General features: G+C 40.9%; 3 protein-coding genes across 6 annotated transcripts in view; 1 reads left to right on the plus strand and 2 right to left on the minus strand.

The window, feature by feature from the left end:
- Positions 1–4,003, plus strand: part of tmem50b (transmembrane protein 50B) — a 7,327-nt gene extending 3,324 nt beyond the window's left edge. For both annotated transcript variants that reach the window (XM_022753913.1, XM_022753912.1), the window contains exons 6-7: positions 1,875–1,932; positions 3,122–4,003. In XM_022753913.1, coding sequence (XP_022609634.1) covers positions 1,875–1,932; positions 3,122–3,167 — 104 coding nt within the window. In that variant the 3' untranslated portion in view covers positions 3,168–4,003. The remainder of the gene's footprint in view (positions 1–1,874; positions 1,933–3,121) is intronic.
- Positions 4,004–11,936: 7,933 nt separating this feature from the next.
- Positions 11,937–28,125, minus strand: LOC111228112. 3 transcript variants are annotated; one of them, XM_022753929.1, is made up of 9 exons: positions 27,939–28,125; positions 25,928–26,004; positions 25,145–25,250; positions 20,069–20,238; positions 18,668–18,813; positions 17,123–17,267; positions 16,063–16,205; positions 14,264–14,373; positions 11,937–13,239 (listed from the first exon to the last, which is right to left on the minus strand). In XM_022753929.1, coding segments are annotated over exons 2-9 (846 nt in total). In that variant the 5' UTR covers positions 25,929–26,004; positions 27,939–28,125; the 3' UTR covers positions 11,937–13,214. The 3 variants fall into 3 exon arrangements, with proteins under 3 accessions (XP_022609650.1, XP_022609651.1, XP_022609649.1); XM_022753930.1 differs by lacking the exon at positions 27,939–28,125 and adding an exon at positions 26,638–26,664; XM_022753928.1 differs by lacking the exon at positions 25,928–26,004.
- A 1,000-nt stretch (positions 28,126–29,125) lies between these two features.
- On the minus strand, positions 29,126–47,857 carry LOC111228121 (interferon alpha/beta receptor 1b-like). Its single transcript, XM_022753941.1, has 8 exons — positions 47,680–47,857; positions 40,637–40,790; positions 38,640–38,824; positions 35,306–35,466; positions 33,672–33,816; positions 31,637–31,794; positions 31,184–31,356; positions 29,126–31,030 (listed from the first exon to the last, which is right to left on the minus strand). Exons 1-8 carry the CDS (start codon positions 47,732–47,734, stop codon positions 30,802–30,804), a joined length of 1,260 nt encoding a protein of 419 aa, XP_022609662.1. The 5' UTR covers positions 47,735–47,857; the 3' UTR covers positions 29,126–30,801.
- Between the last annotated feature and the right edge of the window lie 5,291 nt (positions 47,858–53,148).

Here is a 53,148-nt window from a genome sequence, read left to right on the forward strand (position 1 = left end):
AACTATAGGAGGCCAAATAATGGGTTCTCAGAGCACTTTTTATTGTAATAATAATGGGCAAACATGCTGCAAAAAGCAGGGGAAAAATGTTGGAAGCTCCAAAGTCACTAACACAGCATCTGAAACATGTTGCAACACTTTTTCAAGAAGCTGTCCATCAGCCCTACATAAAATGGTCTGTCTGCAATAGGCTTATTCACAAATAAGTTATTACGAATTATATAAGGGTTTCACTCAGCAAATGAAAAATAAATCAACAGGCCTATAAACAAACATAAAAACAATGAAGGTCTACATGTGTTGTATATTCAGCACAGGCATAGCCAGATGAAAATTAAATACAAGCAACAGCCATTGTTGCAAAGAAACGAAATGAAAACATTGCACTCTTACTTGTGGCTTTTTATAAAACTGCCAACAATATGAAGAAGGTATGGTTTTCAAAACAACAGTCCATTTCCAGTGGATTTCCCTCCCACTCCACATCCACTGCTGGCTCATACAGCGGCTTTCATCCCCGACACGTATCAACAGCTGATTCATGAAAAATGACATGTTTTATATCAAATCAATAAGCCTACAAACAGACACTAATTCAATGTGATTATACTGTAACTTCAGCGTGTAGGCATAACCAGAAGAAAAACATTTAAATAAGTAAAGCAACAATTGCAACAAAACAAAATTAAAACATTACTGTCTTGCTTATTGATAATTATAGAGCTGCAGTGGATCGGTTCAACAATAAACCTAATGAGATGGCTGATGTTCCATAGCAGCCACCAAATGCTTGATGTCATGCACAATGGATGAGAGTCTCAGTCGAAGATCTGGCTCAACATTCAGTTTATTTCTATATTTAGTTTTTAGTCTCAGAGGTATTTTGTCAGGAAAGGCATTAGAAATCTTTTTTAATAAATGTTTTTAAAAATCATTCTGTTTTTAAAACATTTAATATTTTTTAAAACTTTTTATATTTAAATGTTTTTATAATCATCCTTTTTCACCAGAACTGTAATGTTTTGCAAATGACGTGGCGGCCTAATTGCAATACCACAGGTTGGGGTTGCAGGTCAAACTTGTGACGTAGAATCAGTTCCTCAGCTGAACGCTGGAACAGTGTCTCCTGGTCGTAGAGCACTCTTCTTGGGATGTGTTCATTTTCTTCATTTATCACCATAATCTCAGTCATGTTGCAGTTTAGACAAAGTCAGAGGTATTTTTAGTTTTTTTTCTTAGTTTGTCTTTTGTGCAACAGTTTAACTGACTTTAAGTGATTCCTTAAGGGGGTTTTGTGCAACTGTTTTTATCTAAGGAATCCTTAACTCAGACTTTAAGGAAAATCTTAACCTCAGATGTTTCGTACAAACGGCCCCTGGTGATCAATCATTGTCTTTGTTTTGACTTAGTCAAGTGTGAGAGGACACGTTGTCTGTAGATCTCACAGTAGGTAAGCACCCAGACAGTCAGACAGGTAACTAAGCAACATGTTGAGACAGTGAAACAGTCAGTGACCTGCTGTGACAGTTAACAGCAGCAGTTAGATGTTGCATCCCTCTGAGAATCATTAGATGTGGATCCAAACTGTTCCAGGTACATTTGTAACTAAACACTGTTTGACTCAGCTGCAGTTTATTTTTGGTTCCTCACAGATTTGTTAGGATTTCATCTTTTACTTGTTTAGTTGTTTACTTGTTGAGTAAAAGAAAAAAAAGTTCTTCATTGGTGTCAGTGGGGGAGAGACAACATGTTGTCTTCACTCTGAGCATCAGAGACCTGGAGAGAAGACCTCAGTTACCTGTGAGGAGGAACACGTCAGCTGCAGCTGTGGCGGAGCAGAACCCCGGACTGATTTCTTCTTCTTCTGTCCTCAGAGAACGAGGTGGCTCCGGGGCTGGCTGTGTTCTTTCAGAATGCCTTAATCTTTTTCAGGTAAGTAGAGCTGGAAGCTGCACTGAAATCAACTTAGAAGGCAACAACTCACAGAGAAACATGCAGGTGGATAACCCCAGTGATTCAGTTTAAAGAAAAATCATGTAGAAACCTACAGTATATATACAGTCCTGTATATCAGGTCTGAGTGGTCTCAGACCTTTTATCCTGCCAGAGTACATGATGAGCCTGCAGACTCATGATCAAACTCAGAGCTGTGAGTTGGATGAAGGAGGAAGAGACAGCTCTGTCCTGAGTAGACAGAGGACAGTTCCAAATGTTAACAGGTTCACTAGACCTGAAGCTGTTCCTGGAGAGGGTGAATATAAACCCACATTTCCTCACATGGCTCAGGCTTGTCTCCAAACAAGGATACTAAAAGCCAGACATGACCTCATGTTGTCCCTCTTTGATAAAACACATGAACCACTCGAAAATTCAAGATGGCTGCCATTTCTGGCAAGGCAATGTTATTTTTTGCAATAAATTCATCCACAATTATCTCATGAATGATCTAGGTGTCAGATCATACATTTTACCAATGGTAGAAGGTGAAATTTAGTACACTAAACTAGAATTACTCAAAAAAAATTACTTTTGGTTCATCACTCATAATTAATGGTTTGCAAAATATATTGTGTTTTATGCAGAATTTTTCACATTACATGTTAGCAAATACACAAATAAAACTTAAGATTTGTGAATTTGACATCCTCAATCTGAAACATAGGACTATAGTCAAAATCATTGAAATCTGTCTTGTGGGTAAAATTCTGTGGTAAAATATGTTTCCTATGCCAGAAATGGCATCCATCTTGAAATTTAGAAATTTAAAGTGGCTAATGAGATTTTTAAATGAATGGCCCCAGAGGGATAAACATACCAGTTTTGGTGCTTGTATCCACATTTGAAAGATTATTGCAGTTATCTGCTGCACTGTTACACACTGCAGTGTAAAAGAAACAGAATAGGACAGTGGGAAGTCGTGTATGAAGACTTCTATCACATGAACTGAAAATTAGTATCCAGATGTGCTTCCACCTCTCCAGGTGTTAGTGGAAGATGAGTCATTTCCTTCAGAGATCCAGTGATAATCTTCTTCCTGTGATCTAACTGTAGCTGTGAAAGTGATGCAGTTTCCTTCTCTCTCTCTCTTTCCCTCTCTCTCTCTCTCTCTCTCTTTCTGCAGCACTCTGATCTACAAATTCGGCCGGACTGAAGATTTATGGGGCTAGAGTTTCACACACACACACACACACACTGATCTCTTGTCCTAATGTAAACTCGTCGTCTGTCTTTAGATTCAGACTTTTTTTTGTTCATGTTAAATCTGTTTCAATGAGAGAACTGCTGTTTGTTTGTTATTGTGAGCTGAGGAGCAGGTGTTCATTTATTCATTCACTGTTTCATGTGATCATCTGTTGACTATGAGTTGGAGTGTAAGGTCACTGTAGTGTACAAGGTGTATAAACAAATTGTGAAGTGTGTGTGTGAGAGCAAACAGCCACATGCTGTCTGTACTGTGTGTCAGGTTCAGTACATGCACTGGACTCTTCAGGGTCAGTTTGCTGTTGACAGGTGAGTCACTGTCGTTCTGCCTCAGGATCAACTCTGTGTTTTTTAAATAGCCTCCTCTGTCCTCTTGTTTCTACCTGAAAATGTGCTTTAATATGAGATGTAAGTATTCACTTGCTTTTTAGCCATTTTAAGTATTTAAGTATAGAACAAAACTTGTGAAGCTGTCAGTCAGGACTGCTGTAATCAGTGTTAAAGACCTTGTTAAGGCTCTTTGCTGCCACATAGACTGTATTCAGAAAGTCTTCAGACCCCTTCAGTGTTTTCACATTTTCTTATGATAAAATCAAAAATATATTTTTACATGACAAACAGTTCAGTCTTTGACCTTAATATCATCAACATGGTGGAGATGGAATAAGCCTCTCTCTCTGTGTCTTCTCTCTTACAAAGACCCATCTCCCTGATGTTTGTTAATCCAGGTCCAGCTCTAGAAGAGTCCTGGTTGTTCCAGACTTCTTCATGTCAGAATGATGGAAACCACTGTTCTTCTCAGGAACCTTCAGTGTAGCAGAAATGTTTTTGAGCCTCGACACAATCCTGTCTCTGAGCTCTGCAGCATTCCTTCCTCCTCATGGTTTCTGCTCTCAAACAATAAAGGTTCTGAAGACTTTCTGAGTGAACTGTATAGATGTGCATTATACTGTTTTTGATCAATAAGATCCTCTTGTACCGTAAAGCTTTGACCTGCAGGGAGTTAAAGATGGAGAAACCCAGAGAAGATGTAGGCCTACGTCATGTTGCTTGTTAAGACATGAAAAATAAAAACAGTGCTTTATTGGTCAAAGTTGGACAACATGTGTGATGAACGGTGTGGATCATTATTTTCTTTCTTAGTATCCCCTCTTTAAAAACCAGGTGATGAGTGAGCCTCCAGTCTACCTCATCCACACAGGGTTCATTTACTGGGTATTATTTACTGAAGGAAGTCTACAGTGATGTGTAGTGTTCACAGGGGAGAAGTATCAAATTAAACAGGTTGATCCACCATAGTGACAATTAAAAACATAGTGAGTCTAAGTGTGAGCCCCCGGCAGCATCTCAGTTGATCCTCCAGTTGCAGAAGAAGAGGAAGTTTAAGTAAATATATTGTCATGTTCCTCCTCACACAGATGACATGTTTTGTCTCTTCAATGATGATGATGATCGATGTTTCTTTTCCATTTTGTTTTTATCCACATATCAACTTTTCCACCTCAGCCAAGCCTGAAGCCTTTGTTTATTTTTTAATGTGAAGTAGGGGGAAATACACTTAATGTTAATGTCATGATTTAGCCAACTACAAACAGAATCTATCTTCAGGCTGTAAGCTGGTGTGTGTATTCTGGGCTAAAGACGGATTATTACAGAGAGAAACACCAAACCAATTCAACAGCAGAGTAGAGCCTATGAACTACCTAGCATTAGCCCTGTATTCTGGCTAGCTTGTCCTGTCTGTGAAACTATATTGTTGGCCAACGTTGCATGACGTTAGCTCAGCAGCTACAGTAAAGGGATGATGTTTGACACAGTCCAGAGTGTTATATGTTCGACAGTTCAGTTCTGAGGCCTGTACTAAGAAGCAAGTTCAACATACCCAGGATAACTTTTAGTTATCTGGCTTGACTGAACCTAACATTGACAGTCCTGATAACCTGTACTACGAAGCAGGATTTGAATTTATAGAGGTAACTTCTGTTGAGTTCGTCTCCTGAACTCGCGTGTTGGTTTGATGAAGGAAACAGGACACTCTTTCAAAGTTCAAATCCCAGTATTTATTAAAGCTAACAGCAATATAGCATTAGAAAAAGGAGATCGTTACAGAGCTCTGGGCCAAACTATCTCTCCCTGACAACAACATGCAGTTGCGCCAGTTCATGAAGTCTGACTGCCTACCTCTTCCTGACCCAGTCTTTTCATATTCTTACACAGAAAAAAACAATACAATGTGCTTTGATTCTCTTATCGGTCCATGCCGCTGTCTTCTTGCTTTGCTCCTCCACGTGTTCTCTGTTTTGTTTCACCTCGTGTTATCTGACTCTCCTACGCGGGACAGCCCTCGTGGTGGTGGATCTGTGAGAGATTCACACAAAGAGAGACAATACCCTACTCTATTCCTCGTTTTTTGTCTTACTTCTGTTCCGGGAAGTCTACCATATAAGGAGTTGTGGTCTTCAAACAATATCATAACTTCAGTCTGTTCTTCTGTAATGTTGCACAGCAAATTTTATGAAAAAGTCACTTAGTTATAGGCATATTATGATTACATCAACAATGTACACATTGTTTTATTAAAAGCAAACAACAGATTAATATAAAATCCTCTACACTTCACGTTTAAGTCTAGGTTTTCACCCTACGACTGTGGTCCACTTGTTACAGGGGTAAATCACCATGGTAACTTAAGATAACCTGTTTTGGCGCAGGATCAGATCAAAACTGGTCAACAGCCCTGTGGCTACCCGATATGATCTATATATTACCACTTTTTTTTTCTTTTCTTTTTATGTGGCCAATATCATCTAACATAAAAGCACAGATAGGTCGCACAACTGCTTTTATTTTATTGACATTGATTGTGAAAAGATACTAACATTACATGGTGATCACCACAGAAATAAAAGGAATCTGATGACAATAGGCCGCTGAATGGATAGGTTTTTTGGTCTATGTCACAACACACATTTCAGTTCAGGCTACTTCCATCTGTGGTTAATGTGTCATGGACATGGACTCCTCCTTCGAGGATCTTTTTTTTTTTTTCAATAAAAGTTTATTGAGACATACAGAACAATACAAAAGAACAGTGCAATGATAATCTCCAGGGGGTTACAAACATATAAAGGAAATAGAATATTACAAAGGTATTACAAAAATATATCAAAGAGAGCACACATGGAAATAGTTTTAATAGCTTTCTCATTAGTGGAGTAATTAATGGTTTTTATATATTGTTTGACCTCATTGTTAAAAATAGAAAAGAGTGGTTTTTGGGCAGTGTATCTGCATTTATGGATATGCCATTTTGCCAAATATATGATCAGATTAATTACACTTGCATCACACGAGCATCTTCTGGTGTCCCAATCTCCAAGGGCCTTGTACCTGGCTCCTCCCACTCCTTTGTACGTTGTTACGACCGGCTCGTAGGCCGCAACAAAAGAGGGGATGTACACACAACTGAAGTTACAATAAACTGAAGTTTATTAAAGCAAATGGATAATCAGGTGGGATGTGGAAGTCAGTATCAGTGTTGTGGGTGAGTGTATGGGTGCGATGATCGCTCCCTTGAAGTGACACTCGGTTTGAATACACCGTTACAAAGGAAGTATTTCAAATGCATGTAATATGTGAAATCCTTCATTTTCGTGTGAAGTTGTTGTGTTTTTGTTGAAAAAGACGCTATCGGGTAGAAATCCACTGTGTAAACTTGTGTGTGTTTTAAAAGACGCTATCGGGTAGTAACCATGGTAACCAAGATATATTTGTCCAAGCGGAGCTGCCGTACTTTTCTGTCCAAGATGGCCGACCGTATTGCGCATGCGCGAAGCAAATCGGGTAGGTCCGCAGATCGGGTAGCCACAAGCCCAACTACTGACCAATCAAATCACTGGAAAAACGGAGTCATCATTCCTACAGGATCCTGACAGGGACAAAACAGTTGACAATAAAGTGATCAATAATAACGAGCAGTAGATATAAAATATAAAAAAATCAGCGGAATAGTTTTCCTGTTTGAGTCTTTCCATGTGTCCACTCTGATTTTAAAACAAAGCTTCTAAAAAATGTACGGAGACTAACATGCTACATAAATAGCCTATATAATAACTATTATAGCTTCACTTTATTGAACAAATATTATTTAATCCGACAGGATTCCTGACAATGTCGACGCTTTTACTCTATTCTTCATCACTACAGCTCAGAACATGAGCAGGCTCCGTGAGCACAACTGGAAATAAAAACTCTTATGTCTTTGATTAGAACAGTGAGCCACACACTGTTAATTATTTCCATGATTATAAATTAACATTTCAGTCAGACTGACTCATCAGACAGCAACTACTTCTCTCCTTTTTTCTTTCTCTCCTCTGCAGCAGAAAACAGTCTGACATTAACTTTACCAGTTTTATTTGCATCACATGTTCATAACAGTTTGTTCATCATCAGACAAAAGAGCGAAAATACTTATTTACAATATATCTTAAGTCTGATTTTATTAGAAATTATGTATGGCTTGACTCCAGGATCCAAAAAAAAAGTGTCTACAAGCCATTGAGGTCGGTGCAACCGGCTTTACACCAAGTGGACTCGTCGTACTCCACACGCATAAAAGATCCCACAAGTTCGTTGTACTTACAAAACGTGCATTTATTATTCCACGAGTGCCACATAAACCCGAACGTTCCATAAAATATCGATCTCCAAAGACGATGCAAAACAACAATGTGAAAACGCGACTACGTGACGACGGTCAAAAACTTGTATGCTGCCAGTAGCAAACACACACACCTGACTCATTCGCGGGCCGTACTCCAAATATAGGGAAGTACTTCCGCTCCACACTCAGGTGGAGCCACCTGCTGGACAATATCCGACTTACCCCATAATTCAAAATATTATTTTTAAACAATAAAGAAATACAGACAAAAAATAAATCAAATTGGAAAATCTAACATTAATTTGCCACATTGGCTCCAACAAATTATATTTAGACATGGAAATAATATTATTATTCCAGTCATGTGATCATATTGTTTACATTTCACTTTATTGAATATCACTTTTGGACTTTGCTAAAACCGACCTTACCGGCAAGTATCAGCGTTTCTTGTCATATCATATTAAGAACTTCATTCATGGTTCTGAAGATGTTGCTTGAAATTAACAACTGCGCCTCTTTAACATGAACGCGCTAGTAACCGCTATCCGGTTAACCCAGGGTTAACTGAGCCCGTTGATACCCAGCTTCGTAGTGCAGGTTATCAGGACGTCAAGCCAGATAACTGAAAGTGATCCTGGGTATGTTGAACTTTGCTTCGCGGTACACGCCTCTGATAAGCTGTACTACTAAACAGGTTATCAACGGGCTCAGTTAAATCTAAAGCTATTTCGATATCCTCAAATCGCGCTTCGTAATACAGGCCTCTGTTCACACCATTGGTCAGCTGGATGTCATGTGACTGAGGTGGAGTGACCTCATTGGCCGTTGCTCTTTCAAAATATTTTGACACAAACACTTTCTATCAGGGGGCGTTCACAGTCTACAGTGTTGACAACTTAGACTTTTTTTTAAGCACCTAGTGACAAATCTGGAGGTTTTTTTTTTTTTTTTTTTTTTGACTAATCTTGGTTGTATTTTTAAGTAATTTTTTGGGCAATTTTTTTACTTTATTGTGATAGGGACAGTGAGAGAGTGACAACAGAATTGTGGACAAAGAGAGTAGATAACATGCAGCCAGAGACAGTAGAGAAGGAGACATTACAGATGACCCTCGAAAAATAGCTAAATACTGTTCAAATTTTTATACTAAACTCTATGAATCAAAGTATAATGAGGAATCAACCTATCAATTTTTGGGATCTCTTACAGAAAGTAAATTAATCAACACTGAATTTAAAGAATCTTGTGACGAACCACTATCACTGCAAGAAATTATTTCTGCTATTGAAAACCTCAAGCCTAATAAGTCTCCAGGCACAGATGGTTTTACCTCTGAGTTCTATAAAGCTTTCTCCAAACAACTTGCACCCTTCCTCCTTGGTCTTTTTATAGAATGTATAGACAAGGAATCCCTTCCTCCTACTCTAACCCAAGGTCTCATAACTTTAATACCAAAACCAAAAAAAGATTTACTCCTTATTGATAACTGGCGTCCAATTTGCTTACTTAATAATGATTATAAGATATTTGCATTGATATTTGCTAAAAGATTAAAAGCTGTATTGGACCACATAATTGACGAGACTCAATCCGGTTTTATGAGAAACAGACATATCTCCAACAATATCAGATTAGTACTTGACTTAATTGATTATTCAGATTTATGCTCTGATGACAGTTTCATCCTTTTTTTAGATTTTTACAAGGCTTTCGACACAATTGAACATAAATTCATATTTCATGCTCTGGAGAAGTTTGGCTTTGGCTCGTATTTTAGCAGTGCCATCAAGACTATGTATACAAATGGAAACTGTTCAATCAAATTGCATGCTGGTACTTCTCCTCGTTTCTTTCTTAAACGCGGGGTCAGGCAGGGATGCCCCATATCGCCTTATCTCTTTCTAATCTGTACTCAGCTACTCACTGACTATATAAAGCTTAGTCCAGTTAAAGGTATCTCAATTGCGGGCAATGAAGTTATCATCAGCCAGCTGGCTGATGATACAACATTATTTTTGCGAGATCTGTCTCAGATACCTTTATCTATTGATCTGATAAATACTTTTTCTGCTGCGTCTGGACTTTGCTTGAATATAAAGAAATGTGAATTGCTTGCTCTTAAACAATGTGACATCCCTTCTATTTGTAATATACCAGTAAAACACACTATCACTTATTTAGGAATCATCATCTCTAAAGATAGAGAATCCAGATGCAATTTGAATTTTGACTTGATTATTGACAAAACCCAGAAGAAATTGAACCAATGGCTACAAAGAGATTTGTCATTGAAAGGTAGAATTTTACTAACCAAAGCTGAAGGAATATCCCGTCTTACATATTCTGCTTTGTCTCTTGATGTTAACAAAAGGGTCTCAAAAGATATTGACAAGATGTTGTTTAATTTTATATGGAGAAACAAAACCCACTATATTAAAAAATCGGTAATCATGAACTCATATGATAAGGGTGGCCTCAACTTTTTGGACTTTTATACTTTAAATAATACTTTCAAAATAAATTGGTTAAAACAATTCATTAAAAACCCTTTTTCAATATGGAACTTCATACCAAATTTTATTTTTTCTAAATTAGGAGGCTTAAATTTCTTTTTGCTATGTAATTATGATGTTGAAAAAATCCCCTCAAATTTATCTTACTTTCATAAACAGATGCTTCTTTCCTGGTCTTTGATTTACAAACATAACTTTTCCCCACACAGATACTACATATGGAACAATAAAGACATCGTATACAGAAAAAAATCTTTATTTTACCCCTTTTGGTTTTCTCACGGCATACTGTTAGTTCGTCAGTTGTTTAATCAAGATGGATCACTAATGTCATATGAAGAATTTATTTCGAAATATAGTATCTTAATCCCTATTAATGAATTTAATACTGTTATAAATGCAATCCCTGATGGAGTAATTATGTTATTAAAAAATACAGCAGGACACAATCCAACTTTAATACCGACTGATCCATCCAAACTTGAAATTGGTCAAATTTGTTTCTCATCAATACGAAATAATAATCATCGTATACGCTCTTTATTTCAAAAAATGTCGTATCAATCCCTTATGTGGTATCTTATATTGGAACTCCTTTATTAATAACCTTAATTGAAAAAAAAATTTGGAATTGTCAGCTAAATATTTGATAAACCATAAAAGCAAAAAGAAAGTATCCTTTTAAATTGATTCATAGATTTTACCCAACAAAAATTTTTCTAACACGATTCAAAAAGAGATATTGAATGTTAATTGCTCTTTTTGTGGAAAAGACACCCTGAAGATATTTTTCATTTATTCTGGTTCTTGCCCCTTTTCCAACCAAATTATGGATTGGATATTTGTGATTTAATTTCTACTTGCATTTTACCACACTTTTCCTTTGCTTTAACATGTATTGTTTGGCTTCAATTGACTATCCACCACAAAAAAAGAATTTTTATGTAATTATCTGATCAATATATTTGGCAAAAATGGCATATCCATATAGTGCAGATACACTGCCCAAAAACCACTCTTTTCTATTTTTAAAACATGAAGTCAAACAATATAAAAAACCATTAATTACTCCACTAATAAAAAAAGCTAATTAAAACTATTTCCATGTGTGCTCTCTTGTTGATAATATTTTTGTAATTACCTCTGTAATAATTCTATTTCCTTTTAATGTTTGTAAACCCCCTGGAGATTTTCATTGCACTATTCTTTTGTATTGTTCTGTATGTCTCAATTAAACTTAATTAAAAAAAAAAAAAAAAAAAAAAATAAAAAAAAAAAAAAAAAAAGAGACAGTAGAGAAACCAATACGCATCATTTGCGTTTATTTCCTGTATCTGTGTCACATGAGTTTCTCCCCCTCCCCGCCCCTTTAGGAGAACGGAAGCAGGTCTGATTGTATTCATTTCAATGGGCGAAGTGAACGAGATCACAGGTTATCACATATTCTTTCGCTCCATAGTCACCGAAATAAATATTGGACCCAGTTTTCACAAGCAAAGCCACACGTCTTCAGATCATTCTGACATCAAAATGATATTTTTCAGATCAACAGATCAGGAGAAAATTGACTTTATTGGAGACCTTCCTCTGTCTCAGTGGCATACTCTCGCGAGATCTGCCAACTGCCAACATCGTTTGCCAACCGATAACGAGATGTTTGGATGGACAAGCGTTATTTTTGGATTGACCTACTTATACGTTAAATCATGGATTAAACTTTAAAACTTTAAACATGACATTGACATTTAATGTCAATCATTAGAAAGCTTAGGATAATCAAAAAACATTGATTTATTGATTGGTCTTTAAAAAAATTTAACAAAAAAAAAAAGGTAAGAAAAACTATTCATATCAGAAATTATAATATATCCTCATATCATCACCAACGACCCTTCAACTCATTAAGACTGAGGAATCATCAGAAACATTAGTTAATTCACATGAACGTATAACAACAACTCCGAGTTGTGACAATGTTGGTTCATGACTTTCACATCAAGTTGTTGACGTCATACAGAGAAACTTACATTAATGGTGCAAATTCACATATCAAACATTTACTTAATAACATGGTGTTATGTTGTAACTGTTCATTAGAGTGACCTGGTTTCGTTAGAAAGGTATTCATCAGCAGTCACTCTGATAACAAGTTAGAGATACAGGAAATAGCATTGAATCGTTTCAACATGAAGCAGTAAAATACAGAACAAGAAGCACATGATCACACTGAAGGCGACTCCCCAACTCAGGGAACAGGAACATCTGAGGAGCACCTGAATGCAGCTTTATGCTACATTGTTTTATTGACAATGTGTCATTAAAATATTGACACTTTGCACATGGGTAGAGAACAATCATTGAGTTTTGACTATAATCTATGTCCAGTGAGAAACCATCCGGCAGGTGTCACTGTTCACTGTGAGCCCAGGGGAGTTCATTCATCCATCAGTCACCAGATAAATCATCTACCACCATTACCTAGCTCCTCTCTCTTCTCTGAGTTTAACTGAAAACTCTGCTTCCAGTCGAAGAAAACGAAACATGTTTCACATACAATGGCATTCTCTGAAATTTTACAGACCAAACAATTTATGTAAAAATAATTGGCAGATAATGACAATAAAATAACCCTCCTCACGTTTAGAAACACATCACTAAATCTGGACCGAGGCAGAGGTGAAGTGGCTCCTATGAATCTAAAGATCAAGTCCCTGTTCTGTTGTTCTGTTGTAGTCCTTGGTGCTGATCTGAGATCATGTGATCAGTCCTCAGCCTTCACTGAACATCCTGCTCCTCTCACAGGATGACAAGGTCCAGTGTTTCCTCCCAGATTAAAACGAAGTTGTTGTTCTGGGGCTGATGGACCATGTTTAGAGATTTGAGGGTTAGAATAAAACCAAACCAGAACCAGTTAATGCTGAGCTGCAGGAATTAACCTGATACACTCAATAATAAGCAAATAAGCCATATAAAAAATATAAAATAGTGTAGAGTCATGTGGTTTCAGAAACATCACATCAGGACCTGTGGTGATCTAGTGTCAGGTGGATGTCTGGTGGGAGGTCACAGCCACTGAAACCAGACAAGTGTCAGGACAGTGACACACTATGGAGGTTTGTCTCTCCTCCTTTTACTTTACATCAAGTGATCACTTGTCCTGGGTCTAAATACAATTCAGGTTAAAGTCTGGAGAATATAATGGTGTAAATGTAGGGGAAGGGGGGTTGGGACAGCAGGTCTCAGACCCTGGTCAGACCTGGTATTAACATGTGTCTTCAGTGATCTGATCACAAGTGGTCAGCTATAAGTTCGTCAGTTCACACCTGCTTTAAAATGCATCTCCACATGTATCTCCAGTGACCTTGTGATCGGATCTCACTTCCTGCTTTATATGCAAATAAACAAGTATGCGTTGTTATTTTTAGCCAATCGACAGATGGATCCGTTGTCAATGTTCTTGTATGTGTGTGAGTGAGAGACAGGGAGCAAGCAAGGCACAGAGGGGTTGAGCAAATGAATGCACTGTGTTCAAGTCTTAAGGTGAAATAAAGTTTTATCCATTGAAATAGTAAAATATTTTCAGTTCATTATAAACTCTGTTGGGATTAATCAGACTGTGGCAGAGGAAGTCAGAGTGGGCAGTTCTTCAATGTGGCCAGGACACATCTGTGTTCACACTGCTAAAAGAATGTGGACACATTGCTCAGACCTCCTCTAAACGTGGTCTAAGTGATCGGATCTCAAATGCATCCTCAATGAGTCTTGGGTGTGTTCACACCTAAACTTAGAGCTGACCACTTGCTTCAGGCAGGTCAAACCTCAGGTCTGAGCACGATGCAGGTGGTGGGGGGCAGGAGCAGAGGAAGGCGGCAGCACTCACTCTCCTCTGATTTCCTTTGTGGTAATGAAGGAAAGGACATCATAGCGCTCCTCACTGGGGCTGCTGGGAGAGCTGAAGATGTGATTCTCAGGATAAGGCTCCAGGAGAAACTAGAGGAGCAAAGAAAACCAGTCCACTTTAATGAAGTCATCTGGAAGATAATGCCTTGTTGATGAAATCCATAAGAATTACAACCCAAACTTATTTTGTCTTTAACTTCCTGTTTACACCAGAGGTGGATGCACTGTGTAAACTCTGCTAGTTCTTCAAAATGATATAATTAATATTTACTGTTTTACATGGATGGATGTACAGATGTGTGTTGATAAATCTGATTCCTGATGACAGAAATTTTGATATGTGTGTGGGGGCTGCAGAGGGTCAACAGAGCTCTGCAGGGATAAGTCACATGTTTACACTTCCTGTTCCCTCCTCCTGAAGTCTCTAGACATGTCTCTCAAAACATTTTCAGGTTTTATTCTAGAACATAAAATCAGTCAGTAAATACCCCCAAATTCTTGAAGCGTTATGTCTCGGTTGCCAACAAGTGTCTTAATGAGACCACAGAGGTTGTTGGGGACGTTAAACATCTTCACGTTGAACATGAAAACCAATCTACTCACCAGTCCACCTTTACAGCCTGGTTGTATTTATACAAATTAATACTAAATCTGTAAGAGAAAAGGCTTAGATAAATTAAACTAAAGTTAAAGTTTAGTGGTGGTGACGTTGAAGTCATGTGACTGTGGTGTGGTTGATTTATAGCCTAACATTAGCTTTTTACTTCTGCTGATTGTATTTAGGCTTCAAACATCATAAGGGGGTGTTCATTAGTGAAGATGATCCTGCTGAACTAAACCTGTCAGGATCATAAATAGGAATGGGTACGAAAACCTGGTATTAAACAGTCTCCAGGGCTAAAACTTTAAAGACCGGAGTATCGATAAACTCCAACATTATCAGTTCTGCTCTCAGTACTTGAGGAATGAAGAAAATCGATTTCCTGTTTATTATTGCAACAAAAAAGTTCTCTTTCACATTTTATCTCACCAACTCTGTTTCTGATGAAGATATGATGCATTTTCGCTGTTCCCAATCCAGAGATGAGACCTTTCTTTCTCTCTCTCTGACCCTGTGTGTGAGGGGTGGGGGCAGCTCTGTGTCACACGCTGGAGCACCATGTAGTACACATTGGTGGAGAGAACTAAACGTTGAAACGTGTGGTACTTCTTTTGTATATAAGGTATATATAGTAAAATGTACAGTTTTCGACCGACTAGCTCGTAGTTCATCGGTCGTTGTGTCAGATTTGTTTTTGTTAATTGTACAAAAGTACATATGAGAATATAAAGCAGTGTAAATTCTGTTCTTAAATTTTTTTTTTGTCTTTCAAAATAACAAAAAGTACAGATAAGAGTACCGTTACAGTACTGGATGAATAAGTACTATCGATAAAAGTAGTAGTACTGTTAAAATCTTAACAATACCATCCTTAATCATATACTGTTGTTTATTTTCTGTAATAATCCAGAAGACATAGGAAAAATCCAATTGGCTTTTAATGGAGGGACCCAGGGTGATGATAACTTCAGGTCATCCCTGCTGCACTCTGTAAATACATTAACCCACCCTGTCCACCTTCATCACTGTGACTGTGAATAAACTCACCTTCAGCTTCTTGACTGTCTACAGCATATATCTCCTTTACCTAACTTCCTGTCTGATACACACAGTGAGACATGTGTGTGTGTGTGTGTGTGTGTGTGTGTGTGTGTGTGTGGTGATTGTGATTTGCTCACGTCTGGGATCTCGCACGGAGGTCGCAGCAACTGTTTGATTCTCCCACGGTGGCAGATGAGGAAGTATGCCATCACAGCAATTAGAAACATGATGACAGCAACCATCACCACTACTATTACTTCTGTCTGTACTGACTTATCTCCTGACACACACACACACACACACACACACACACACACACAGACTCTTTACATGATGGATTTTAAGCCATTTTTAAAAACACATTTTGACATCTCCTCCTGAACCATAGTTACCACATCATCTGTGGATCATTATTGGACCAAACTCAAAAGTTGTATGTATCTTATTGATATCTTTTAACACTTTTCAAGATATTGACCAATTAACTTCACAGGGGGCGGGGCTTAGCAAGGAAAATGGACATAACTTGTTAACAATTTGTCCAATCATCATAGATCTGGGTACATGTCTTCAGGCTGTTTGGGAACAGTTCCACTAAAGCATTTTAAGCCTGGCCAATAGGAGGCGCCACAAATACCAAAACGCACAGAATGTCAGCAGTTTATGTGACATGTGTTTACTCATTAACCCATTTATACCGGATGCTGCGCAGCGCAACATTGCCCCTCCCGCCGGTTGCTGCGCAGCGCAACATTGCCCCTCCTGCCGGTTTCTGCGTAGCGCAGCATTGTTGATTCCTCGTCATTTTCATGACGCATGCAGCATATAAATATGTAAAATATGTATAAATATATCATGAAAATGACGAGGAATCAACAATGCTGCGCTACGCAGCAGCCAGTATGAATGGGTTAAACTCAGGAGACTACTCTGTCTCCTGAGCTTTATTCACATCTGTGTGACTGGTCTCAAAACTTTAAACTGAGTCAAACCACCTGAAGTGACTGTGGTCAACTTAGTGAAGCCTGAAACGTCATGTTTTACCTACAGTGGCCCTCATACACGGTTGTATTCTTGTCACTGGTTTTCTTGTTTCTCAGTTGCCTGCACTGTGTAATTGTGCTAGTTTTATTTTGTTGACTGTTCCTGTCATTAAATAAAGATTCAATGAAACAAAATGAAGAATTGTGGTCTTACTTGACCTGGGGATGACTTCACACTGAGTACAACTTTCCGGTCCAATAAGTTTAGTGAAGTACATGTACTGCACCTTGGTACAGTACCGCTGCCCCTCCTTCAGGCTCTTGATGGACACTGAGGCAACACCATCTACATACTTCTCCTGAGGAAACACAGAACACAAATGTAGAGACATTCACTAAACATACAGTTTCCTGCATCATCAGTCACTGAACACACACTGTTTCCTGCTCCACCTGTTCACTGAACATACAGTGTTTCCAGCTCCGTCAGTCACTTAACACACACCATTCCCTGCTCCCTAAATCCCAGTCGTGCTCCAACAGTCACTGAACGTTCACTATTTCCTGCTCCATCAGTCACTGAACACACACTGTTTCCTGCTCCACCTGCTCACTGAACACAAACCATTTTCTGCTCCATCATTCACTGAACATTCACTATTTCCTGCTCCATCCGTCACTGAACATACACTATTTCCTGCTCCATAAGTCACTGAACACACACCATTTCCTGCTCCATCAGTCACTGAACACACACTGCTTTGTGCTCCATCTTTCACTGAAAACACACCGTTTCCTGCTCCATCAGTCACTGAACACACCGTTTCCTACTCCATCAGTCACTGAATGTACAGTTTCCTGCTCCACCTGTTCACTGAAAACACACACTGTTTCCTGCTCCAACAGTCACTGCAGTTTGGGGTTCAGTGTCTTGCTCAAAGACACTTCAAAGGCACGTGGACTGCAACAGCTGTGGATCGAACCACGACCTTCTGATTAGTGGACGACCCGCTTTACCTCCAGATATCCTGCTCCACCTGTTCACTGAACACACCCCATATTCTGCTCCATCAATCACTGAAAATTCACTATTTCCTGCTCCATCAGTCACTGAACACACAGTTCTCTGCTCCACCAGCTCAAAGAATACGGTTTCCTACTCCATCAGTCACTGAACACACACTGTTTTCTGCTTCATCAGTCACTGAACACATACTGTTTCCTGCTCCATCAGTCACTGAACACACACCGTTTCCTGCTCCATCAGTCACTTAACACACACTGTTTACTGCTCTATCAGTCACTGAATGCAAACTTTCCTGCTCCACCTGTTCACTGAAAACACACACTGTTTCCTGCTCCAACAGTCACTGCAGTTTGGGGTTCAGTGTCTTGCTCAAAGACACTTCAAAGGCACGTGGACTGGAACAGCTGTGGATTGAACCACAACCTTCCGATTAGTGGACGATCCGCTTTACCTCCAGATATCTCTGATCAATCTCTCTGTGATCACTACCATTTCACTTCAGGGGGGCTGTAGACATAAACATACATCTTTCTTTAATTTGTCAGACTTCATAGCCATAAAGCACCAGAAAGATTCATCACCACTGAACCTTCACTAATCTGTTTCACTGAAAACTAATTTGTGAACTGTTGCTGTATGTATATTCAGTGTGGAGGGAAATCATCAAAAAAACCTTTCCTGCACAAACCAGCACAGTGTGAGTGTAGTTCAGATATGGCTGAGGACTCTCACCTGTAGTGACTCTCCCTCCATGCCGTAGTAAACCCTGTGTTGTATGTGGCCTCCATAATCCTGAAACAGACTGTGGTCCTGGCTCAGATACACGGTCAGGGATCCAGGCCGCGCAGTCAGACTGACTTCAGGTGTACAGGAGTCACCTGGAGAAACGGAAGCAAATACATTGAGTGTTGTCTTTTATAAACCCACAGCTCTGTGTTAAACCATCCACTCTTATACAGAGAGAACTCAGGTTATACATGTCTCCTCCTGACCAGTTGTACCAACTAACAGTACAGTGGTGGACAAACCACTTCCTACAGACACACAGACCCCCTCTTCTGTCAGCTAAATTATAATGGATCTGTTACTTTTTTATTGAAAATGTTCCTCTCAGAGTAAATGAAAACATTACTGCCTCTGTTTTCTGTTGTTGCTCTTGTTCTGAACCACATGCTGTTCCTTAACTCTTTTTATGAAATAGGTACCGTGGATTAATTATTAAAGACCGTAGTGTCAATAAGCTCCGGCTCTCAGTACTGGAGAAATTAAAGTTCCTCTCCAGACATATACTGAACTCTATAAAAATCCTCTGCTATGATTCATATTTAGTTTAACATGATTTTCATTCATAAAAACTGCGTCAGAAGCTCATCTCATCTTACTTCCTGATTGAGAAATCTGGATCAGGCCCTGAGCCCCTCCCACCACCTGCTTGCTCCAGGTGGACAAGAAAGAGCAGAGAGTATCAAGATGGTTAGAGGAGGAAACATCAGAGAGACTCAGCCACATGTTTGAGGAGTCTGCTGAGACCAGAAACAGAGACTAGCATACATATCAGAACAGTTAGCAAAGTTACCATCTTTTATTTCTTTATCTTGTTTGTTAGTTTGTAACTGACAGTGCCTGACACAGTGTCAGTGGTTGTGCTAATGCTAACTCCTTCTCTCTGTACTGACAAGGTTTCAGGTTTATTTAGTCCCACCCCCTGTCCCCACAAGTTGACAGGATTGGTTCCTTTGTGACACATGAAACCCTGGCTGTCTGAATCTGTTTTTTTATGAGACATTGGTTCACTGCAGTTCAAGGTGGAAAACATCACGGTGTTCATTATTTCACTCAGCATGTCTTATTGTCTATTGTAATGTCTATTATATAAAAACACATCATATGGATGTTAACAACACTGGATTTTCATCGTAGGGGGTCTCGCAAATTTTTATCTCAACAGCTGTTTCTGATTAAAGGAGTTCTCTAAGTTCCTATCTATCTATCTAGGATTTCTTTTTCACTTTACAAGAGCTTCCGTCATTGTTGTCTTTATAATACAAGAGGTTATAACATGTCCTCTGAGCAGCTATGTCTTCAGGACAAACTGGAGGCTACAGTGAGCTATGTGAAAGTGACGAGGTGTACCGTGTCTGCTGCAGGCCTGGACCGGTCTTGAAGTCAGCCCACGTCTCTCTGTTCGCACACTCAGCATAACACAGCCGTGCTCATTCTCAGTTTTGCTGAAGGTAACGTTACAGAAAGTGAAAGATGTGTTGACGCAGGCAGGTACATCTTTCCACACACCGGTGTCAAAGCTGAGGACAAACACAAACAACAGTCAGTCTGTGATCATGTCAGGCTGTTTCACTGTTAGACTGTCCAGTCTGGATTTGATCAACAGATCAGTGGTTTTATGTCCCAACAACCTTAATTTCTTTAAAAAAAAAAAAAAAAAAGGCTCAGTGGTATCAAGTGTGATGTAACCACCTCTTTGTTTCCATCGTACCACACTAAGAACATATTTAAATCATTTATTTAAAGTGTAACAGTAACTTATTTCCCCAGTCAACTAAGAACCTAGAGTTACAGAGGGTCCCTGCTGCCATCTAGTGGCTGCTCTTGTAACTGCACATCAGACAGCAGTAGGTGACGTTCAACAACACACACTGGTTTATAACTTGCAGGGAACTTAATATGACCACAGCAGTGACCTCAGGAGGATTTTACAGTTCATCTCCTCCTCCAGCAGAGGACATGGTGTCTCCAAGGTGCAGCTGCAGGGAACCACTAACCTCCAGCCAACCTAAAGCTACATTATAAAGCTACTTGATAAAGCTACTCTATGAAGCTACTTGCCAAAGCTTCTCTTTAAAGCTACTTGCTAAAGCTACATGCTAAAGCTACTTTGTTAATGAGGCTATGGCCAATGTACTGTGTTTGATAGTCAGCTAGATTGGAGGAGGGTTGAGGTGGTCTACTGGATCTCCTAAGTGCTCCTTCCATAGCATTCAATGGCTCCAGCTTGAGGGACCATGTTAATGAGGCTGGATATTACTAGTAGGGTGGTGGTGGTACTGGTTTCCAAGGAATGTGAATACTGTGGGTGTGCGGTCAGGCACAATGAGACACGAGGAGGAGTAGCAGTTTGATTCCGGTCTTTACAGGTTTATTTATAAAGGCAACAGGTAGGTGGCCAACAGTTGTGGCTGTTCAAATCAATCCCTCTTATAACCTCCAGCCCCTCCTCCTTCCTGCTTCTCCTGAGGAGCCTGCTCATCACAACAGCCATGATTTTCATATTTGACTTCTGTGAGGAGCGTCAGGGAGTGGTACGGGGTCCTCTTCTGCAATGGTAGGTAAGGCTATCAGCCTACAAATGGGATGCTTGTAAGTCCTTCCTTTAAAGTTGACCTCTGCCACCCGAACTCTCCCATCTGAACTTGTTAGGAGACGTTGAATCCTTCCTATAGAGAGCTCGTGGTAACTGTGGGTCAACAACCATGACAACGGTGGATGTTGCAAGGTTGGGGGAATCCATAAACCATTTTTGCCTCGGCTGAAGAGAGGGCAGGTAGTATTTAATGTACTGGGTCCAGAAGTGGTCAGCCAGCACCATCTGCAGTTGGACAAGAGCTCTGTGTCTCTGAATATAGCTTGTGGAGGGGATGCATCTAGCTGCCCCATAAGAAGGATATTGGGGGCGACTGGGTCGGGGTTTGAAGTATCAGAAGACACATATCCTAGCGGTTTGCATTTAGTATTTCCTCCACTTCCATGAGAACTGTTCGTAGTACCTCATCTGTAACCATGTTACCGCCGATGGTGGCAGTCAGAGCAGTTTTGATGGCTCGCACTTCTCTCTCCCATTTTCCTCCAAAGTGGGATACCTGAGGTGGATTGTGGATGAAGCGGACTTGATATCTGGCCAGGTGATCTTTTAGGGTGAGCTAAGCTGAGCAAATGCCTCATGCAATTCTCTTTCCCCGCCAATGAAGTTTGTGCCTTGGTCTGAGATCAGTTCATAAGGGCAGCCTCTGCGGCTAATGAACCAGCCATGAGGAAACTGTCAGAGTCTAGACAATCCAAGGTTTCAAGGTGGAGACAACGGGTAGTCTGACACTTAAAGAGGATTCCCCATCTCTTCTCATGACGACGGCCAACTCTGACAGTGAAGGTTCCAAAACAGTCCATGCCAGTTGAGAAGAATGGGAGCTTAGAGGCGTAGTCGTGAGGGTGGTAGGTCAGCCATTTTGGGAATGGCAGGTTTCCCTTTTAATCTCCTGCGCTCCTGACAGGATAACTGATGGTTGCGGGTGGCTTGCCGCCCCCTAAGGATCCAGTAATGATGACGCATGCCAGCAAATACTCTCTCAGGTCCTGGGTGGAGAAGTTTACAATCATATTCCCCAATGAGAAGTCAAGTCATGGGGTTTTTAGGATCTAACACCACTGGGTGTATGGCAAAGATCTTAAAGGATTCACCTCCTCTTAGGTGACCTCCCAGCCTGATCAGATTGGTAGCAAGGTCAAACTCAGGGTCAAGGGTACAAAGTGGGCTACCTTTGTGGACAGGCTTATTCGACTGGAACAATTTATATTCATCAGGGAAACTCTCTTGCTGTGCATGTTGAAGGAGAAGGTTTGCAACCTGAGTACGGTCAAGGAGATTGGAGGAAGGGGGCAGAGTGCTGCGGAGGTTATCAGCAGTAGCATCAATAAGCCCATTCCATGATTTGAAGACCTCAATGTCAACAGGAATGTAACTTTGGGGTGTGTGCATGTGGCCACAGAATGCAGATTTCTGTAGCTCTGAAGTAACCTCCTCCAGGGTCCTAGGAGGCTGTATGGGCCACTGATTTGATGGCAAGTGAAGGAAGGAAGGTCCAGTAGCCCAGCTATGAGGAGTTACTAGCTCCAGAAACCTCTTTCCTCTAGTAAATTCATCTTCTGGGTTCAAGGAGGATGGCACATATTTCCAATTGACAGTGCTAGTCAACTCCAAGATCTCTGTTACCCGGTTAGTGACGAAGATCTTGTAGCGACAGGTTTCTGACTGGATCCAGGTGAGTACTGTGGTGGAATCTGACCAAAGGACAGTATGACTAAGGGGAAAGGTTAGCTCTGATCATAGCAGTTGAGTCAGCTGGGCCCCAGAGAGGGCGGCACATAATTCAAGATGAGGTATGGTGAGTCTCTAAGGCTCTCGTAAGGCTGTCCCTCCTCATCCACCTCTCAAGTAAGGCACAGATCCATATGCATTCTCTGAGGCGTTGCAAAACACATGCAGCTCTCTTATTGTAATGTCTTTGTCCACTGGGCTGTAACACAGTGGGATCTTAATCCTATCGAGATTGGGGAGTTCTTCCTCCCAGGTACTCCAGGCCGACTTAATATTTGCCGGTATGATTGGGTCATCCCACTACTGCTCCTTCAGCACCAGGTGATGGAAGGAGTGGGGAAACCAAGAGGATCGAACTGGCTGGCTAAGACTTTGTATATATTCCTGAGAGTCAAGGATGAGTACTCTACTGGTCGGTACCTGTTACCAAGGTTGTCTGTAGCGCAATGCCAGACCAGTCTCAGGGTTCCTTCCTGAGGTTCTTTGTGATTCTCGTTCAACCAGAACTCTGAGGAGGCAGACCGGGTAACTGCGGGCAGATGTTGGACAACCTTAGGACTGTTGCTGGCCCATTGTTGGATCTCAGACTCTTAGCTTCATGAGCGGGGGGCAGGCTATGTAAATAATTGTCCACATAGAAGGACTGAAGGACGGACTGAAGAATGTCCTCATTACCAGGCTGATAATTCTTCACATGGTGCTGTACGGCATATATAGCACAACAGGGACTGCAAGTTGTACTGATGTAAGACCTTCCACTCATAAACACCAGCAGGTTCACCTCTTTTAATTTTTCTCCAGAGGAAACGGAGGAGAGGTTTGTCTTCTGGCAGGGGTCTGATTTGGTGAAACATGGCTTTGATGTCCCCGCTAATAGCATAATAGTATTGCTCTGTCCTTGGTACTTGAAGGAACAGTTGAGGCGATGCTTGCCATTGTGCTGCATGAGATGGTGAGGGATGTACCAGGACTCCCTGGCTTGGGCTTCCTCCTTTGGGGTGAGACGTTTGACATAGCCGTCCTGCACCAACTTCCCTATCTCTTGATCATAAATGGCGGCCTGTTCTGGGCTATGGGCCAAATGTCACTCTGTGTGACAGTGACGGAGAGAGACCATCACTGCTGAGTTGGGGCTTGTAATACAGGGGACATTTTGCATCTAGGTAGAGGAGTGGCATATCTTTTAATATCAGCCTCAACACTGGTTGAGTCACAGCAGGGGGTGCGATGTAGGAGGTGAAGGAGGTAGCAGGCTGGGGAAGGCTCGACGATGCTGGGATGGTGATGTGTGGCCCTGTAGGGTGCATAAGATTATGTGGAGGTTCCACACTGGATAACACATGATCTACTTGGTGGCGAGAAGAGGTGTCCGAACGCTGTCCTACAGGAGGGCCTAATGGTTGATTGCGAGCCTGAGGTTCAGGAGAATGGTGATGGAGTGGGACTGAGATTCTGGTGTAGGCAGCATAGATTTGGGTGGTAAATGGAGAGATGCACAACAACTTTATAAAGCTACTTGCTAAAGCTACTTTCTTTATTGGGGGAATCAGCTATCCTGCTTTGATTTCAAAGGTTGAAATCGATATGTCATTTCAATCATTTTACAATTTAGAATTGAAATCATGACACCCTTACTAACAATCACTTTCTTCATCGCTTAATCTGTAGATTATTTTCTCAATGAATCCTTTCTGTCCATAAAATGAGAGGAAATAGTAAAAAAAAATGCCCACTTTAACTTTCCAAGGTCATCTGTTCAAATATCTTCAGTTGTCTTGTCTGAACTACAGAGGGATTAAATTGTCCCATGTGAGAAGCTGACACCAGACCATTTTGTTTAAAAATGAAGGAAACTAGTATTCCATTATGAAATAGTAGCTGATGAATTTCCTGTTGTTCCACTATTTGATTCATTGTTGCAGCTCTAAGACACATTTCATTCATTAAATGGAAATACAGTTAGTGAGGAGAATCAGCACAAACATATCTAAAGACACTGACTCAGCAACAATGAAAACATCACAGAGGAAGAGGATGATGTAGTGATGCAGGGTCAGTCTGATCATATCAGCATGTGCACTCATATGAAAGTCAGACCTCACCTGCTGTACTGAACCGTGTAGGTGACGTCTCTCTCCTCTGTGGCTGGAGTCCATGTCAGCAGCCACTTCTCAATATGGATTTTCTCTGGTGGTGCTGGCGTCGTCACTGGCAGTGGCGGGGATGATGGGAACGGACAGAGAAGTGAACGAGAAGACAGAGTATTCTAGTAATCATCTTGACTGCTGTTTGATGGTTTGATGCCTGTGTTTAGCCCAAAAGCTGCCTTTAATTCAAGGTAGAAATGTAGGTGTAATGTGTTCAAACAGTAAAAGAGAAGGTCAATCATCACTGTCTCCTCTGAGGGAGTTAGGAGGAACATTCCTGATAATCTACCTTTAATTTGTTTTGTCTTTTTATTTCAATTTTAAAACATTGTTATTACAGAACAATCACACACTGTGGAGTCAGTGAGGTACACAACTTCACAATACAGTGTCAGTCTGTCTAAACGCTCACAGCATACTCATGATGCTAGTACACGACTTTCACCAGGTATCGGTCCTCTTGATCTAACACTACACAGGTGTTGGGTGATACACAACCAGATATCAGTCTTAACTCTGCAGATACATCATCCCACAAGAGTGTGGCCTGTGTTTTTCTTACCACACAGGTGTGACAGGTGTGGAGATGAATCCACTAGGGCTGGGCGATATAGCCTAAAAATATTACGATACATGAAATATATTGCTATACATGATATATATCACGATATTTTGAAATCTACTCAATAGAACTAAATAAATACAAGATTTAACCCTTTGATGCATAAACAGACCCACTCTTATGCTTCGCTGCTGTTTTGTGTGATGTAGAGATTCAGCATCTATCCTGTTTTTCACTCGTGACGAGTGGTTTCCTGCAGAAATCGACAGAAAAACATTTGTCATACTATCAGACCATACCAGCAACATTATATATTATACTGACACCTTTCCCTAGCCTATAGTGTCTGGATGTCTGGATTTAATATGAATGACACAGACATCAAAAAATATTTTTAAAAATGTATATTTATATATATATGTATATATATATATATATATATATATATATAAGTTACATATATATTTATATTATATAACTTATTTCTAACCATTTTAGCAACTGCATGGAGAGACAGAGGAGACCATATTTACTAGATGGTCAAGGCAGAAACCCAAAGTGAGTTATAATAATGTTGATAATTTAACAGGTGAAGGGCAGTATTTTATGGTGCTCTCTCTCTCTCTCTGGTGTCTTGCTCTAAACGAGGGTAAACGAAACAGACTGAATGTACAAAGACAGCTGCAGTAGCAGCAGCGCATCTGCCGGGCACACGCGAGAGGCACACGCGAAGCAGACTGTGTTTCGATGCCGTTTCTTTACTGAATCATTTCGTCTGTCTCCATCTTAAGTTACCGTTTCTAAACATGGATGAACTCGATTTGCCACTTCACTTTTTTCGCTTTTCAGTTCCCTGCGCTCCAGATACAAAGACACACTTCCTCACCTACATCACACATGCTGAGAGTTTTCTGGATGGGCGGGGGCGTGTGTCTGTGAGAGGGAGAGAGTGAGAAGAGCGAAACGCCAAAGAGAACTTCATGCCGGCATCATAAAACAATTATGTGACAATTTAAACTCGATGTTCGCGATTTTTTCATTTTACACATCCCACGTGGAAAAAGCCGCTATAAATCGAGTACAGTCGATATATTGCCCACCCCTAGAATCTAACTGTAGTCTAATAAAAACTCTGGATCTGCTGGTTGTTTGTTGGGTCTCTTGTTGAACCAGTCAGAGTTAAAATCCAATTTTCAGAGTAGAGGTTCCTCTGCTCATCACCACAGCTTGGTAAGTGTTTTACTGTGTCAGTCACATTGTTTGGTTCACAAAGGAAATCCTGTTTTATCTCCTCCTCTATAATATATCTGACGTGCAGCTGTGGTTCAAGTCGTCCACTAATCAAAAGGTCGGTGGTCCGATCCCCAGCTCCTCCGGTCCACATATCAAAGTGTCCTTCAGCAAGATACGGAACCCCAAATTGCCCCCGATGTGCCGTCGGTGTAAGTGTGTTTATGTCAGAGAAGCGCTATAGGCCTACGTGTAAGGATAAAGGTCTGTATGGATGTGTGTGTGACTGGGTGAATGTGACTAGTAGCGTTGAGTGCTTTGAGTGGTCATTAAAACCAACTCCATATAAATCCAGTCCATTTACCACTTAATTTATAAATCTATTAATTTCCCCTCTGTCTATTATTGTGCTGACTTTCCTCAGAGCCTGTTGAAATCTGAGGTGTGAAAGTGGATCATCATTAACCTGAGGACATTGTATCTCTACACCAGTGAAGAAAAGGGTTTCACAGTAAATCTAGTGACGCACAGTAACTGACGTAGACACTGCGCTCCTTCCTGTAATCATATTTCGCAACAGAAGACGTGCAATTGATAGTAGGTTCAAGTCAGCTCGGTATATGTTGAAACCATAGGTTGAGACCGTGTAATAACAATAAGTATTTAACGACGACCAGTACATCATTTCTGGTACTGACCTTCCACCGTGAGGCTGCAGTGGCGGCTATGTAATATCTATATATGTAATAAACTGTGTTTGATTTCACCACAGTCCTGATGATCATGCTTCAGATACACCTGAAGTCCAACATGGCCGACATGAAGGAACGGATTAAACTGAGTCCGGTTCGACAGTCCTCAGTTGTCTGTGTGGTTACTTCAGGTCACCTCTCTGTCGCCTCGTAGATAGCTGGTTTGCCAAAACGAAAGTAGTTTCTGGTTAGTTTAACTAGTTACCTGCGGCGACGACGTGAATCCACAGCAGTAGAGTTCCATAGCAGAACATGGTGATGGCGTCATTTCTCCACAGAAACCATCATCAGTCTGCTGGTCTGCTGCTACGCTACAGTCTGGACCGGGACTTTCCTCAGAACTCGGGAACAGTCCGGAAAGTTGTTCCTCCTTTCTTCTCCTTCCTCTTCTTCTTCTTCTTCTTCTTCTTCTTCTTCGTCATTTCCTACATCCCAAAGGTCGCACTACCGCCATCTTCTGGCGAGAGGGAGTGGGAGTTAACTCCTACAGCGTCCAGTCAGATTTCTCATCAGTCTCATAAGTAATCAGACCAAGCATCTTCTGCCCTGTCCCCACCCTCCAGTGTCCTCTTTACTCCTGTCAGCCCTCATCTCATGTTCTCTATCATGTCCTCTCTACATCTTTTCTACATCTTTACATTATAGTATTTATTATTGTATTTCCATTTAAGATCATACCTTAAATTTACCCCCTGGCAATTTATTTTTATGTGTAAAAAATAATTAATAATTAATAAAAAATAAAAAAATAATAATAATAATACACACACACATATATGTGATATTTGTATATTTGTATTTGTATATCACATAAATGTCTTCCAGTTTCATTGTCATACAAATGCTCCTGCCATACTGGCTGTGCACATGTCCTACAATGAATGTCTTAGCTTCAGTTTTGTTTAGTTGGATTTACAGGTCTACCTGCTAAAGTCTGAGTGTTTGTTTTGTCAGAATAACTGCTCATTTCCCTCCATGCTAACATGAGCAGAAACCCAGAGGAAGTGTGTAGACTTACCCTTATCTTCCACCTCGTACATATATGGAATATTTCATTGATAATATCTATATGCTTGTAAGTAATGAATAGCCATCAGATGCAATGACGGTGTCTGTAACCGTTACTACACCGAGTTTCTGGGAAGTTATGCTACTTTGTGTGTTTTAGGCATTACTGATATTAAGATAATAATAAAAGTCACACACACAGTGAAGGGACAAATGCTAAAGGAAACGCACTCCAGATCCAGACATGCAAAAAATACAAAGAAGGGAAAGACATACAACAAGAAATGCTGCACCAGAGGTAGATATATGTATATATGTATATATATATGTATGTGTGTGTGTGTGTGTGTGTGTGTCTCACTCATTTAGACACCATGGTTCGGTATTAGTGGTTTTTTTATTTCATTTTTATGATTGTCCATTAACATGGCTGCTGTAGATTCACCAGTACACTGCGTCAGAGGCTTATGTACAACTTCAAAAGCATTGCATCAAAGAGTGATGGGAAACATGTTGATTCAATGCAGACCAGAAGTTCTGAAACAACAATGATCTTTCACAAGAAAAGTTTGCTAAGTTTCCTTCCTTTGTTGACATGAAGTCACAGAATAAATGAGTGAGGTACATACAAGACTAACTGTACACAGGATTTAAGAGTTTCTGTTTCTCTAAACTGAACAGAGGTAAATATGAGAGGAAGAGAGGTGTAAATAAAGCAGTGCTAACCCAAAATATGAGAAAAAAAACCTTTGACACAAACAAAGCCATGAGAACAAAACTCAGATTCTATAAGAATCATAAATGGAAGAATTAAAATGTATTAAAATGGTTTTGTAAGAAATAATGCAAGTTTTTCTCAGATATACAAAAAACAGAAAACTCCTCTCTCTTTCCTCCTCTGTTTTAGACAAACAGCTGTTTAGATGAAGTCTGACACTATACTGAATCTGTTTCATGTGATGTGGAGATTTGAAGAAGCAGCTGTTTTTGATGGACTGATGGATGTTGAAAGAATCATTTGGGTCAGACTACCCTGTTCCTCCAGCTCTTCTCATCAAAACACAAGAGACATTTTAGCACAACTTTAACAACAGACATTTTAAAATTACTTTTCAGTAGATCTGACCCTTCGCTGGCAGTGACCAGCACTGCTTGAGGCATTCAGCAAATTTATATGACTCTATGTAGAAACTCTACGTTCACATGTTTGAATGTCCTTCCCTACACTGACTGGGACACAGCAGACAGTGGAGGCAGGTGATAGCACACCAGCAGGGAATCAATCTTTTCCATAACAGATTAAAGTTTTCATTTCACTGTTCTACAGTCATCAGTGTGTGTGGCAAAATTGTCTTTGTTTGTCCCAGGTTGTCAAGTGACCCGCAGTTCCCAATGTGGCCACTGCAGCGGCGGTCTTCATGGGTCCTGGTCTGAGTCTGGTGTCAGTATGTCAAACTGGTCACAGTAGAGAGAGGAACAATGCCAGCCAGACATTAAATTGTGGCTCATCACGCTGCTGCCGCTGGACCAGGTCTACGCATCCTCAGGATCAGATGGGCTCTGACTCCTCAGGTCCTTTCATTTTAATAGTGTGACAATAAAAGATAAGATAAAAAAACAATGCATGACTGCAGGGTTCAGACAGAGAGCAACACATTTAAATCAGCACTAACAGAACTTCCTGGTTGGGGTCAGACAAGGATCTGGATCTACGTGGAGACTGAAGTGAATTCTCCTCAGCAGGACGACGGTGAGTGACTGAACAGCAGGTCAGTGGTGTTCTTTGTGTCTGTCACTCATTGTCTTTGTCCTCGTTTCACAGTGACAGGTGGAGAAAAGGCACAAACCTTCCTTGACACCGTCCCTACTCCATGTCTCCTCTTAACAGGTATTTTCTTTTTTTGTTATTTTAATGTCCTTATTTGACAGTGACAGTGAAGACAGACAGGAACTGTGGGGAGAGAGTCAGGGAATGACATGCAGGTCCGGCCAGCCGGGACTCAAACCGGGGTCTGTACTGTCAGGTGACCCCTCAACAGATGGATATCTCCAAGCATGCCCTAGACACACATGTCTTTAATGCATTTATCTGCAGTCAGAAGTCGAGTCTTGAGCCCTGGGGTCATCTCCTGCATCTTCACCTGCTCCAGGTCAAAGGGGCCCTGCCACAAGTCTCCAGTCCCTGTGGATGTCTGGCTGCTGTTGGGCTGCCTCAGGTTGGCGCTGCCTCCTGTTGAGTAAACTCCTGAGTCTCCACTGCTGCTGCTGTCCTGACGGTTGTGTCTGCCACTGCAAACAACAACGTACATTCAGTTTATTAATTCTTCTACTGAGCTGTATTAGTGATTAAACTGTATAGGTATAAAATAAAATGTGAAGTGTACTTTCATGTTTAACTCTGTAAAGATGAAGGGAACTTTTTATCAGAGATTAAAAGTATACCTGCTGTCCGGCTCCAGACCTGGTGAAGGCTGATGAAGGGCCTCAGGAGGAGGGTTGTGGACTTCCAGGACTGCTGGCTCTGGACAGACACTCACCTTATCACACAGCAACTCTGACTGTGAGTCTGGGGTGAGGAGGCGAGGGACATCAGAGCTAGGAGAGTCACACAGATACTGGAGGGAAGAGGAAGGTGAGGAAGAGAGAGAACTGAATGAATAAACTTTAGAGGGATGTAGGGTTACAGTTTGTGATTGTGTCAATGTGGATTAGTCAGCTGTGTAATCTACATGTTAGCTATGTTTCTCTACCACTATCATTGAATTCAACTGGTCACAATTACATCAATAAACAAACTATTTCCCCTGAAATATCAGAAATGTAGACAGACTGGATTTTTCCTGCCGTCTGTTCAGAGCTGAGATGAGACAGGTGACGTGGCGTGTCGGTGTGTACCTCCATGAAGTGTGTAGGCAGCTGGTTGGAGGGGTACAACGTTGCCTTGAGGGTCTTATAGCACCAAAAAGGACCGTAGAGTAAGAGCAGCATGAGCAGGAAGCAGAACACCAGAGAGGCCAAGAAGCAGAGGAAGATCTGCCACCACGGAGTGTTACCTGTTCAACAAGCAGAGTCACAGTCCTGGTCACAGTCCCTTATGAAATATCTTTAGAAATAAATGTAAATTAACTAATTGTGTATAACCACAGTATTTAATGAAATGTTCAAAGTTTTTGAACAACATGTTTTCATATAATGAAATAAAAAATATATACTGTACATAAAGGTCTGTTTGTTTCCACTTTCTTTCTCACTGAGCTTCTGAAGCACTGTCTACTCTACTGACGTCTTCTGAAGGACCAACTACTCTATTGACGTCCTCTGACACAGTCTGATTAGTCCCAACAGTTTATAATGAACTGAAATATTTTACTATTTCAAATGGATGAAACCTGATTTCACTGTAGAGCTGTGAGCAGAGCAATGATTCACTCAACCATTGACTAAAGAGTCATCGACTAACGTTTAGTCAACTATGAGGCAGTCGACCTGCTAATGATAATAATGATAATAGTAATAATAATAATTGAAGCTCCAAGGAGCGCTGAGCGGGCCCCTGCACTCCCCCTGCAGATTTCCTACATGGACTGTATGGCGAAGGAGAAGGTATATTGCATGAAAGATGCACCAAACATGCATTATTGCGCTGTACATCAAGGGCAGACAAAATGAGATGTACATGAAATCTCATGTACATCAAATGATGATATTCTCTCCAGGGTTATTTCCTGTATCCAGTAGTTGGCACTATGAATATGACTTGATATTACCATAAACATGTCTTCAGTGTGGAACAGTCATCAAACTCATGAAGTTTGGGGCAGATTGGGCAAGGTATACTATAGTTCTAATAACTTTCTGTTTAATGGCGAAGGATCAAAACTCCCCGCGCTCGCACAGCCGCGCCATTTAACTCACAACTACTCACAATTTTCACAGTGAAGTATACTAAGGTTGTGATGCATTTTCTGACCAAGATTGGAGAAGATATATAGGAGTTATAATGACTCCCTGATGTGAAATCTGCTGCACCACCACCGTCGCACCGTTGAACGACATAAAGAAAAAGCTTCGCAATTTTGCATCACAAAGATGTTCAGGTTGTACTGACCACATTTGGACTCAACCTGATTAAAACTCTAGGAGGAGTTCGTTAAAGAACAAAGCCTTAAAATGACGACAAACTTGCACACTAAAAGGTAGACATGCTTACCAATTTTCATAAATCTAGGTCGAAAGTGCTGCAGGGGCTACTTTGTTGAAATTTTCTAGGGGGCGCCCTTGAGCCGACCACTTGCATTAACCGAGTTAGATGACTTCAGATGCATGTGCCAAATGTCGTGGGAGTAGGAGCACGGCTAGCCCCTCCAGCATCCCGAAAGTCATTAGGGGGCACTATAGGGCCGACATGCCACAGCAATGCCCAATTCTGTTATCAAAAAAAACTGTTTAATAGTAAAAACATGTCTGCCACGTTTCATGAGTTTTTGCACCTCTGAAAATTGCTGCAGGAAATCCAAAATGGCCCCATTCCTGTTTGGCGATGAACATCCAAGGACCTCAATGTTGACCCTACGTTCAGGGGCGCTTTGGAGCCAGCTGGACACACCCGAGCCCAATCACTATTGAACCGAACGGTCTGGAGGTCTGTGTCAATTTTCACGAGTTTTCGAGTATGTTAAGGCCTTTAAAAATCAAATATTCCAGCAAAAAAATAATCTATACATCAACAATAGGTTCCTTGCACCTCTGGTGCCAGGGACCCCTCTGTGATCGGGCCCTAATAACAATAATAATTTAATACATCAGTGGTAAAAAGAGGCAAACATGGTCTTGACATCAGGGATCAGCTGATCACTCTGAACACTGTTGATCAGTCAACAGACAGATGAAGTCTGGCCTCAGTTCAGTCTGTGACTCCACTGTCAGTTACCTTCAGTCTGCATACACTGGGGCTGAGTGAAGCTGCTTCTCTTGATGTAGTAGTCGTTGCTGGACTGGACACTCACACAGTACCAGGTCCAGGCCTTCAGGTGTGGCAAAGTCACAAAGTTGGCACTGCTTCTTAATGTCTGGATCTGAAGGACACAAGGGACAGATGATATGAACACATTTATTAATTTATGAACCAAAAGACACAGTTCAACCAAAGTCTGGATCTATGATGATCTGAAAGCATGTGCTGGAGATTAAAGATCAATATTGATAAATATTTACAAATATTTCAGTGATGAAGCTGATTGTACTGATTCATGTGATGCTGGATCGTTTCTATATAGTTTTCACAAAATGAGGGTCCAACCACAGTCCTGGTTCATGTCTGAAATGTTCACTACAGTCACTTTGTTAACCGTGCTGCATTAGTGTGACCACAAATGTGCAGAAGGCTGCACTCTGTATACTCTACCTGATGGTGGCACATTAACAACAGATCATGTTCAGACAGTTGTCATCGGTCTGCAGACAATGTCAGATCAACTAAGAGTATGCAATCAGGACTTTGGTTTGCCTTTGATCCTCATTCAAATGTGTACGAAGCCTGTAAACAGATCTGGCTCAAAGGTCTGTAGTCACACAGACACCCTGCTGCTGCAGCTATAAATAATTACAGGACAGTTTTTATTGGATGCTCTCATTCAGTTTTTTATTTCATAACAAATTGTATGCAGTTCTTTCCTTTTATCAAATATGTAAATGAATAATTGTTGAATTGCTGTTACACTGTTCTGTAATAACTCATAATGTCTCCAGTAAGTCTCAGTGTCTGAGAGCTTATTGTCAACTTTTTTACAGGAACTTGTTCCTCTGAGACGAGATGAACTTTGACCTTGTCCTCACTCACAAAAATATAATAGATGATTTTTCTCACACTTCAGTCCACAGTCCAGTCTGTTTCCTGTCACACAGAATATGAACAAGATACAAAAGAACTGAGCGACTGAACCACAAATAGATTTCATTCTGTTTGTTTTATTTTTCCATGTGATGTGGCTGTGATGTAAATAATCTGACAGACTGGTTAGATCAGTAACAGACCGGTTAGATCAGTACCAGCTCTGGGTTATTTTAGGACACACTGTGATAACCTGCTCTGTCTTCATCAGAAGGATTTGAAGACAGACATGCCAGCTGCTCTCTGGCAGGAAGTTATGCCACCTCTGCTGGGTGTGTCGGGCAAAAGTCAAAACCGATAAACCAAACCTCCACTGAACAGGAAACAGAAATAGACACCAGGTGCTCTGCTAACAGGGCTGACTGTGTGTGAAAGGCTTGTTCATGTGGCTGCTGCAGTCTAAGAGTTTTCAAGTGTCTTTTGGGACTAAAGAGAAAATGGGAAGTGTGAACTGTTGTGTATTTTCTCCGGCTCTAACATGTCTGTGAGGATCTGTCCCTGAATGAAGTGTCTGTATGAGAGGTAGCACATAACAGGGGAATTCAATAAAAAGGCTGATCAGGGACACCAGACCAGGTTCTGGGAAATTTTCATTTGGACTTCATGCAGTACAAAAGTTACTTAAACAACATTGCACATGAGCCCAGTGTTTATTTGAAGGGATGAATTCCTACCTGTGTTTCTGCAGAACGTTCCCAGTAGAGGATGTTGTAGTACATGTAGGGAAGTAAATCCTTCATGGAGCTGTTGGTGCTCGTCAGAGGGTCGGAGATGGACACGTCAAGGTCACTTCCAGCAGGAGCAAGGTCCACGTTGGCTGGAGGACCCACAGCAGCTAGAGGGAGCAGACAGGAAGTGAGGAGAGGTCAGGGTTTTGTTTCGTGCTGACACACAGTGCATCCTGTCCTCAAAGCACAAACCACAGGAAACAGAGAGAGAGAGAGAGAGAGAGAGAGAGAGAGAGAGAGAGAGAGAGAGAGATGCAATTAGGACAAAGCCTATGTGGTACACGCTCTACCGGGTGGTCTACCATGTATATCCGTCTTAATGTTGAAACCAACATTTTCATTTTTAACTGCTCCAAATTTCCTTTATCGATCTCCTTGAATACTAATAAGTGATAATGATTGACCTCCACCTCTGATTATAAATCTAACTATAGACATGCAGGTTAACAATAAACAAAGATCAGAAATGAACCAACTGTTTGATACTTCATTAGTTGATCAACAGAAAATGAATTGGCAACAATGGTGATAACTGATTAATCATTTAAGTCAAAATAAAAACTGTTAATGATCCTTTGGTTGTTGGACTGTTGGTGAGACAGTACACATTTAAAAACTGAGAATACGTGACGGCAGGTGTTCACTAGTTGACATTTTATAGATAAAACTAATAACTGAAAAAATGTTCAGCTGATAATAATAACAATAATAATAATAATAATAATATTAATAATAATACACTGCTCAAAAAAATTAAAAGAATACTTCATCATCACAGTATAACACCAAGTCAGTTAAACTTCAGGGATATCAATCTGTCCATTTAGAAGGCACAAGTGATTGTGAATCAATTTCACCAGCTTTGGTGCAAATGAAAGTGACAAAAGACGCAATGGAGAGGCAAAAGCAAGACAACCCCCAAAAAAGGAATGGTTTTACATGTGGTGGCCACAGACAGTTGCTCTCTTCTTCTCGTTCCTGACTGATTCTTCTCTAGTTTTGTGTTTTTCTAGTGTCCTTGTCACTACTGGTAGAATGAGGCAGTACCTGCAGCCCAATCAGGTTGCACAGGTAGTCCAGCTCCTCCAGGATGGCACATCCATACGTGCAGTCACAAGAAGTTTTGACATGTCTCCAAGCACAGTCTCAAGAGCATGGAGGAGATACCAGAAGACTGTCTGTTACACAAGGAGAGCTGGACAGGGCCGTAGAAGGGCATCAACCCAGCAGCAGGACCGGTACCTGCTCCTTTGAGTGAGTAGGAACATGAGGAACACTGTGAGAGCCCTACAACATGACCTCCAGCAGACTACTGGTGTATATGTTTCTGACCAAACTGTCAGAAACAAACAGACTCCATGAAGGTGGCATGAGGGCCCCACGTCCTCTAGTGGGACCTGTGCTCACAGCACAGCACTGTGCAGCTCGATTGGCATTCGCCAGAGAACACCAGAATTGGCAGGTCCGCCATTGGCACCCGTTCTCTTCACAGATGAGAGTAGGTTCACACTGAGCACATTTAACAGTCGTGAAAGAGTCTGGAGACGCTGTGGTGAACGTTATGCTGCCTGTAACATCATCCAGCATGACCGGTTTGATGGTGGGTCAGTGATGGTCTGGGGAGGCATATCCTTGGAGGGTCATACAGACCTTCATGTCATAGCCAACGGTACCCTGACTGCTAGAGCAATTGTCAGACCTTACGCTGCTGCAGTGGGCCCTCGGTTCCTCCTGGTGCAGGACAATACCCGGCCTCATGTGGCCAGAGTGTGTAGGCACTTCCTGGATGACGAAGGCACTGATGCCATTGACTGGCCCTCACATTCCCCTGACCTAAATCCAAATGAGCACCTATGGGACGTTATGTATCGGTGGACCCGGCGCCACCAAGTACCGCTCACAGACTGTCCAGGAGCTCACTGATGCCCCCTCCAGGTCTGGGAGGAGATTCCCAAGGACACCAGTGTAGATGCAAATTTAGACAGCAGACAGTCATCATCTATGTATTTATACAAAGGAGGTCTGTGGGAAAACAATTCAAACTCAGCCCAGAAATACAAACATCTGCCTCATTAATTAATTTGCTCTGGCACTATCCCGCATGTCACATTTACTCACACAGCAGGAAACATTTAATAACGGTTTAATAATGGTCCTGTCTTTACATTTTTAACATTTTCAGGCTACGTCCACACTACTATGTTTTCATGTAAACAGGAAGCAGATTGTCTACTCTGCAGTTGACTAGTTGCAGAAAATACTGTGACTGAGGAACAGCAAAGACAGATGTAGCATTAAATGCAGAATTTAACTGAGCAACAGCTGCTAGCAAAGACAACAAGGTCAGTAACACTGTAATTCATAATCATGTTGTATTCACCACTGGCACTGGAGGCTGATCAGAGCCAATTAGGAGACCGTGGGTGTCTACGCCATTGTTCCAAAGGTCTCAGTTTCTGTCCATCCAGACTACAACACAACCCCCGAGTTTTCAAAATAAAACACAACCCCAGGGTTTTCAAAAATAAAACAGGTCCAGCAGAGTCTCTGAAAGTCTGTTTGTGCGGCTTGAGGACTCTGGAGTCATGTGGACGGCAGGAGGAAACGTAGTGAAAGAGAAGAGTTTAAAACTTATCGTATTCGAGTGGACGTAGCCTCAGACAAGGAGCTCTCTGACAGACAAAACAACATGGAAGAAGAATCAGACTATTTGTCAAATCATTGTTGTCATGTGATTTGCTCAGCTGTTCCAGAGCAGTTCGACCTGCGATGTGATTGGCTGAGGGTTTATTCGCTCTTTTGCATGCATCACCACTGCACCTGTAGGAACCAACACTTCATGTTAATGCCACCACTCAGCATTAAAACAGGATCCATCATCTCTGCTCTCAGTGTCAGTGTGTGTTCTGCTCTCTGGTCCACGTGAGGAAATCATTGTGTACATTTATACAGTGACTGTTTCTGCTCTTCCAGCTACATGTGCTGCATGATTTTCTGAGTCCTGGTCTCTATGATGTTGTTGATGTTTATTACACTCTGACGATTATTATACTCTCCTCAGTGGTTTTGATGGTTAAGAGAAGCACTACTCAAAATGAACAGGTTCTGTTTCCTGGCAACATTCTGCACTGTTCTATCAACATCTCTGCGCTTTCAGAGTTTTCTTCAATCTCCTGTTCGTCTGGTTTTGGATGGTTTGTGGTGCACCATCAGATCACATGCTGCCACAGGCTCATGAATAAAACAAACACTCTCTCCCTTCACTTCATCTTTCTCTCACCATCTTTGTCAGGGAAGAACTCCAGCTGCACCCAGTCGGAGTGACGACCATTAATGTTGGCTCGTACACGCAGCATGTAGGTGCCAAGGTGGTGCAGGTCTAACGCTGTGAGGTCACATGACCTGAGTGACATCTCCTCACACACTGTGAACCAGTTGGGAATCTTCCTCTTCAGCTCGTATTTCCTGTGGAGACAAGAAAATCATAGTAACTGAAAAGTCGACAATTAATTTGAAAATAGAAAGAAATACAAGGAACTCTAATGCACTACTTGATACAACAGATCTTAATTTAGTCCACATTACTCCTGCTTGTCCCCCCAGGCACGAGCAGCTGCTGGCTACAAGTCAACTCAGTCTCCTCCTGCCAGTAAACACTGAGAGAGCACCCTTCACCTAGTTATGTGAGGCTTGTGGTCTGAAGCCGTTTCCTGTAGTTTCTGCAGGCTAAGCTATAGCTCCTAACAAATTGAATCACACTTCCTCTTGAGGACAGCAGACACTCTTAATGCATTAACTGATGCCACCAGACCTGACACCATGTTTCCCTCCACACAGAGCTGGACTCAATTCAACAAACACAGTTAGAGAAGAAAGAGTTAACAGCTGCACTCTGGTCTCTTCAGGCTCTGTTGGATAAAAGTTGAGGCCCTCAGTGTTATCAGAGATATTTATATTTAAAGGGTTTGTTGAGTTGGGAGGACCAAGGTTCAGAGATGTGTCCACTCTTTTTTATGAGAGGATGGTTTAGGCATGTTTAAGTTTAAAATGATATGAAATTCTAAAAGTGATTACATGTCAACCTGTGGAAACATAAACATCATCAACATCCAACAGTTGTTGAAATAATTTGTTCAGGAACAAAATGGACGACACTGCTCTGTTTATTTTCTAACTTATCATCCTGGTCATAATATCACTGCAGAGTCTGTCTTGGCCCAGTTTAGTAAACCTGCACCCACCTACTGAGCCTGGAATTGGGACTGAACCCATGACCTGTAATTGTTTGGATTAAATCCCTGAAGGGACATAACCCCTCTGTGTTTTTCCCAGTTTATAATTATTGGGGTTAGAACCTTTTGGAAAATGGCCATCAATAATAGTAATCATCCATCTGTGGCAGCCTGCGCCCGGCAATCTGAATAACATGTAAACACAGAAACACCAGCAACTGGAAATTAGACAATATTCTTACTGTAGCACAACAATAAAAGCTCTGTTAAGACGTAAGCCGCGTTTCGACCTGAAACTTTTGGTTCCTGGTACTTTTCTTCAGGAACTATAAGGTTCCTGTGGCCCATTGTTGTCTGCGTTTCCACCGCGGCCTAAAGTCCCGGGAAGATTATGCAAAATTATTACTTGACATTACATTATTCAGAGCACTTTGAGAACATAACATGAACGAAAATACGGGACAAATTGCATCCCATATGTATTCAATACAGGACGCTTCATTTTATTTTTAAATACAGGACGATCCCGTATTATATGTGATGGGTGGCAACCCTAGCCACTCAGGTTGTTGTGGTCCTTTATTTTGTTGAAGTCCTGTTTCAGTTTTTTTTACCTTCTCCCGGACCTGTTTCACAGTGTGGAAAATGTGTTTGCTCACTCGGTGCTAACTCACTCATGCGGATTTTTAAACATGGCGGGTAAAATAAAATGTAGCGAGTACTCGACCAGTCAGAAATGTTCAGCACTGCAGACCACACCCCCCAAATTCCTGAACCTTTGGAAAGTACTACCTCCCGACCAGGTACCTTTTTGGGGGTCGATCAACTACCCCGCAACTAAATTTAGACCCTGGATCCTGCAGTGGAAACACATAGTTCCTCAAAAGATTCCTGGTTCCTGGAGAAAGTTCCTGGGGAAAGTTCCTGCGGTGGAAACGCAGCCATAAAGGGTTTCCAAAAGTCCAACACTTAATCGACCAATAGTATAACTTCAGACCACTTTCCCATCTGGACCTCAGTGTGTGTGTGTGAGAGTGAGTCTCACCTGACATATTGTGTGGTGAAGTTGACAGCTTGACTCTGGTCCCACTTCCAGCTCAGAGTGTAGTTGGTGTTAAGGGTGATCATAGTCACGTTGTGTGGAGGGTCCAGCTCTGCTGGGACTCTCTCAGAGGTTGTTGCAGCAATGCAATAAAGTCCTGTTAAGAATATTAAAATGAAAATATTAATTGAGGAGTCAACAGAGGGAAGATGTAAAAGCAACAATTGTGATAACTGACTAATCCTTCAAAATATTTTTCAGGTTAAATGCCACAGATCTGCTGGTTTCACTTTCTAAATCTTTGTCATGTGATTGTAAACTGACTGAGAGGGCCGACCTCCCTCTTCACAACCAACACAGAAACAAAGGAAACAAAGACAGTCACTCCCTTCACATGGTCTGAGAGGGTCCAAGGCAGCAGCCTCCAGAATGACCACAGTCAAATCAACACTCAACATTATAACATTCATGAGGAAGGATTTACTGCTGTATTAGACTTCATTAACTTCAAGTATGTGTTCCTAATAAACTGGTAACTACCTCAACATGTAAACACAGCATTAGTATCAGTGTGAGAACACAACAGCAGCTGTTCTGAAACCCAGACAACACTGGAAGTGAGACCAGAACACGTCCACAAACAGCTTCAGACACCACGGATAATGAAGCTGATGTGTCATTTATACTCCTCTTGGAGGACACATCCATCCATGCATAGTAGATCATCGTGTTCTGCACATGCCAACTACAAATCACATCAAAATGACGACATTCATATAAGAAGAAGAGGAGGAGCAGCTGTGTCTACTGGAGAAGAGCAGAGAGCAACACAGTAGGGTGTGTGTGTGTGTGAACGCTCAGTGTTTATTTCCAGCTCATGTGCAGTTGGTACCTCTGTAGCATAGTGGACATAACACATTGGTGGGCACACAGACATCAGCACCAGAGCTTCACGTACTCACTGACGTGGAAAGTATGACAGTGGTTAATAAAGTACCTACAGTATTAAAAATACAACAGGTGTTTCCAAAATGTTTTTTTTGAATACATGACTGTAACAAGAAACATTTATTCTGTACTGTACAGTAAAAAACAAATGGTACAATATAAGTTGTGTGTTTGAACTGTAACTGTGTTTCTGTTTATTGTTGCCGCTGTAAGAGAGCCATATGGAAATCATTTAAAAAGGACACATTTTAAAAATGTAGTCGCAGTTCTTTGATACTCGGAATACACTTAATACCTAAAAGAAACACATAAAACAAGCACATTAATATTAATAATGCCAATATGATAATATTATTTGTGTCCTAATTCAGAGGCCACATCCTTCATATGGTTCGTGACATCTACCGAGGCTGAATGAGACATTTCTCTTTGCGCCACCAGCTGCTCCCACCATCACTGTTAGGTTGCAAATGCCACTCCTGTTGCCTAGCAACCATGAGAACACGTAACTTTTTTTTTCACAAAAACTTGAAGTTTTAAGGTCCTTGGTTTTAACAGTTGTACAGTTAGCTGTTGAACTGAGCTGAAACCCAATACTTACATTTAACAGTGTAATTCTCATGCTCTCTGTCGGAGTTGTTTGCTTTCATTACTAGCACAATGAATCTTTGTATAGTTTGGGCCACATAGGCTCCAACGGGTGGATCCTTTGTGCCAGAAGGATGAATTTGAAGGAGCCTTTGAAATGAGAAAGTCTTATGAAGGTATTTTTGGTGCAAAACTGAGCACCTGTGACAGTGGAATTAGTAGTTGGAAAAAGATTGTTACACATGTGGTCACAGAGAAAAAATGCTCTAGGAGTTGCACACTTTTTTGATTTTTTCTCTCCCACAAACACAACACAACAGTTACACCTTCTCAAGTTCTTCATTGCAGGTGCACAAATCCTGTTTTACAATCACAAATTTAAAAACTCATAGGCTGCATTTTTTTCTACAGTTGCTGCAGGGAATGTGGTGCAAAGATGTTCATAGATTGGGAAAACTTTTGGCCAATAAGAGGAGCTTGTTTAGGTGCCTGTCCCTTGGTGCCGAGTGAGAGGAAAGAAGAGAGAAAAAATGTATAAGTGTGCATTTTCTCTCTATGACCTCAAATTTATTGATACACTTTTGACTATTTTATACAAATAATAAACTAATAATAATTCCACTGCTAAGCGTGCTCAGTTGTTTTGCCCCAAAAATACCTTCATTCAGTATAGTCACACCGCTGTGCCACAATCTGTTTTCAGATCAGCATCTGAATGATGAGACCTCTGAACTGAGACACAGCTCCTGTATTTGTGAGACTTCAGCAACTAAAAAAAGGACTCGGACAGCCTTGTGCAGGAAAAGGTTTCATCATCAACACTGGCTGTAGGCTTCGGTTCAAAAACGGGGAGAAACTGTAAAAAAACAGATGAAAGATGTTTGGATCTCCTGTGTGGCCAACCCATCACAGAATACTCCTCGCCTGTGGGAGTGGTTGTGTGTGTGTATTAGCTCGTCAGGGCTCAAAGGACTCCTGAGGCCTTTAGCCAATGAGGTTACACAACATTTACCAGACTGACTCACAGCCTCTCCTTACTGTTCTTGTGTGGTTTCAACCTTTAAATGACTCAGAAACTGCTCCACAAGAACTGAAATAGGCTGAATTAACAGACCAAAAATATATCTGCTGTAAGCTGCTGTGAACGCTACATCCCTCATACCAGTGAGGGAAATTAAACTTGTATAACTCAGTAATATCTGGACTCCACTGACAGTAATAACAGTTACTATGTTAAGGCTTTGATGATAAGTATTTCCAAAATATGGTAATTACAGAATTAGGACCAAAACTCATCTTACAGGTGGAAAATTAACCTCACATAGTGTCTGACTATGCCATGGCAGCACCATTTCTCCATGATCTCACAACTATTTCATTGTTAGCACCATAAGCATTGTGGTGCTACAGAGACGCCCAACCTACAAATCATATTCTCCAGACATAAAGGAACATGTTTGTTTGGTACAAGACCAACAAAAATCACATCATCCTCATTTAAAATTTTTTTCAGTGAAAACGAAATGTAAAAAACGACCATTCCAACTGAAATTGCAATCAAAATATCCGCCAAAATGATCACAATATGATTTATTTCCACTTATGGTGCTAACAATGAAGCTCAATGGTTCATACACAGGTGACACAGGTACACACAGGTACTGAGACTCAGAACAGGCCTATGATGATGTCGAGGTACACCATCAAATCAACCAGACTTTATTTGTATAGCACTTTTCATACAAACAATGTAACACAGAAACTCAGTGTAGGTGAAGTCTCCTTTGGCCCTGCAGATAAGGATTCTACAGTGTCACTGGAGGTCAAGTTATTAAGGTGTGGCACCGTGTTATGAGCTGTCTTCTCAAAACTTCCTCCTGTGGTTTCCTAATAAAGATGTTAGTGATTGCTATGGACTAGTTTTCATGCGCCATGCATTTATTTCCTCTGTGGCAGCAGAACACGTCACATGATCCCTCAGAAACTCCTACGGGTTAAAGTGAGCTGATGAAACACTGTTTAACTCCAAGAGACTCACTGCAAACACACTTGACGCTCACTAGCCTAGCAACAATAAGACTGCACACAACCCACAATGCAACACTCTCTGGGTAAGTCCTGGGTAAGTCATGAGATTCTCAGGATACTGAGCACAGGAAACTGAACAAGCTCAAGCATGTGCCTTTAAAACCAAAACTAAAAAACAAGTCATGCTTTAGCTTCCTGACCTTCACAATACAGTAGACTGAACAGCCTGGCTCACTCGCATAAGCTGGGAGTGGATTTGATTAAACAAATGTCATACTTCTTTGTAGAGAAAACTAGAGAAAACAAACTGAATTTGTTATCATGACTTCGCACGCAAAGCTCTGCCACATGCATGTCTGCTGGGAAATGTTGGCAATGTGTTTATCAGTAGAAATGAGGAACAAAGTGTCAGTCCAGACAGAAACTATTATTAACTGACCACAGAGGCAAAGTTTTGCAGGGTTTCTTGGACGTACAGGAGTCGGATGACCGCTGGTGAACTGCTACAGCAGCTGGATGAACCAGGATCCACCATTTTATCTTAATGCAGACAGTGCACACTGTTATTCTGCCACCACAATACATTTGACATTGTGACCCAGCTGACACATTTGTGAACATGTGTACCGCTTCAGCAGGATTCCTGCAGAGCTTATGAATAAATGTCATACCATGCAGCATTCTGGGTATTTCAGTACCTAATCTGAGTACACTTCACAACTGATTTTATAATCTAAATATATTAATAAAACAACCACATGACAAGACAAAGCTGAACACCTTTAAAACCACAGGCCACTTTTATCTTCTGGCTTTTAGGGCTGCACAATTAATCGAAATATAATCAAAATCACAATATGACCAAGTGCAAATCCAGATCTCAGAAGCTGCAATTTTTTTGATAAATAGGTAAAATGTGCCACATTCTTGTTCATTGTTAGCACCATAAGAGTTGTGTGCTACAGAGACATCCCGGCCTACAAATCATGTTCTCCAGATGTGAAGGAACACGTTGGTTTGGTACAAGACTCAACAAAAATCAAATCATCATTTCCAAAATTTTTTCAGGGAAAATTAAGTGTAAAAAAACAACCATTTCAACTAAAATCACAATCAAAAACTTTAAAGAAGTGGTGATGTACCATACAATAAAAACTTTAACAAAGTATAATGTTAAAAATCAGTATTTATTTCACCAAAAACACAGCATACTGAATCTAATGTATAAATATTTTGCTGAATAAGTAGTATTTAAAAAAAAATACCACTGTACTGTACTTAAATAAAAAGTAACAAAACAGTAACACTATAAGAAAAGATGAGACTCTAATCTCTGCTGCAGGTCTTGTGACAGGAACAGGAAAACGTACAGTGACATGCACAGACAAGGCAGGTGTTGTTATGGTGGTTTGATTATGGTCAGGCCCTACTTCCTTTGCACAATCCAGTACATTTTCAACTGCTTAATCCAAGTCTGGGTCTCAGTGGCAGCAGGCCAAAAAAGTAGTCCAGATGTCCCTCTTCCCAGCAACATTTTCCAGCTCCTCCTGGGGAGGCCAAGGTATTCCCAGTCCAGATGAAATATAATCTCTACAGTGTGTTCTGGGTGTACCCCGGGTGTCCTACCAGTTGGATAGGCCTGGAAGACATCCACTGGAAGGTACCAAGGAGGATCCCAACCAGACTTAACCAAACCCCCTTAACTGGCTCTTATTCCAATCTCCCTCTGGATTTCAGAGTTCCTCACCTTTAATCTAAAACTGAGCCCAGACACCCTGCAGAGGAAACTCACTTTGGTCGCTTGTATTCATGATCTCATTCTTTCTCTTTCTCTCCCCCTGCATCGATCCACCTGTAGGGTTGTCAAAAATCGATACTTAGATACTAATCGATTCTACAAATTAGTATCGGATTAGATAGTCATTTGCAACAATTTCGATACTAACAGTGCCGTCTTCGCCTCCTCCGGTTGACAGAACTTCATACAGCACCACTGCAGAAAGCCCCTCCTCTCACTAGCACCTGAACGCTAGTTGACGTTCACAACACTGAGCCAGTGTCGCCAGCACAAAACTAAATTAACATGACAAATGCTGCTGCTGAAGGGCCTTCGCAACCTGTTTTAGTTGATGTTGAAAAAACAAAAGTGCCGTTTGGAATTATTTTGCATTATTATTTTACCTGGCCGACGTTAACGTTAGCCGTTTAACTAATAGCAATTAGCCGATAGCCACATTAGCCGTCTGTTAAATTATCATTAAACTAGCGGCTATGGCTAATAATAAAACGACCAACGTTAATGTGGGAGCTAGGCAGCAAACGTTATCAGCCCTGCCCGTCTGTAACGTCAAGTTGTGAACAGTGTTAATTTAATAGGATAACACAATGATGTGTGTCTGAAAAGTGTTATTTTGTGCGTTTATTTTTCCCAGATTGAAGCCCAGAAAACTCGACCAGCAACTAGACAGAAACAGCGGCAGCCTACCCTACCAACTATTCGATCAGCAACGAAAATATGGTGCCAAGTCACCAGAAGCACAGAAAATAAACAGGGCTGTAGCTGAATAAATTTGCATGTCATATATATGTATATATATATATATATACACACATATATGTGTGTAAGGTTACTGTTTTTCTCTGCACTACCTCAGACAACCTAAAAATAGTATTGTCATGGATGTTATTGTTTGTATTGTTCTAATCTTTATTTTAAAAAAAGGGTTAGGGTCATTTTTTCTCCCCGTAGTATCGAAAATGGTATCAAGTATTGAGTATTTTCTTGGGTATCGGTATCGAATTTGAAATTCTAGTATCTTGACAACCTTATCCACCTGTCAGACTCCTGCTCCCTCCTACCCTCACTGTGAACAAGACCCTGAGATGCTTTAACTCCCTCAGCTGGAACAGCGACCCACCACTACATGACACATAAAATTATTATTTAACTGCACTGTCTGTGAACATGTTCTCACCCCTCATACTGTCTGAACTACTCCATGTTAAAATTCTGTTTCTATTAAACACGATCCATCTTATTTGGTAAGAGGCACAGACTGTTGTACTTTCTGTTTCTGTATGAGTTTTAGTCTTGTTGTCAGGAGCTACAGTGTTTGGGACTGAGTGTTAGCAGAGATCGCCTCTACCTGTGTTGACTCAGGTTATTGTTAGCTTTTAGACCACGACGACATGACCTGTGCGTTTTCTTCCTCGTGAACATTCAGACTCGGACTGTGCATTAGAAATACCAAGCTGTATTAGCATGTAGCAGAGCGGCTAACCAATTCTGATAAATCATCATAGATCATTAACATACCTCTGTGGGATGAGGAATAACAATTATCGCTAAAGGTTAGCATTTAGGCGTTTATTAGAAAAATGACCACCGCGCGCGCGCGCGTACACACACACACACACACACACACACCAGTCTGAAACACAGACGGACCACCGTCAGCACGCTACCCAGCACAAAAACTCACCAACGATGTTTTGAAGGCTCCACAGAAGAAAGAGGACGTTGACCGCGGAGGCCATGGTTGTTGTTTCGACAGGTGCTGACAGTTGTTAACGTCCCCCACGGCATGGGTTCATACTGTCAGCTCTCTACTCTTCTCGGCCTTCCACCGCTGGTCTGCTCTGAGAACAAATAGCTGCTAAAAGGAAAGGGTTCATTATTGATCCGGTTGCACTGTGACGTTCCAGCACGAGCACAATACACTACTTCCAGTGTCACCTTCAAAGTAAAAGTCTCAGGCACCAAATATGTTGCATTACTGCCTCCTCTTGGTTTAATCCACCTATTACAATCCTGTAGGACCAGTTTTCTCCCTACAGTCTCCACTCGCCCCAGCCTATGTAGTCCTGCCGTCATTGCTCTTCATATTTCCTACTGTCTCCTTTACTTGACACCAAAGGCCTATATAGGTTTAGGTCTCAACATTGTTAGGGACGCAACAACCCCGCCACCCCTCCAAAACAATGATAAACTATGCATAGTAACATATCAAAGACTAAAACTACTAAGAAATTATCCTGTGTAATAATAACTTACAAATTAACACCAGAATAATCGGACTATGGTTACTACAACTCATACTTAGATATATCCACCCATTTTATGCTTACTCCTAGCAACCTAACTGCTAGCCTTGGGTAAGCTTGCTAGTGAATGCTAGCTAACATGGTTCAATAACATCATTTGGCATTTTTCCACAGTGGAAAGGATGGTGACGTCTTGGAGACATACAAGACATATAAGCCATACAAGTATTAGAGTTTAGTTACTAATATTTGTACATGATTTGTTGGTGGCTTTTTATATAGGCTACAGTCTGTGGTTGGTGGCTGCTACCAGGAGCCTCCACGTTGTAGCCAGCCATCATATTTTGAAGAGCAGCAATGCATCATGGGGCAGTTGAGTATGTTTAGTATGCTCATAGCTCATACTCAGAAATTCTTGCTAATCTAGTATATATCACAGAGGTGTGTATTCGAGTCACATAACTTGGACTTGAGTCAGACAAGAGTCACAAATTTCATGACTTTGGAATCAACTTGACAATATAAAGGACTTACAACTCGACTTGGACTTTGATAGCAGTTACTCCTAACTTCACTTGGACTTGAGCCTTATGACTTGAAAGTACTTGAGATTTAAAAGTGTGTTAAAAAAAGTGCCACAAATCAATATATTTCCCTTCACTTCCTGAATCAACTAATTCTAACGATATTAATTCATTCCCAGCAAGAGAACACCTTTTCCCCCTGAATCCACCTTGTTTGAAGCATCTGACAACATCCAATCAAGTTGGAGCTGAGTAGCCAGCTAACACCAATTGCACAAATAGGCTACCAAAGATAATTTTGTTTGTGTACAAAAACTATGAGGTGGTCAACAAAAAACGAATTGCAGTATGCAAATGCATAGATTGAGAATTACAGATGGAGATACAACAACTTCCAACTTTGTTCAACATTGAAGCTGCACAAAGAACGGTAACAGCAATCTTAAGTAACCTTGCATAGATAGATAGATAGATAGATAGATAGATAGATAGATAGATAGATAGATACTTTATTTATCCCCTAGGGGGAATTCATGTGTCCATTAGCTCATTGTTGATAACAATAATAACAGGTAATAAGAATAAACATAACAATTAAATTAGTCCACTTCCTTTGGCTGAGTTGTTGTATAGCCTGATGGCAGTGGGCACAAAGGATCTCCTGAACCTCTCTGTTCTGCAGCGCAGTGAGATGAGACGTTTGCTGCACCTGTAGCTGCTTCTCTGTCCTGCCACAATGTTGTGGAGAGGATGGTTGATATTGTCCAAGATAGCCTCCATCTTACATTGCATGCCTCTCTCCACAACAGTCCTGAGTGAGTCCAGACTCTTGCCAAGCACAGACCCAGCCTTTTTGACCAGCTTGTCCAGTCTCCTTGTGTTCATGTCAGACAAGCTGCTGCCCCAGCAGACTGCAGCATTAAAAAAAATGCTCACTAGTTACTACATCTACATTTACTGAAGTACTGTACTTATGTGCAGCTTACATTACTTGTACTTAATTTTGCATTCAGTGCTACTTTATACTCCTACTCCACTACACCTGAGAGGGAAATATTGTACTTTTTACTCCATTATATTTGTCTGACAGCTTTGGGTACTTTTCAGATTACCAATTTTCCATACCCTTTCTGTCCAGTGAAAACCATGTATCTCCAAATGTGCTGGTTTTGAATGTTTGTGATAAACTGAAGGATTAAGTGTTTCTTTATGGCCGCTCAATATTTTTTTTTTTATGTTTCCTTAAGATTCCCCTCAAATCTGAATTGAATGCCTTGAATTGGAAGCTAACTTCAGCATCGTAGTTTCCAATCACGTTATTCTAACTAGCTAGTTACGTATCTAGTTTCATCTGTAATTCATATTGGGCTGTAAGGCATTTTCTGACATCGGTTCAATTTGCTTACTTCTTACAGATTTGAAGAATACCAGATGAACAAAAGCACAACAGCCTTCAATCTCACAGTTCATGGACACCTGTGCAGGGAAGTACAGCACAAGTCATCCACAGCAGAAAGCTGTCTCTAATGCAATACTGTCTGACTTGGTTATTGATTGCAATATTGATATTGATTGACTTTTTGACAGTAGTTGACATTAAGTACTGCCCAGTGTGTCCCAGAACGTTGACATCAAAAGCACAGAACCTCGCTACAGAGAGACATTCAAAATTAAAAACTCAGTTGAGCAACACAGACCATGTTTCAGTCACTGTGGACATTTGATCTGACAGAAAGATGAGGAGGTTCCTTAGTGTCACCGTGCACTGGATAGAGAGAGAGGAAGAGAGGATACACTTAAGACCAATCTCTTGGCCTGTGAACAGTTCAACCGCTCACACACAGCTGAAAGAATCTGTGAACAAGGCCATATACGATGAGTACAAAATTAAAGATAAATTGGACTATATTATCAGTGACAATGTGACCAACATGCGGAAAGCGTTCACCGTGTGCCCCACTGAAAAGAAGATCAAGTACATGGCGAGGATCATCTTGATGACCCAGAGCTCTGGCATGACCTAACCATGGAAGATCAGCAAACAGTAGATGCTGCTATGGGGAAAAAACAACGCTCGCAGTGATTTGCGCACACTCTCCAATTGGTGTTGGGAGACAGTTTGAAAGAAACAAACGTGACAACTCCTTCTCTTTCAAAATTATCAAAACTGCTGCACATGAGCACAACATTCAAAGATGTGTTTGATGCTGAATTTGGGGAACAAAGGCATCTCCGCCACTGTCAACACAAGATGGAACTCGACACTGAGGCAAGTGAAGGCAGTTCTCCAATGTGATCATCTAAAGCTCTCTCAAGTTCTAGAAAAGGCTGGGCACAAGGGATTGTTGTTCACAGTGGAATCTGTTGTACTTTTTTGGTTTAATCCACTGCATCACCAACACTGATTGGGCTCTTTTGTTTGTGCAATTATTTTTTACATGTTTTGCCAGAACTGATCCTGCAAGATGCTGCAGAGCCTTAGCAACATGTGCCTCTTGTTGATGAGGAAGAGCAAGAGGACCTTGGACAAGGTGAAGGGCTGTTTGCTGAATACCATGAGAGGCAGAAGAAGGTCATTGTGTTAACATCACTTGGGGTCTTGGTATATTTTATACTTTGTTTATTTACAAAGAACTTGATATAACAGGTTAAACCTACTGCCGGCCAGTCGAACATATCCACACACACACACACACACACAGACAGACACAGACACACACACACACACACACACTCTGTAAAGTAGATGAGTAACAAGAACTATACCTAGAGCCTATTCATTTTTTTTTACACATTTGTTTTTATTTCATTTGGACAAAACATGCAACAACTTACAAAATTCCTTTAATAATTAATTCTGTTTTGGTACTGGTTAGTTATATCCTGAATGCAATGTCAGCACTCCTGCTAAGAAGTAAATAAAAATTTCAAAAAGAATTCATGATTTGTGTAAATTTAATAGATTATTACTCTGTTAAACTGACATTTCATTTGTTGAAGGGCTAATGACTTTGTTAGGACTCAAAATTCAAAGTTTAGGACTTTGGACTTGACTCTGGACTTGAGAGCAAAGACTTGAGACTTGCTTGTGACTTGTAAAACAATGACTTTGTTCCACCTCTGATTTATTGTGTACACAAAATCCACTTACTATGCAGTTGGAACGTACTACTTACTCATTTGACATCACACTTAGTATTAATAGCACATTAGTACACAATCCCAAACACAGTGGCCCTTGCTTGACACTGATTACAATGAACAGTCGGATGTTTTCTTATAATAAAAAGTGTACTATTTAAGTTCCTGTGACCAATTTGTCTACTCAAAATTACTAGCTCTTTTCTGTTGGTTATTCATCCCTCCTACAGTAGCCTACTCTCTGACCTGAATAAAGTAGCAGAAAGGATAAGAAAAGGAAAACAACAATTATTATATTATTATATTTTTACATTTTATTTAATTACATTTTTTTATTGTACTGAAACATTTGTGGGAGGAAACTGGAGCACCCAGAGAAAACCCACACAAGCACAAGGAGATATCGTTTCCACACAGGAAGAAGGCAGCTGGTGAGTAGGTTGAAGATCACAGCCTTCTAGCTGCGAGGCCTCAGTGCTAATCAGTGAGCTGCCCTGTATATGTTTGTGAAGTTTCTCAGTCATCCAGGAAGGCCTGGATCGATGGCAACTGAACTTGTTCATAGGTACTCGAGGATGTTTCACCTCTCATCCAGGAGGCTTCTTCAAACCTCTTAGTTGAGAGGTGAAACGTCTGAGAGAACCTCAAACAAGTCTAGTTGCCTTCGTCTTGCACTTACAATAAGGTGACTATATTTCTGAAATGAAAACCAGGGACATTTCCAGTTCGGTGGTCAATATACCGTTAAAATATCCATTGTTTTTATCTAAGAAATAAAAAGGTCCTGGTTTCATGATCATTGACCATGGTAAAAGTTGTACTGTAATAAACTACCGTCCTGCAAAATAGGTCCTACGGAATAATTCTGTGATTAGGAACTAAAGACGTGCTCTGTTTTGAACTGATACGGGACGTGCTTTGCAGTCATATTATGTTCCACTACCCAAACAGAGAATGTGCTTCTTATGTGGTTCTAACTAACAACCAATGTATCTCAGCCAGAGCCTAGAGACAACTTCAAAGGAAAAATCTATTTTGATGGTTTTAGCTTCATTAGCAGCCAGCCCCCTCTGCTGGGCAAAACAAGCAGATGTCTGCCTGTCTGCTCTGCTGCCTGTTTTTCTCTTCAGTCTGTTTTTGATTCACAATTAAAATCACAATTAAAATCGGGGATAACACACCAAACACGGTAACTGTCAGCGACTCTGTCTAATCTTAATGTCGAGGGCCCAGATTCTTTTG

Source organism: Seriola dumerili, unplaced genomic scaffold, assembly GCF_002260705.1.
Source record: "Seriola dumerili isolate Sdu_G_001 unplaced genomic scaffold, Sdu_1.0 BDQW01000200.1, whole genome shotgun sequence".
Lineage (NCBI taxonomy): Eukaryota > Metazoa > Chordata > Actinopteri > Carangiformes > Carangidae > Seriola > Seriola dumerili.

What these genes read in the sequence shown, in the direction of transcription:
- LOC111228112 (XM_022753928.1), bottom strand. Translation starts at nt 27,987, where the DNA reads ATGTTCTGCTATGGAACTCTACTGCTGTGGATTCACGTCGTCGCCGCA. An exon ending in TGGAGGGAGAGTCACTACAG is followed by an intron (nt 17,268 to 18,667) that starts GTGAGAGTCCTC and finishes GTGTTTCCTCAG; the next exon opens with GAGAAGTATGTAGATGGTGT. An exon ending in ACAAAGGAAATCAGAGGAGA is followed by an intron (nt 13,240 to 14,263) that starts GTGAGTGCTGCC and finishes ATGGTCCATCAG; the next exon opens with CCCCAGAACAACAACTTCGT.
- LOC111228121 (XM_022753941.1), bottom strand. Translation starts at nt 47,734, where the DNA reads ATGGCCTCCGCGGTCAACGTCCTCTTTCTTCTGTGGAGCCTTCAAAAC. An exon ending in GTTCTTCCCTGACAAAGATG is followed by an intron (nt 35,467 to 38,639) that starts GTGAGAGAAAGA and finishes TGCTCCCTCTAG; the next exon opens with CTGCTGTGGGTCCTCCAGCC. An exon ending in CCAGTGTATGCAGACTGAAG is followed by an intron (nt 31,795 to 33,671) that starts GTAACTGACAGT and finishes CTTGTTGAACAG; the next exon opens with GTAACACTCCGTGGTGGCAG.